This window comes from Aegilops tauschii, chromosome 4 (genome assembly GCF_002575655.3).
Source record: "Aegilops tauschii subsp. strangulata cultivar AL8/78 chromosome 4, Aet v6.0, whole genome shotgun sequence".
In the NCBI taxonomy this organism is placed as follows: Eukaryota; Viridiplantae; Streptophyta; class Magnoliopsida; order Poales; family Poaceae; genus Aegilops; species Aegilops tauschii.
Window position 1 is genome coordinate 231,009,336 of NC_053038.3, and position 72,089 is coordinate 231,081,424.

The window sequence follows — 72,089 nt, forward strand, 5'->3', positions numbered from 1 at the left end:
GAAGGGAGGTCGGGAACTACGGTGGCGACCACTTGGGCGGCGACCGGAGCTCGGGCAACGGCGGAGATGGCGCTACGGGGCATGGCAGAGCGAACCCGTGGGTGCTTCAGGTTCACAGGAGCGCGGCGAGCACGCTGGTGATGCTCGGGCGAGCGGCCGAGCTCAGGAGCACGGAGCTCGTTGGCAATGGTGGCGGCGAGGTTCGGTGCTCGTGGGGAATGGTGCTACGGCAACCAACGGGGACAGGGTTAGGGGAAATGACCGGGGGCTCACCGCGGTCACGAAGAGGTTCTCGGCGAGCTCGGGGAGGCACGGACGGCGTCGGAATTTGGCGGCGGCGATGCACGGCCGTGCGCGGAGACGATGGGTCGATGGCGAGGCGACAGGGCGTCCGGCGATGCTCGCGTTGAGGGGGAGCTTCAAGGCGTCGAGGCGGAGCTCGTGGACTCATCGGCGGGGCGAGGGGTGGCCGGTGGCCATGGCTACGGCGAGCGGCGTCGACGAGCTCCGCTCGGGTGTGCTCGGGAGAGGGAGCAGAGGGCGAGGGAGAGAGCAGAGAGTGAGGGAGAGGAGCGAGGAGCTTCGGGGCGTCGTCGTGGCATCGCCAGGAGGGGCCGGGGAAGCAGGAGGTGGCGCGGGCGCGTGCTCGGCGGCGGTGCGCTGTCCCCCTCCTCTGCCTACTGGCAAAGGTAGGTGGTGACTGGCATGGGCCAGGTGGGCCGGCCCAGTCCAGGTAAGCGCCAGGTAATACTCCTTTCTCTCTCTTTTCTTTAATTGTTTTTGTTTTCTATTTATTTTGATCTGTTTTGAATTAGTAAAAATACTAACTCATTTTGTAAAATCCTGATAAAAATTGTGGGCACTTTTGAAAATATTTCCAACAGCCCTCAACTAGTTTCAGAATTATTAGAGCATTTAAAATATTTATAGGATTTAAATGCCCCAATGCAAATACAATATGAGTTAATTCAAAAATCCAAAAATGACCTAGAAATATGTTTATCATTTTTGGCAGAGGTTTTTACCTTTATCAAAAATCATGAACTTTTCTAAAGGGCATTGGGTTCATTGAAAATGTTTTTAAGTTGAACCTAGTTGAGTTCTTTTGGGTGCTAGGGATTGATCACCCCTATTTCAAGTTTAAGCAAAATTGAAACATGATGCATGAGGAACAAGCAAAGTCAGACAAGGGCTGATCTGGGGCTGTGACAGCTTCATCTATTTACTGTGGCAATGACAGGTCATGCAAAGGAAAGGGGTTCAGCTACCGCAACATGTAACAGTTGAAACGTTGTTATCCTAATGAAGTAAAAGAGAGCAGGAGTGAGAGAGTGGGGTTGTATTGAAATGAACAAGGGGGTTTTGCTTGCCTGGCACTTATGAAGATAATATAGTTCTTCATCGGTGTCATCGAACTCATCGTCGGAACATACGCCTACCGAGGGGGAACAATGACCGGCAAACATAGAAAGAACACAATCAATGCAATGCACAATATGATGCATGATCATGACATGTCAATATGCTGTAATTTGAGCTAATGGAGCTAAGAACAGAAGGGTTTGAGTTGGTTTGAACCAATGGTTCAAATTCAAATTCAAACTAAGAACTTATAAAGTGCATTATCATGTTTTGATCTAAACAGCAAGGTTAAGTTGTTTAAACATGCATGAAACCAGTACAAATGGATAGGTTGGATCTTTCTGATCATTTTTCATATATAATTTATTTGATTTGGAGCTACGGTTGATTTACTATGAATTTTAGAAGTATTAACTATTTTCTGGAATTATCTAAATTATTTAAAAATCTGGAAAATCACTTACTGCGTCAGCATGACATAGGTGTGACGGCAGCAGGTCAACGGACCCATACGTCAGTGTCTCAGGCTGGTTTGGCTGGATGACAGGTGGGACCGGTCAACGTTGACTTGACCAAAGTCAAAGCTGACACGCGGGGCCACCGTGATTAAGTTAAATCTAAGCAGGAACAAACTGGGGTTAATTAGTGTGTGGGGCCGATATGTCAGTGAGACAGGGGGTTAGTGTAACGCCCACGATGCGGCTGAGGCGCGCTGGGCCTGGTGCAGATCTGGCCCAAGCGGGCGAGTGGCGCTCGTCCAGGCTGGCTGGATCGAACGAGGTGGAGGGGCGCGGTCAACGCTCCAGAACGAGCGGGACTTCGCGCTGGTCGTCGTCCCCGCACGCAGAAGCAGGGGAGGCCGGCGATGAGGGCTTTGGCGGAGGCAGCGGCAAGGAGGACTCCTGCGAGGGTGAAGCTCCTCCTGTGGATGCATCAGAGAGAGAGGGAGACGTGTGAGAGATAGAATGTGAAGGGGAAGGAAGAAACAGGGGCACGGGCGCGGCTTGGCTCACCGGAGCTTCGCCATAGGCGTGCGGGCACGGCGGCGCTGCGGGAGGAGATGCAGGCGACGGGGAGGGTTCGTGGCGACGGCAGGACGCGAAGGAAGGTGCGAGGCTGGACCGGCCGGGGCTCGATGTGGTTGCTGAGGGGAACTGGATCCGAAGGCCGGAGCCTTGATCTGAAGAAGAGGACGGCCATGGCATCCCTGCTGGACGGACTAAGAGAGCAGAGAGAGATGTGAGCGAGAGAACAAAAGAGGAAAACAGGAGCGAGAGGGTGGAGAGGAGCGACGGGACCTGGGGGCTTCGGGCGATGAAGACAGGCGCCCACTGAAGGAAATATGCCCTAGAGGCAATAATAAAGTATTGTATATTTCCTTATATCATGATAAATGTTTATTATTCATGCTAGAATTGTATTAACCTGAAAAATAATACATGTGTGAATACATAGACAAACAGAGTGTCACTAGTATGCCTCTACTTGACTAGCTCGTTAATCAAAGATGGTTATGTTTCCTAGCCATAGACATGAGTTGTCATTTGATTAACGGGATCACCTCATTAGGAGAATGACGTGATTGACTTGACCCATTCCGTTAGCTTAGCATCCGATCGTTTAGTATGTTGCTATTGCTTTCTTCATGACTTATACATGTTCCTATGACTATGAGATTATGCAACTCCCGTTTACCGGAGGAACACTTTGTGTGCTACCAAACGTCACAACGTAACTGGGTGATTATAAAGGTGCTCTACAGGTGTCTCCAAAGGTACTTGTTGGGTTGGCGTATTTCGAGATTAGGATTTGTCACTCCGATTGTCGGAGAGGTATCTCTGGGCCCACTCAGTAATGCACATCACTATAAGCCTTGCAAGCATTGTGACTAATGAGTTAGTTGCGGGATGATGTATTACGGAACGAGTAAAGAGACTTGCCGGTAACGAGATTGAACTAGGTATCGAGATACCGACGATCGAATCTCGGGCAAGTAACATACCGATGACAAAGGGAACAATGTATGTTGTTATGCGGTCTGACCGATAAAGATCTTCGTAGAATATGTGGGAGCCAATATGGGCGTCCAGGTCCCGCTATTGGCTATTGACCGGAGAGGTGTCTCGGTCATGTCTACATAGTTCTCGAACCCAAAGGGTCCGCACGCTTAAAGTTACGATGACAGTTTTATTATGAGTTTATGTATGTTGATGTACCAAAGGAGTTCGGAGTCCCGGATGAGATCGGGGACATGACGAGGAGTCTCAAAATGGTCGAGATGTAAAGATCGATATATTGGACGACTATATTCGGACTTCGGAAAGGTTCCGAGTGATTCGGGTATTTTTCGGAGTACCGGAGAGTTACGGGAATACGTATTGGGCCTTATTGGACCATACGGGAAAGAAGGAAAAGGGCCTCAAGGGTGGCCGCACCCCTCCCCTTGGTCTCGTCCAAATTGGACTAGGGAAGGGGGGCGCCCCCTTCCTTCCTTCTCTTTTTCCCTTCCTCTTTTTCCTATTCCATATGGGAGGTGGAATCCTACTAGGACTAGGGAGTCCTAGTAGGACTCCACACTTGGTGCGCCCCCTCCTAGGGCCGGCCTCCTCCTCCCTTGCTCCTTTATATACGGGGGCGGGGGCACCCCATGGACACACTTGATATACGATATTTTAGCCGTGTGTGGTGCCCCCTCCACCAGATTACACCTCGATAATACAGTCGCGGAGCTTAGGCGAAGCCCTGCGTCGGTGGAACATCATCATCGTCATCACGTCGTCGTGCTGACGAAACTCTCCCTCAACACTCGGCTGGATCGGAGTTCGAGGGACGTCATCGAGCTGAACGTGTGTAGAACTTCGGAGGTGCCGTGCGTTCGGTACTTGATCGGTCGGATCGTGAAGACGTACGACTACATCAACCGCGTTGTGATAACGCTTCCGCTGTCGGTCTACGAGGGTACGTGGACAACACTCTCCCCTCTCGTTGCTATGCATCACCATGATCTTGCGTGTGCGTAGGAAATTTTTGAAATTACTACGTTCCCCAACACCCACGTCCTGGACGAAGCACAGGACTTGGCGCGGCTACGATGACGAGGAATCAAACGAGGAGGTCGAGGATGGGGCGACGGGGCCGGATCCTGTACAGAGGAGGACACAGGCAAGGCGGAGGAAGGCGGGGCACAGAGCTCCTGCTCTACTGTTGTGGGCATGGGGACAAGGAGGTGGAGCTCGGGCGTTGCACAGCGCAGAAAGGATGTAGGGAGCAGCGGGAGGAGGAGGCGCGCATGGGAGGGGCGCCATGGGTCTTGGGTGCGTGCTCGAGCTCGAACAGCGAGCTCCTCTTGCTCGCACGCGGGCGTTGCGAGGACGAATGATGGCGAGGTGGCGGCTCGGGCTTCGGCGCTCCTGGACAGAGAGGCGATGGGGTTAGGAGCATCAGGTGCAGAACGAGGGAGAGGGCAGGGAAGGAGGCGCGGGTGGCCCGCTGCTCACCGGAGCTTGTCGGTGGCGGCAGAACGACGACGGGGCCGAGCAGAGGGAGCGTACAGGAGGGGCTCCAGAAGAAACTCCCCTTCGGGAGCGCGAGGAGGATTTCCTCTCCTTGGATCGTGTGTGCTAGGCAGAGCAGGAGGGGGATCGAGCGCTGCTCCTAGTTGGTTCGATTTCGGTGGGGATTGGCCGGCGCTGAAAGTTAGGAGGGAGGGGACTGGCAGTCTGGATCGGGAAGGATCCCGAGGAACACGGAAGAGAGCGGCGGCGGCGGCTAGGAGGATCCCTAGAAATTAGGGATTTGGTCTCGGGTTAGACTAATATATATAGCAGATGAATTTAGGTTAGGGGATATTTGGTCCCTCCGATTTAAATCGGATGGTCAAGAAAAATAAGCTAGGAGAGTCCAACAAAGGAAACGGTGATGTTTTATAGATGTTAGGGGATGATCCGGACCCATCGGTAACAACAACCCGGGTCGGGTTCGGGACAATTTTCAGACGCCCGCGAGGGGTGGTCTCAGAGGGGTCGACAAAGACAAAGTGTCTGACAAAAGGCCTTGGAGAAGACAAGAGAGAAAACGAGGAGCAACGTTGCAAGTGTGGTTGGTCTCGAAACGGTCAACGATAACAAGGGCAGATGCGGCAACTATGAGCAGATGCAAGTTTTAAAAACAATGACGGCAACGATGCAATGCGGATGATGCTATGATGAATGAAACAAACAAAAATAACACGCGGCAACAATGCAAAACATGGAAAGCGTTTGGAGCGTCGGTGTCGGGGCGTTACAACACTCCACCACTACAAGAGGATCTCGTCCCGAGATCTAAGGACGACATCGGAGAAAAGCGGACGAGGGAGAGAAGAGGTAAAGCTAACTTGCTTCTTTGACAAACGAGTGAAACCACGATCCTTGAGAGATTGAACGAACGCAAAGAGAGAATACAAGGGAGATGAACGAGATTGAAAACACTCCGTTATCAAAGAGGAACAAGGAACATTGCGAGAACCTTTGTAGGTGGAAAGACATGAAATAAGAGCTTAACGGATCAAAATTAATATGAAAGCACACCGGTAGAAATGAGAAACAAGGAACAAGAATGACATAATTTGGACAACACTCCGATAGAAAATGGAAGGAATTAACATGAACTTGAGAAGATGGGATGATACTTGATGAAATCAACAACACTCTGCCTCCGGAACTATTGAAAACGAGAAGGAAAACTTGATAAGATGAAAAGAAATTGAGGAGATGACACAACACTCCAGTTAAATGGTTAGCATGAAAAGAACACGATCCTCACAAATCGAGATGATGAGTGAAGAGAGCAACATCACAATGCCTCCGGAAAAAATGAAAGAATGCAATGAAAAGAATGGAGAAGAAAACAACATGTTCTACCTTAAGTGAATTTGAGAGAGCATCCTTAAAAGAAGGATAGAATGGAGTTGTTGAAAAAATCAACAAAGAAAGGATATGATCCTCGTGGGCTTATGGAGACATCTCAAAACATGAGGTGAAATTCTGCCACTAACGAAAACAATTGCTTGCTTGAGATCAACGAAGAGATGAAAACTTCTCTCGCCGAGAGGATAGGAGAAAAACTTGGATCATTGATAGACACCACAATTAGCAACATTCCTTTGATAAGGCTTTAAGTGAAATCTTTACCAAGATAACTCCAATGGAGGGATTGATAGGTTGCAAAAGGATCTCCTGAACGAAGATAAAAATGATGGGTTTAAATACCTCATTCTTAACAACTTGCGAATCATGAAACATGAAAAGAAATTGTCAAGAATGACATATCACCATCTCAAAATGAGGTAGAAAGAATTGCACTTCGGAATGCAAGATGATGAATACTTGAACTGCCCAAAACAAAACGTGTGTTGAACGCCATGTTTATTTTAGAGTATAGCTTGGCGGATCTTAACTCCGAGAGAAATCTTGACGAACAATTGAAGAATGAAAGGGATCCTTGATGAACCACCATGTAGAGCCTCCATGAAGAACTCCGATAATAAAAGAATGATCAAACGAAAGGGAAAGTTGAAAATAACTCTGGGAGAAGCCTTGCAATGATTAGATGAAGCTTTGAAATGATATAATTGAAATAACTTGGAGCTCCGGAAAGAAAAATGAACAAATGAGATCAAGAATTTTGATGAATCTCCGGAATAAGGAATTAATCACTTGGATGAAACAATAATAAGAATTACATTATGCTCATCCTTCACCAATTAAATGGATGACAAGCAATGGATTTGGCATACTACTTATTCTCGTAGAAAGGATTAAGATAGATATGGCGCAAACTTGAGAAAAGTCTTCAATGAACCACCGGTAGGATTGAAACAACGAATAAATTGATATGATAACGAAGGAAGAGAACTCTTGAACGAACCACCGTAAGAATATGAAAATCAACGAAGATAAGATAAAGAAACATCGGGAAGAATTAGAAAATGAACGAAGATACTTGAGAGAATTTAGATACAAGTGAACGAAGAGATCACGAGCTGACTAGAGAATACTTGAACAGTGCAACGGAATAATATGGAGATGAACAAAGAGACATCAATTTAGAATAATTGGAGAACGAGGCTGAAAACTTAGAACGAAGAAAACTTCTGAAATGATGGCCTTTGGATGATCAAGAAATGAAAACAACTCATGAAATGCTCCGGATGGGTATGAGAAGAATTCTGACAATCGAAAACAATTATGAGAGGATGGCATAAGCTAGAACTATGAATCTTCAAGAGAGTGGTTAAGATACAAGAGAAATTCTTCTTCGGTCTTCAAATGTTGAGAATGATGACGAGAAACACCACCATGAATTGTTGGCACTCCGGAATGAAGAATAGAAGGTTGAACCAACGATGAAAGAATTTGAAAGATCTTTGAGAAAGACATATGACTGATGAGAACTCATTCTTACGTCAAACTTTGAAATGAATTTGAGAATAACTCCAGAAAATTAGAAGAGTCAGGTAAGATCCTGGAAAAGACCTGTGGGTTAGGGCCCACTCAAAAGATACACCGTTGAATGATTACTTCAAAAGGAGATTGCAGCGGTTGAATTAAATGGGTTGAATGAGATAACAACCTCAAAAGAACTTGAGTGAATTGAGAATGGAAACTTGAATCTACTGAGATATCTTCATCACTCCGGAACAATTGAATAGCGAGAAGTGGATGATTAAGAGGTGCACCGGTACGAGAAAAACATTTGAAACGAGGAAAACATATCATCGACAAAGCTTGAATTTAATCCAGTGGAGAAAAAAAAAGAATAATGATGAAGTTAAGGCTCCGTTAGTATCTTCATGGGAAATCACCGGATAAGAACATTGAAAGAAAAGAATGAAGAGACTTCGCATCAACAAAAAGGATAATTGATTAAGAAATCTGAGTCCTTGAAGAAAAAGGGTGGGAGGGTGGGAAAACAAAGGCAACTTGTGGCAGATGAAACAAACAACGTTGAGAAAACTTATTATTGATCTTCCGAATGGGGAGAATGATGGGATCATCTTGAAGAGATATGCACCGGTTGGAAATAGAATTAAGATGGCAAACTCGATGATCAAGAAGGATTAGTATCCACATAGGAATATGAGAACACCGCTTAGAATAAGGTATGGAATACACACTTGTCATTGAAGCAACTCGAATACCACAAAACAAAACAAAACAAAACAAAGGATTGGCTTGCAGAATAAGCCGGAACAAACATATGATAGAGATTTCGTCCGAAGTTTTCGTGGTGGGGCCCACACGGGCTCGAACGTACAGCACCATCATGTACAAGGCAGTGCACATGACATACGAAGCATCCCCGAGTCGGCATAGCCAAGGACTCTTTAATACACTACAAGGCCACTGTAAAACCAACCGTGGAAAGGCGGACCACTAGACGTCGAACCCCAATCTCATATCATGCATCTGTCGGAAAGATATCCTAGGAGCTACTTGAATTCCCACTTATAAACTCCCGAAATTTTTTGGTTATGCAATCTGGTGTTGGGGATACAGGGGACACAAAATATATCACCCAAACTAACAATCCCTAGATCCAGCTGTATCCATCCGTCAACACATAACCAAGAAAACTCCGGAAATCATGTACCTCAACCTTCGAAAAGCATCTGTTATACGAGTTATGGCAATACTCCCAAACTCCCGCCCCAGTACTGGGTGGCGTCGAGGTGATCTCACCAACAACTGCATAAAAGAGAATTCCGATGTCGGCGAAACTCAGGTATTCCAGAACTGCAACGATAAAATTGTGACGACAACACCTCGGAGCTCAACTCCCTGGGACACTGCCACAACCCCTAAATGTCAGGAGGCACCAAGAACAATGTTCTCGTCACAAAACCATCGGACCGATTCCAAGATACCCGCGTGATCCTAAATTTTTTTTTGTGAAATTTGAGGAGAGAAAAGTCAAAACTTCTACGTCAGGAGACCTCACCAGAGCGATGAAGGGACTGAGGAGTAAAAAGAATCCTACTCTCCGATATATATAATCCTAAGACTCGAAACATTTTTGTTCTAGACTCAACAACGTCAGTGATTCGATCAAGCAGGGGGCTCCTAAGTCGGGGATGGCTCTGGTTACCAACTTGTAATGCCCATGATGCGGCTGAGGCGCGCTGGGCCTAGTGCAAATCTGGCCCAAGCGGGCGACTGGCGCTCGTCCAGGCTGGCCGGATCGAACGAGGTGGAGGGGCGCGGTCAACGCTTCACAACGAGCGGGAATTGGCGCTGGTCGTCGTCCCCGCACGCAGAAGCAGGGGAGGCCGGCGATGAGGGCTTTGTCGGAGGCAGCGGCGAGGGTGAAGCTCCTCCTGTGGACGCATCAGAGAGAGAGGGAGACGTGTGAGAGATAGAAGGTGAAGGGGAAGGAAGAAACAGGGGCACGGTCGCGGCTTGGCTCACCGGAGCTTCGCCATAGGCGTGCGGGCACGACGGCGCTGTCGGAGGAGATGCAGGCGACGGGGAGGGTTTGTGGCGACGGCAGGACGCGAAGGAAGGCGCGAGGCTGGACCGGCCGGGGCTCGATGTGGTTGCTGAGGGGAACCGGATCCGAAGGCCGGAGCCTTGATCTGAAGAAGAGGACGGCCATGGCCTCCCTGCTGCACGGACTGAGAGAGCAGAGAGAGATGTGAGCGAGAGAACAAAAGAGGAAAACAGGAGCGAGAGGGTGGAGAGGAGCGACGGGACCTGGGGGTTTCGGGCGATGAAGACAGGCGCCCTCGTCCTGGACGAAGCACATGACTTGGCACGGCTACGACGACGAGGAATTGAACGAGGAGGTCGGGATGGGGCGTCGGGGCCAGATCCTGTACAGAGGAGGACACAGGCGAGGCGGAGGAATGCGGGGCACAGAGCTCCTGCTCTACTGTTGCGGGCATGGGGACGAGGAGGTGGAGCTCGGGCGTTGCACAGCGCGGAAAGGATGCAGGGAGCAGTGGGAGGAGGTGGCGCGCACGGGAGGGGCGCCATGTGTCTTGGGTGCGTGCTCGAGCTCGAGCAGCGAGCTCCTCTTGCTCGGACGCGGGCGTTGCGAGGTGGCGGCTCGGGCTTCGGCGCTCCTGGACAGAGAGGCGACGGGGTTAGGAGCATCAGGTGCAGAACGAGGGAGAGGGCAGGGAAGGAGGCGCGGGTGGCCCGCTGCTCACCGGAGCTTGTCGGTGGCGGCGGAACGACGATGGGGCCGAGCAGAGGGAGCATACAGGAGGGCCTCCAGAAGAAACCCCCCTTCGGGAGCACGAGGAGGATTTCCTCTCCTTGGATCGTGTGCGCTAGGCAGAGCAGGAGGGGGATCGAGCGCTGCTCCTGGTTGGTTCGATTTCGGTGGGGATTGGCCGGCGCTGAAAATTAGGAGGGAGGGGACTGGCTATCTGGATCGGGGAAGGATCTCGAGGAACACGGAAGAGAGTGGCGGCGGCGGCTAGGAGGATCCCTAGAAATTATGGTTTTGGTCTCGGGTTAGACTAATATATATAGCAGATGAATTTAGGTTAGGGGATATTTGGTCCCTCCTATTTAAATCGGACGGTCAAGAAAAATAAGCTAGGAGAGTCCAACAAAGGAAACGGTGATGTTTTATAGATGTTAGGGGATGATCCGGACCCATCGGTAACAACAACCTGGGTCGGGTTCGGGACAATTTTTGGACGCGCGCGAGGGGTGGTCTTAGAGGGGTCGACAAAGACAAAGTGTCTGACAAAAGGCCCCGGAGAAGACAAGAGAGAAAACAAGGAGCAACGTTGCAAGTGTGCTTGGTCTCGAAACGGTCAACGATAACAAGGGGGACACGGCAACTATGAGCGGATGCAAGTTTTAAAAACAATGACGGCAATGATGCAATGCGGATGATGCTATGACGAATGCAACAAGCAAAAATAACACGCGGCAACAATGCAAAACATGGAAAGCGTCTGGAGCATCGGTCTTGGGGCGTTACAGTTAGTTCGTCCCGTCATTAGTGCTAATGACGGGTCCACGTCAGCGGCCGCCGGGGTTAGTCGCCGGTGACCTCACAGCGCGACGGTGGCTCGCCGGACGGGCGATTCCGGCCACGAGAGCTCGCGCTCTTAGGCTCTACAGAAACAGCGCGACGAGACACTTCAGATCATGGCCGTGCCTGGCCGTGGGGTGGTCCATGGCGACGACAACCACGACGACGGCGGGGGCCGGAGCTACGGGCGCGTTCTGGGGCGGGGCTGGAGTGCGAAATCGAGCACGAGGAAGGAGAGGAAACAGAGGGGAGCTCACGGCGGGTCGACGGGCGTGCTCCGCGGGCTCGCGGGAAGACGAACGGCGATGGGGCGTTGCCGGCGATCTCGGACGGCCGAGGTGGAAGACGATGTCGATGGCGGCGATTCGATGCGCCCCGGGTTGCGTGGCTCGGCGAGGACGATGCAGGCGTCAAGGCGGAGCACTAGAGCACAACCGTTGGGCGGGGGAAGGCTGGTGGCCGCGGTGGACGGTGTCGGCGGCGACGAGGTCCGCTCGGTCGCAAGAAAGAGAGAGAGAGCAGAGAGGGGAGTGAGGTCCAGGGAGAGGAGGGGAAAGCGAGAGGGAGCGCTGGGCGTCTCCGTGGCACGTCTGGAGGGGTCGGGGTTGTGCGGCTGAAGCAGGAGGTGGCAAGGCGTCGTCGGCGCGCTCGCCATACACCTGTCTGTCCTCCTGGCAGGAGGAAGAAGACCACTCAGCCCCTGGTGGGCTGGGCCTCCTCTGCCAGGTAAGGCCCAGGTGAGGTTTCTGTCTTTTCATAATTTCTGTTCTGTTTTCTATTTTGTTTTTCGTGTTCTGATTTAGTTCAGGCACTAAACTATTTTTTTAGTTTCTAAAAATAATCATGTGGCTATGTATAATATGTTCAGAGCCACTCACCAATTTTCAGAATTATTGGATTAGTAAACTAATTATTATGAATATAATCCAATTCAAATACTATAGGATTTAACTCAAAGGCCCAAGATAAATACTTTTGAACCTCCAAAAATATTGGTTTGAATTTTATTCTTGCCAATATTTTTCAAAGCTGAAAAGGAACATTTCCTTGGAAACATTTGAAGCAATTTTCAATGTTGACCATTTTTAGAAATGATTTCTGAGGCTCTCCAATTCCCCAATTCAAATTTAAAAGAAATTTAGACATGATGCATGGATGCAAGAAAAATCAAGCAAGGGATGATTTGGGGCTGTGACAGAGAACGAGCTCACGAAGATGCTCGAACCACTATCGAGCGCCGGCGTGATAGACGCCACCAGTCGGACAAGTGGGCGGGACCCGCTATGAACCGCCCAGCGCCGGGGGGCTCTGGCGGCCTACCTTACGAGGTGGGATGCCCATCCTTTACCCATGAGCCGCGCAGTTCCAGTGGCCGTCCCACCGCATGTTCAAGCCCGATGTCGGCGAGAAGTATACTGGCAAGACCCATCCATCCGAGTTCCTCAGCATCTACACCATCGCGATGCAGGCTGCCGGAGCTCGCGACGACAAGGTGCTTTCCAATTACTTACCGTTGGCACTGAAGCCCAATGTTATGTCTTGGTTGATGCGCTTGCCGGCGGATTCCATTTCTTCTTGGTCGGATCTGTGCCATGAGTTCGTTGGCGCCTTCACTAGGGGCCACCAAGCTCATGGCCATGCCAGTGATCTGCATATCATTCACCAGAAGGAAGGGGAAACCCTGCGCAAGTACATCCAGAGATTCAGCCGAGTGCAGTACAACATCCCCGACGTTCATCCCGCCCCTGTGATCAGCGCGTTCCATCAGAACATACGCTACCGCAAGATGCGCGAAGAGCTGGCGATGACCAAGGTTAAGGATGTGGCCGAACTCTACGTTCTGGCCGACAGGTGCGCCCGGGCTGAAGAGGGAAGGAAGTACCCCGGCGAGGACGCCGGCGCGGAAACCGACTCTACTGATGAAGACACCGCCGCCCCGACGAAGAAGGGTCGGCGTCGCAACAGGAAACGCAAGGGCAAGACTGTGCTTGCCGTTGAAGGCTCTAACGACACCGGCGCTGCCAAGAAGGTCAAGGCAGACGACCCCGGCAAGGAGATTGCCGGGTGCGTTGCCTACCGGGCCTTAGCACCTACCGACAAGCCAGGGGGCTCCGGCAAGCAGTACTGCAAGATCCACCATACCAAAGGCCATGACCTCCAGAACTGCCGGCAAGTCAAGCTGCTTGCTAAAAAGCAAAAGGCCGAGTACGAGAGGCGGGACAGGGAGAAGGGCCAGGATGGTGCTGAGGGATCCGGAAAGAAGTGTGGCAGCCAAGGAGGCCGCCGCGACAAGGACAACTAGCAAGAGAGGCTCGCCCGGGGCCGTGACAAGAAGAAAGAAGACGATGATCATGACGAGGACGACGAGTCCGGCGAGCAAGAGTTCCAGAAGTCTACAGAGGCCATGTGCGTCGACGGTGGCGCCTCGTTGCATACTTCTCACTACCACTCAAGCAGTGGCTGCGTGAGATTACAGTAGCGGAGCCATCGTTCGACGCTCAGAAGCCGCTGAAGTGGTCCAGCACGCCCCTCATCTTCGACGCCGAGGACCACCCTGACCGCACAACCTTGGTCGGGTGTTTGCCGTTGTTGGTCTCCCCAACGATACGCAACCACAAGGTGAACAAGATGTTGGTCGACGCCGGGGCCGGCCTGAACTTGATCTCGCCCGTCGTGATCAAAAGGCTGCAAATCCCTGATGGAGACCTCGAGGAAACGGGCACGTTTCAAGGGGTCAATCTGGGGAGGAGCCAGCCGAAGGGGAAGGTCACGCTGCCCGTGACGCTTGGAGGGGAGTTGAACCACAGGACGGAGAGGATCGTCTTCGACGTGGCCGAGATCCCCTTGCCCTACAACGGGATCCTCGGCCGCCTGGCACTAGCCAAGTTCACGACGCCTACAACATGCTAAAGATGCGTGGTCCATTGACTATCATCTCCGTCCCCTCCGATAAGAAGGATGCGCTGATTTGCGCCGACCAACTCTACCGGGAAGCAGTTGCAGCAGCTGCCGCCAAGGCACCTTCTCCTGCCGCTGAAGCCCCGGAGGGAAGAAGAAGCCCGGCAAGACCTCTCGCACCCACTCCGGCAAGCGCACCTCCTCGGAGGGTTGTGCTACCGTCGAGGACGTGCCAGAGAGCTCTACCGGCAAGAGCAAGAAATCCAGAGCTGAGCCACCGCAGACCAAGAAGGTGTTCGTCAGGGAGGATGGAACGGGAGGGGCTTTCACCATAGGCTCCACCCTCGACAGTAAGTAGGAAGGCGCGCTCGTCACCTTCCTGCGGGGGAATGTCGACGTGTTTGCGTGGCAAGCATCCGGCATCCCCGGTGTTCCCAGGGAGGTGATTGAGCACCACCTAGCTGTCTGTCCTCATGCGTGGCCCGTCAAGCAGAAGGTCAGAAAGCAGGCTCTGGAGAGGTAGGAGTTCATCACAGAGGAGATCAGGAAGTTGGAAGCAGCGGGTTTGGTGAGAGGAGTGCTCCATACGACGTGGTTGGCCAATCCGGTAGTGGTGCGCAAGGCAAATGGGAACTGGAGGCTGTGTACTGATTACGCAGACATCAATAAGGCTTGTCCTAAGGACCCCTTCCCGTTGGCGCACATCGACCAGATTGTCGACTCCACGGCCGGGTGTGATCTGCTATCATTCCTTGACGCCTACTCGGGCTACCACCAAATCTTCATGATGAGAGAGGATGAAGAGAAGACATCATTCGTCACCCCATGTGGTACGTATTGCTTTTTACGGATGCCTTTCGGGTTGAAGAGTGCTGGCTCGACGTTTGCAAGAGCAGTCCAGATTGGTTTTGAACCCCAGCTCCATAGAAATATGGAGGCATACATGGATGACATAGTGGTCAAAACCAAGGACGCGACAACTCTTGTGCAAGATCTGGAAGAGACATTTGCCAACCTGCGCAAGATCAACCTTAAGTTGAATCCTGAGAAGTGTGTCTTCGGCGTTCCATCCGGCAAGCTTCTCGGATTCTTTGTGTCGCAGCGCGGGATCAAGGCAAACGCAGACAAAATCAAGGCTATTGAACAGGTTGGGGCGCCCAAGCGGATCAAGGATGTGCGTCGGCTCACCGGCTGCGTCGCCGCCATGAGCCGATTCATCTCCAAGTCCGCCGAGCGCGCCCTTCCCTTCTTCAAGATCTTGAAGAAGGCAGGTCCAATGGAGTGGACCCCAGAAGCCGAGGCGGCGTTGCAGGATCTGAAGAAATACCTTTCCTCCACGCCAATACTGGTTCCGCCTAAGCCACAAGAACCGTTGCTACTGTACCTGGCACAACGAATCAAGTGGTCAGCGCCGCACTGGTGGCACAGAGGGAGGTCGACGAGGAGGCAGTGGCAATGGCAGAACTAGCTGACGGCGAGCCAAAGATTCCCCCGGCAGGACCTGGTGCCGGCAAGGAAAGGCCCCCGGCAGAGTCTGACGCCGTCGGGGCAACACCCGCACAGTCAAGCGAAGTGGTGCAGAAGAAGAAGATGATGCAGCACCCGGTTTACTTTGTCAGCTCTCTCTTGCAGGGTGCTCGGTCGAGGTACTCCGGTGTGCAAAAATTACTCTTCGGCCTCCTTATGGCCTCGAGGAAGCTGCCTCATTACTTCCAAGCCCACGAGATCACTGTCGTCACCCGCCTCCCGCTACAACAGATACTGCACAACCCAGATGCAACTGGAAGGATTGTGGAATGGGCTTGGAGTTGTCGAGCTTTGGGTTGAAGTTCGATAGTACCTCAACAATCCAGAGCAGAATCTTTGCAGAGTTCATTGCGGAATGGACCCCAACACCTAACAAAGAAATCCAAGAGACCGTTCTCCCTGGCAAGGAAGCGGACTGCGACTGGATCATGTACTTTGATGGGGCCTTCTCACTGCAAGGCGCCGGTGCCGGTGTGCTGCTTGTCGCACCCATCGGAGAGCACCTCAAGTATGTGATCTAGATGCACTTTCCCAGGGAGATGTCCACAAACAACACTGCTGAGTACGAGGGGCTGCTTGCCGGTCTCAGGACCGCGGCAGACCTCGGAGTGAAGAAGCTCATCGTCAGGGGTGACTCGCAGCTTGTCGTCAGACAAGTCAACAAGGATTACCAGAGCCTGTTGATGGAGGCCTACGTAGATGAAGTGAGGAAGCTGGAGGAGCGCTTTGACAGTATCCAAGCGGAGCATGTTCCCCGAGCGGAGAACGACATCGCCGATTACCTATTGAGATACCTGTGGAACCATGTACCTTTTTGCTCCGGTTAACTCAGCCATCTGCCAAACCATCAACGGGGCGGGACAAGCGAAGGAAATCAGCTCCCGGCGAGTACTTTCCTACCGAGCCCCCTAGGGCTGCCGGCAAGGGTGCTGTCGTGGACGCTGAGCCTGCCAAAGAGCAACTGGCTCCGGCAGGGCGTCAAGCCCTGGCCGTGGAGACAGCCGCTCCCATGGCAGAGGAAATGCCTTTGGTCCTCGCCGTCGAGCCCCAGGCTCCGGCGTGGGCGCAGCATACTGTCCGATTCCTCCAAACAGGGGAACTTCCTGAGGAGCAGGAAGAAGCGGAAAAAGTAACCCGTCGGTCTGCCCTGTACAAGTTCGTCGATGATGTCCTGTACAGGAAAAGGCCGAACGGTGTGAAATTGAAGTGCATCCCCCGGGAGGAAGGACTGGAGGTGTTGGCAGAGATACATGGAGGCATATGTGGCTCCAACATAGGGTCGAGGGCCCTTGCCGGCAAGGCGTTCTGGCAAGGTTTCTTCTGGCCCACCGCCCTCCAGGATGCGATGACACTAGTAACCAAGTGTGAAGCGTGTCAGTTCCATTCAAAGAAGCTTCATCAACTAGCTCAAGCCCTTCAAACGATCCCTCTCTCCTGGCCATTCTTGGTCTGGGGGCTCGACATACTGAGCCCTTTCTCCCGTGCTGTCGGGGGCTTTGAGTACTTGTACATCGCAATCGACAAGTTCACAAATTGGCCAGAGGTGGAACCAGTGAGGAAGGTGACAGCACAGTCAGCCGTCAAGTTCTTCAAGGGACTAGTCTGCCGTTTTGGTGTGCCAAACAGAGTCATCACCGACAATGGCACGCAGTTCACAAGCGACACCTTCATGCAGTACATTCAAGACCTCGGCAGCAAGGTCTGTTTTGCTTCCATGGCACACCCCCGGAGCAACGGCCAAGCAGAGTGGGGGAATGCTGAAGTGTTGTGAGGCCTGAGAACAAAGACCTTTGACAGGCTGCACAAGAGCGGAAGGCGTTGGATTGATGAGTTGCCGGCGGTTCTTTGGCCGATCAGGACGACGCCAAATTGAGCCACCGGTTAGACACCCTTTGCCCTAGGATATGGGGCGGAGGCAGTTCTCCCCACGGAACTCATATACGGGTCACCTCGAGTGCTCGCTTATGATGAGCTTGAGCAAGAGCAATTGCGGCAAGATGACGCGACGCTCCTTGAGGAAGATCGCCTTCGGGCGGCTGTGAGAGCAGCATGCTACCAGCAAGCCTTGCGCCGCTACCATAGCCGCAAGGTTCATGCCCGAAGCTTTGAGGAAGGTGACCTTGTTCTTCGGCGCATTCAGTCGGCCAAGAATTCCAACAAGTTGACGCCGAAGTGGGAAGGCCCTTATCGGGTAATACGAGTCACCAGGCCTGGCGCAGTCCGCCTGGAGACCGAAGATGCCATTCCACTGAGCAACTCCTGGAACATCGAGCATCTTCGCAAGTTTTACCCATAAGTCGCAGCTTGCCGGGCCCCCCGACAAGCAACCTTTTGTACAAGCCTTGCCGGCAATGCATGTAACCCTTTGTACAAAGCCAGGCACAGACCCTGAGCACAAATAAATGAAGCGCTGGCACCCTAAGTTATAGCATGCATGCTAGGTCGAGTCTCTTCCTTGGTTAGGGTTGATAGTGCTTAGCGGCGACTAACCCCTAGCCTAGAGGTCGAGTGCGCGTCTCTCTGTTCTTTTCTGTCCTCCTTTGGTTCGTAGGGCACATGAGCACTTCTGCTGAGCTACTTGGAAGAAAGGGAACGGACCGGCGTCCCGACCCCGGCAAACCAGAGTTGCCGGGGGCTGCAAGTACAAAGATCCAACCACCGCAAGACAAGGTTGCCAGGGGCTGCAGATCCAGATAAGTCTTTCATCCTCTATCATGCATTTCGGAATGGGACCGGGGCATGTGTAACCTCGTTTTATCTGCAGGCTACCGTGCTCCCCTTTTTCCTATACCTAAGGATTATCTGCTGAGTCCGGATTTGGTTGTAGCCGCGGCGGCAAGGAGATAGAACGAGGAGCCTAAGCCCACTTCATCCCTGCCTCCGCCAAGAGCGCGAGAATGGTTGAGCGAAGTGAGGGGGACGGCAAGGCCTGTTGTTGGGCGAAAAATGTTTGTCTTAAATAGTAACAAGGATTTGCTCCTTGTCGCGGGGTCTACCCACGAACGAAAAACCCGGCAAACATCCTTTTTTCATTAAAAACATCCCATACAGGTATAGTTCATACGGAATGAAAAACATGAGCAAGGGGATTACAAGTTCTAAATTTAACGAAGGCCCGAAGGCTTACAAACTAAAAAAGAGATGAGATGCCCGTAATCCCTTTCTTGTCCCTCTCCTCAGGAGGTAGGTCAAGAAGGCGAAAGGGCAAAAGGGGTGCCTAGGCGAGCTACGAGCAGCAGAAAGCACCAAGAGAACACCTCGGTGGCGACCCAAGGGTGGGCCGGTGATGACGGTGCCGGGAAAGGAGCTGGAAGACGAGGCGGTAGGACGTCGGACACGCAACGAAGGTGTCGGTGTCCGTGTACTCCGAGTTGACGGCCTTGCCGCCCGCCCTCTTCCTCTTCCGCAGCCTCCCGACGCCAGCCACCCAAGGAGACGGCCCCGAGAAGTTCAAGGAGCTGGCCCCTCCCCCGGCAAAACTCCGCCGGAGGAGTGGCTAGGTGCAGATGCTACTGCTGCCGCACCCGCCCAGGCGCGGGGCGTCTGACGCCTAGTTGGACCCGTCCCCGTCATCTGCCCCGCTGTCCTCCTCGTCACTCTCGCTCGAGGAAGAGCTTCCATCGTCGGAGTCTCCGTCGGAGGAGCTCTCCACGCAGCACTTCAAGCGAGTTCCAAACTCTCCGAAGACCTTGACGGAGAGCAACCCGTCCACCATTTATTTGAAGTAGAGGACGAGCCCCGCCGTCAGGCTGTGGATGCGAGCGAATGTCTTCCATCCACGGCAGAGGTACATGACCCGAGGAGCCAGGAAGTCGACGTCGACCCGCGTGCCCCCATTCCCACAGCCCCTCATGTGCAACCTGAGGGTCTGGGGCGGGTCACGCTCCATCACCCGAGCAAACGGGGCGGGGAGACGAAGACGACGACACGGAGGCTGGCGCGGCCTGATGAAGAACTTGCAGGGCTGGTCTCCAACATGGCCCTCCGTCAGGAAAGGCATCATTTGCGGGGGCGATGCCAGCGCGCCGCCTCGTCCTCCTCTTCCCCGAGCACCACGACCTCTGCTACGGCCTCGCCCCCTCCCCCTTCCCGTCGTGGCCGGCTCCGCCACCACAGGCTCAGGAGGAGGGGGGACGCGCTGTCGAGCGGCGACCCTCACCGCCACCGTCGAAGGGCCGGGAATCCCTTTCTCCATGGCGGATGAGAGAAAGAAGCAGAAGCAGGAGGAGATAGAAGATAGAAGAATGCGGGATGCCATCCCCCCTTCCCCCTCCCTATAAAGGGGCGGGGTCGGGGCTTGGCCGCCCCGCTCGACCAATCCAGACACTAGAGGCGCAGGGAATCGAGACCGACCCGCTGCCCCAACCAGCGACGGCCCAGTTTCCCGCCTCCACCACTCGCCACCCCAAGTGCATGGGGGACGTGTGGCAAACGTGCAGAACCGAGGGGATGGGTGAAGCGACCTCTCCCCACCCCGTGATCGTGGGGTGTGGACGCCTTGAAGACCGCGACCCGGCCCCACGTAGTAAATGAGCCGCGCCTCCACGCCTCCCTCTTTTTATGGGGAAGGCGTGAGCTGCCTCTTTACCATGATATGACGCATGCATGCGGAAACCGCCCCACACATGCCGCCCACGTCACGCGCACCCCTCCACGTCACGCATTCAACGCGGGTCGTGGGAAGCGCAGCACGCGAAAAGTTTTACCGCGGTAAAAACTGCCCCGCCTGCCCGCGCACCGTTTTGGGCCTGGCCCAACAACGTATCGCGCTTATGTGTGGCCCAAGCCTGGGGGCTCCTGTTGGTGTACAAAAGAAGGGGCGCATCTTTGTACCCCTTTACCTGTGCACGGACAGTCGGAGCCGCGCCTGCGGCCACACCAAGCAGAACATGGGAGGTGAACCGAGGTAAAACCGAAGCCCAAGACAGCCAAGGCAACGCCAAGGCCAAGAACACAAAGAAGCTGGTTCCCCCGGCAAGATCCTTACCGGGGGCAGCCTCAGCGGCCCCGGCAAGACCCTTGCCGGGGCGGCTCGCCCACACCAGCGGAGTGAGCCACCCTCGAGCCCACGGGTTCCGACTCAACCAACCACGTTGGAACTATGGCTCGCGAGGCACCTCCATGGTGGCATGCAGATCTTTGTCAAGACCAAGGACTGCTCAAGATAAGATGTGGATTAAAAGACAACGGTCCTCGGCAAGATCCTTGCCGAGGAGAGCCACAAGACCCCCGGCAAGATCCTTGCCGGGGACGACAGCGCGCCACGGCAAGACCCTTGCCGGGCCACCCGGCAAGGCCCTCACCAAGGGCGCCAGCAGGGCCACTGCCAGGCCCGCACCAACCAAATCTCCACCGCCGTTCGCATGCAGCTGCCAGCCCAACCAGCTGGGTAGGCACCTACGTGGCAACATGAATCTTCCAGGCCAACTCAGCAAGCGCCTGTGTGGCGGCATGCAGATCTTCGTGAAGACCCTACCACCGCGCCACCTCAGCTGCCTGCCTGCCTACATGGCGCCGCATGCATCACTGGCCAGGGCGCGTGTCAAAGCGAGGAGGAGCGGCGACGGACGGGATGGGCCTCACCCCCGTCCCCGATAAAGCTAGGGCACACCTCAGCGGCGCATTAAATGCGTCTTGTCCTATAATACGAGTGATAAGCTCGTAGTACTATACACCTTTCCACTTCCTGTGTGCCACTGTGGCAGCCCCTTTCAACTATAAAAGGAGGCCCATGGCATACTGGGAAAGGATTCGCCTCTTTGGAATGGCATAGCTACCGCAGCTAGTTCAGGAGCTCAAGAACACTCAATACAACCACCAAAGTAGGACTAGGGTTTTACGCATCCTCGTGGCCCGAACCTGGGTAAACGATCCTTGTGTTGATTACTAGTCCTGCTCTTCTTGCAAACCTGCGCCCCAGCAACAGTAGGAGGGATTCTTGTGATCCCATAGGTGTCGTTCCACACCGACAAATACCCTACTCGAGTGTGGTGGTGGTGGATTGCCTCTTGTGTTAATGATGAACAGTACAAGGGGAAGAACTGCCTCCTGAGGTTGAGGTGTTCTTGTGCTCAGTGAACTTGTGGGTGTGAGGATGGAAGATGGAATCGATCCCCCCTACTGTGGTGGCTAGTTCTACTTATATAGGCCCTGGTTCTCTTCCCAAATTTTGAGCGGGAAGGGAGCCAACAATGGCCAGTTTGAAAGGGGACAACTAGTACAGCTTATTCCGACAAAAAAGCGGTCTTCGCCTGCAAAAGGCTCTGGTGGTGACGCCGCCTTGGGCTCCATGGTGACCTCCGTCTTGCCGTCCTACTGGTCTTGGTCTCGTTGCACTGATATGGAAACCTTTGCTTGATGCCTCGGTACTCTGTGTCTGCGCTTTCCCCCTTAGCACCATAGGGAAAACAAGGACGCTGCGTGCGCTGGCGCCCGCCTAATCTTGATCGTCATGGCTCATGTCACGTGAACCTCGCGAGGTTTGCCCCGCCTTGATCTCTCTGCTCCTCGCAAGGCAACCTGGTGAGGCCGCTCCCGAGGAGGTCTTGCGTCGTCCGCCTCCTGAGGCTTGGCCCCTCGCGAGGGTCTTGAATGCCTTGTTGATGAAGATGGGCCGTACAGGCCTGCTAGCATAGCCACGCCGCGGGCCGCAGGCAGGCAAGTCTCGGGACCCCCGTTCCCAGAACACCAACAGTAGCCCCCGGGCCCAAGGCGCGCTCGGGTTTGGCTTCGAGGCGAAGCCAAAGGTCAAGTATGGATCTCCGCGGGCCCCAAAAGCCTGCGGCCTTGGTCGACGGACGTGGGCGTCTCCGCTTCCCCACGCTGCCTCGGCAACTGCCCGACTTGACAAAAGGCTGGCGCGGACAGCGCTTGCCTTCACTTCTCCCCCTCGCCTTGCTCCAGATCCCCTTTCTCGCTCCTCGCTATCGAAACCTCCAGATCCGCTCCAACCTTGCTCCGCATCTGCGACCAGTGGCGCCGCACAAGGTCAAGTCTTCCTCATCGCCGGCTTGATACGAACCAGCGCTCGACGCGCCTAGCATCTCGGGGAAGAACCTCGCCGCCATGCGCTTGCTGACGGCGGGGGAGAGGAACGAGAGGGGGAAGATGGAGCTCCGGCTTGCCTCCGACGTGCCGGAGCCTGAGGGGAGCATGTTCTTCCCCTTCTTCACGAGCAGCATCGCCGCCGGGTTGGTTCCCCCCTTCTCTGACTTCTTCTATGAGGTCCTCGACCACTACGGGCTGCAGGTGCTGCATCTTCATCCCAACTCCATCCTTCTCGTGTCCGTCTTCGCCTACTACTGTGAGGTGTATCTGGGTGTGATGCTGCCCGTGGCTCTGCTGCGCCACTTCTTCTTCCTCCGTACCACTGAGGGTCATATCTCTGGATGTGCCAATTTCATCGCGGCCGACAAGGCCAACTCGATCTCGAACACCGGGAAGAGAGCCGACAACCTCCGGGCCAAATGGGTCATGATGGAAGCCAAGTGCGTCCACCCGCGCTTGGCATTGCCGTCGAAGGCGCCCCAGTCTAACAAGGGGTGGACTCATGCAGAGCTCACTGACGAGCGGGCGTCGTCGGTGTTAGAGCAGATGAAGACCGACTTGAAACCGGGCAATGCGAAGGCGGCCAAAGTGACTGGGGCTATGCTCCTGAAGGAATTCTTGACGCTGCACGTTGATCCACTTCAGGCGCGCGCGCCCTTTGTGGACGCTTGGAGATGAAGAAGACAAGATTCGCCTGAGGCTGGAGGCCCTTCCCGACGATGAACTAACTGCTATCCTGCGCCTCTTGGTTGGGGACAACCAGGAGTACCCGCCGAGCGCCTTCGTTCCCTTGTTCGACCGCAAGGACTGGGAGCCGATCGTGACCTCCAGGCCGACCTTTGACGCGTGCGGGCTGGTGCCGCCAGCGCCCACCGGGGCCTCTGCCACGCCGAAGCCGGTGGAGCTATCTTCTGACGAGTCCCGCGGGAAGGAGGAAGAGGAGGTGGACTCGGAGGAGACCCCCGAGGACATGGGGGAAACTTCCCCCCCGAGCAAAGCTGAGATCCTCCGAGCCCTGCCTGACGACGCCGAGGCCGACGCCCGCCAGGAGGAGGGGGAGCTGCCCCTCATCCCAACAAGGGCAGATCGTCGCTGGTCTCTCGAGGTGCTGCCCCCGCCTTGACGCTGCCCGGAGCTGCCTCCGGCCCTTCTGCTGTGCTGTCTTCAGCTCCTGGAGCCCGTGCACCCACGCCTCAAGCTCCAAAGCTTTCGGGTTTTAGGCTCCCCAAGCGGAAGGTGGACTATGTCGCGGTAGATCAGTAAGTGCTTCGAGCTTCATCTTGTTCCTGCTTGTACTTGCTATTTTCTGACGCTCGCCCTTGGTTGATCAGGCTGACACCTTCGGCGAAGAAAAGGAAGGAGGATACAGCGGCCGCGCCCCCCTCTACGGAGAAAAGAGGCGACAACACTCGCACCTCCCCGGCCCGGTCGCCCTCGTGAGGCCAAGAGGAACATCATCAGCAGGAGTCAGCCCCTATGGCCCTGTTGGCTCCGGAAATGCCTGTGCTTGGCTCGGCTGATGAGGCCCCGAATGCTCAGGAGCCCTTGATTTCCCAGGCTCTGGTGACGACGTCGATTCCTCCTTCTGCTGTGCCACTACTCCTAGGTTCTGCTGCTTCCTCCGCCTCCTTGGAGCGCGTTCTTTTAGAGATGGCCCTGCTGCGGGAAGATCTCCTGGGCGCGGACCCGCGCCTAGTAGTTGGGCGCCTGGAGCTGGCCTCCGGCTGGCTTCATTCTGACGCGGCGGTCCGAGCGACACTGAACCAGGCCGCGACGGCCTCCGGGGAGGAGAAGCGGGCCACCGCACAGGCTGCGGCCGATCGTGAGGCGGCGCTGAAGGACGCCAAGGCCGCTCGCGACCGCTGCCCGGTGCTGGAGGGCGAGCTGAAGAGCCTGCGTGACCAGCACGCCGAAGAAACCCATGGCCGCCAGGCGAAGGAGGAGGAGGCGAGGGCCTAGGAGGACGCTGTCAGGGACCGCGACGCCGAGCTGGGGGAGCTGCCGAAGGCGCAGGCCGCGGAGCGTGACCGGCTAGAAGAGCTAGAGCGGAAGGTGAAGGCGAAGGAGGTCGACCTTGACGCCAAGGCGAAGGTCCTGGCCGAAGACCGCGAGGCCTTCGCGCTTCTCGAGAAGAGGTCTCGCGTGGCGCTAAAGGCGCTCTACGAGAAGGGCTTGGAGAGGCCACTGTCCACCGACGAGGACGGCCCCGCCAAGCTTCTTCCCGACTTGGTTGACGCGCTCGAGAAGGTCGTGGCCGGAATCGGCCCCATGGTAGAGGACGAGGCACGCGTCCTTTCCTCGGCCGCGCTTACGCGGGTCTTCAGCCACCTTTAGCTTCGCGATCCCTCCGCTCGCCTTGACGAGCTGTGGGAGCGTGTAGATGAGGAGCGTTGTGCGGCTGCTGCCGCCGCCCTGAAGGGCCAGGTGGAGGCCCTGCTGAAGAAGTTCCACGGCTTCGCTCTCGCGCCTTTGGCCGACGGTGCAGGTGAAGGCGATGCTACCAAGGAAGGAGCACCTCTTGTGGATGATGGCGGTGTCCAGGGGTGACTTGCTTGCGGCTGCTTTCCTGTTTTTATCCCTGCAACATGTAGCATGCCTCGTGGAGGCTTTTAAACTCGTGCTTGGTATTTGGGAGGACGATATGGCTTGTATTATTTGCTTTGAGATCTTGCGATTTTTCTTCCTATTTGCTTCGTGTTCTGCGTCGGCAGAGCCCGGCCCTGCGCATACCTCAACCGCTGTTGGGCCGACCGGAAACCAGGACGGACCAAGGAGTGAGGGGCTACGTGACCAGTTAGGCTCCTGAGTCACGATGCTCAGGAGTCCCCCTTGACGCGCAAACAGCTTATAGGAAGAATACGCGGGGATAGGTTAATGTTCTATGTCGGCAGAGCCTGGCCCCGCGCATACCTCAACCGCCGTTGGGCCGACCGGAGACCAGGACGGACCAAGGAGTGAGGGGCTACATGACCAGTTAGGCTCCTGAGTCGCGATGCTCAGGAGTCCCCCTTGACGTGCAAACAATCTCCATACCTTTGCCCTCATCGAGGCCCGGCTCGGGAGGGGCGCGCGACGACCAGGTCCAGTAGACCTGGTTGGGTGGCGTACGCTTGGGCGTGACCCGAGTGCAGCCCCCGTGCCCAGCCCCCATGCGCGGCTATCCCGAGGGGAGGCATTGCGGTTAGGTCGGACACTGAGCTCTAGGGCTCCCTGAGGTTGGTACGGCCGTGAGGCTGTAACACCCCGGATGTAACTTTCTATATTTGTAACTCCAACTCTTGCCATTTTCGGCTATGTGTTATGATATTCCCTCCGTGCTCGGGTTTTGTCTTTCGTTTTGCATTTTGTTCATGTCATGCATATCATATCATGTCTTCATGTGCATTACATTTGCATACGTGTTCGTCTTAGGCATCCGAGCATTTTCCCCGTTGTCCGTTTTGCAATCCGGCACTCCCACCTCCTACGGCGCACCCCTCTTGTTTTATTTAGCGAGCGGGTGTCAAACGTTCTCGGAATGGACCGAGGCTTGTCAAGTGGTCTTGGTATACTACCGGGAGACCACCGGTCAAGTTTTGTTCCATTTGGAGGTCGTTTGGTACTCCAACGGTTAACCGGGTAACCGCAATGTCCGTTTGTGTGTTGCAGCAAAACCCCCTCTCTAAACAGCCCAAAACCCACCAAACTCTCTTCCATGCTCTAGGCCATTCGATCACGATCGTGTGGGCGAAAACCGCACCTCATTTGGAGCCTCCTAGCTCCCTCTACCTATTTATATGTGAGTCCTCCCGAAATCGTTCGCAGTCCAAACCCAAACCCTATCCCTCCGTGCCGCCGGACACGTCCGCCGCCGGCCGGACGCTCCCGCCGCCGCCCGCGACCAACCAGGCACCGCCACGTGGCAGCCCGCCGCGGCCCGCCGACGCCCGGGGCCGGCCCCCGCAGCCCGAGGGCGCCCGCGCCCCCGCGCGCGCCTCCCACCGCCCGCGCGCCGCCGCGCCGCCGTGCCGCCGCGCCTCCGTCTCCTGTCGCCCGGCTCCGCCCCTCTCCCCCGCGCCGCCGTCCTCCCGCGCCGGCCCCGCCGTCTCCTCCGGCCGCCGCGCCCTCCTCCACTCCGGCGAACCTCCGGCCGCCCCGACCTCGACGAGATCCCGATCCAGTCAACCCTAAGGTTGACCCCGAGATTCCCCGAAATATTTCCAAGTCCTATGCATTTTGCAGTATATTGCTATCCTCAACGCATCATAACTCTGTGCATATAGCTCCGTTTCGTGCGTGTAATACGTCAAATTGTTCGTCTCGTGATGCTCTACATTTTGTTAAATTTCACCATGTTCATTTTAGTCCATCTTGATGCCCAAATCTCTGGTGCAAGAGTGCTAGTTGCTGTTATTTGCTGTTACTTAGCAGAACTTGGAGATTTGTTATTTTTGTATCATTTAATCTGTGCATCTTATGGGCATGAGCTTTACATGTGTTTTGTTGTATGCCATGCCATCTTTCCAGTGGTGTATACCATGTATTTTTGTGATCTCTGTGGTGACAAGCACAAGCATGCAAACTAGGCTCCGTAATGTTTCTCTAAGTCTTTGTCTGCTGTTATTTTGTTGCCATTTAAACTTGATACTACAGAGAGATCAATGCATAATTTGGAGATTTTCAGTAAGGATGATTTGTAGATATTATTGTAATTGATACATTCCTTCCCTTTCTTGCAATTATGGAGTGACATAGCATGACTCAATCTTGCTCTACTTTTGCTATAAAATATTTCTGGCAGATTCTTAACATGACATGCAATTTTGCCAAGCTTGTTCTAGTTGTTTCATACATGCTATGTATTTGATCTTGTCATGGATAGCTTCATAAACATGCCATCTTGCTGTAGGTATGCTTGTTTTGTCATGCATTTCTCTGTAGTGAGTGCATCAAGCTCCCCAAGATGCCTTCATATTATTGTTTCTGCCATGCTCTGTTCTCTTTCAAGTCTGAAACCTGTTAACGAAACTTGCTATGTTTACATGGTTGCCATCATATCTTCTGGTCATTTTTGGCTTATGGTCAGTAAGGGACTTTTGTCATATGCATTTAGTAGAAGACTTCCATGCCTTGTTTTTCCATGTTCAGTTCCTTTAGCATGTTCATTTCATGCTCTGAACATTGCTACCTGATGCTGTTTCAGGCATGTCCAGTAATTTCACCAAGTCGGTGAACCTGTTATCTCTTGCACTTTTGCCATGCTGGTTTGAGCTTGTTATGTTGTGATCTAGCCGTAGCTCAGTGTTCATCTTTTCTCAAGCATCTCCTGTAGATTACTGTCATATGCTTTGTTGCTATGTTGGGGTGTTGTAGCATTGTTACTTATTGCATTCTAAGTGTTATCATGCTGTTTATCGCAGATTCGTGTCATTCTTGTTTTGCTTGCCATTTGCAAACCGTGCATCCGTTTCCGGTGATCTTTATATCGATTTCGACCGAAATCATCTCATCTTTCCAGTGGCATGCTTGGTTTGCCAAGTTACTGCCTTGTTCATCATTATCCTTCCGGAGCACGTATATGCATCGCATATCATATCTCGCATATCATACATGTTTTGCATCATGTTGCTTGTGCATTTATCGTGATTGATTGTGGTTCCGTTGCTTGTGTTCTTGTCTTGGGTAGAGCCGGGAGACGAGTTCGTGAACGAGGAACCTGTTGAGTACGCTTACGAGGATCAAGCTTTCGACAACTCTGAGAACCTTGCAGGCAAGATGACCATACCCTCGAAATCACTTCTATCTTTGCTTTGCTAGTTGTTCGTTCTATTGCCGTGCTGCGCTACCTACCACATGCTATATCATGCCTCCCATATTTCCATGTCAAGCCTCTAACCATCCTTTCCTAGCAAGCCGTTGTTTGGCTAAGTTACCGCTTTTGCTCAGCCCTTCTTATAGCGTTGCTAGTTGCAGGTGAAGTTGAAGTTGGTTCCTTGTTGGAACATGGATATGTTGGGATATCACAATATCTCTTATTATATCAATGCATCTATATATTTGGTAAAGGGTGGAAGGCTCGGCCTTATGCCTGGTGTTTTGTTCCACTCTTGCCGCCCTAGTTTCCGTCATACCGGTATTATGTTCCTTGAGTTGGCGTTCCTTACGCGGTTGGGTGATTTATGGGACCCCCTTGATAGTTCGCCTTGAATAAAACTCCTCCAGCAAGGCCCAACCTTGGTTTTACCATTTGACCACCTACCACCTACACTTCCCTTGGGTTTCGCGAGCCCGAGGGTCATCTTATTTTAGACCCCCACGGGCCAGTCCTCCTTCGAGTGTTGGTTCGAACCGAGCTGCCTGCGGGGCCACCTTGGGGAAACATGAGGACTGGTTTTACTCGTAGCTAGTCTCATCCGGTGTTGCCCTGAGAACGAGATATGTGCAGCTCCTATCGGGATTTGTCGGCACATCGGGCGGCTTTGCTGGTCTTGTTTCACCATTGTTGAAATTTCTTGTAAACCGGGATTCCGAGACTGATCGGGTCTTTCCGGGAGAAGGTTTATCCTTCGTTGACCATGAGAGCTTATGAGGGGCTAAGTTGGGACACCCCTGCAGGGTATTATCTTTCAAAAGCCGTGCCCACGGTTATGAGGCAGATGGGAATTTGTTAATGTCCGGTTGTAGAGAACTTGTCACTTGACCCAGTTAAAATACATCAACTGTGTGTGTAGCCGTGATGGTCTCTTCTCGGCGGAGTCCGGGGAGTGAACACGGTTTGAGTTATGAATGACATAAGTAGAAGTTCAGGATCACTTCTTGATCACTTCTTGGTCATTACTAGAAGGTCAGAATCCGGATCGCAATGAAGGGAGTCAAACAAACCCTCCGCCACCACCTCCGCCTCCGGAGGCATGGCAAGCTATCATGGCAGCCATCAACGCCAATGCTCAGATGATTCTGCAACTCTTGCAAGAACGCACCCAAGGGCAAGGCAATCAAGGGAATCGAGGTCAAGGCAACAATCAGCCTCACTTCGCTACCCTCAATCAGTTTCTCGCAAATCAGCCCAAGTCTTTCAGCTACTGTGCCGAGGCCACGGATGCCGATGATTGGCTCGTGGACATCAACAAGCATTTTGAATGTAGCAATGTCAGGCCTGAGGACTATGTCAAGTTCGCTTCTTTTCAGCTCAAGGACCAAGCTGCTGATTGGTATCAACAATACAAAGATTCTAGAGGAGGTCGTGTGATCACTTGGACTGACTTCTGTTGGGATTTCAAAGCGCACCACATTCCACAAAGTGTTGTTGAGAGCAAGCGTGAGGAGTTCCGCAATCTGAAGCAAGGCAACATGTCTGTGTATCAATTCAACATCCAGTTTCAGAAACTCGCTCGCTTCGCTAAACAAGACGTTCCTGATGAAAAGAGCATGATCTATCACTTCAGAGGTGGCCTTAGAGAGGATCTGCAGTTAGCTCTCGTTCTTGTTGAGCCTACTCAGTTTGATCAATTCTACAATATGGCACTGAAGCAAGAGGCTGCTCAGCTCAAGTGTGAGACTTCTAAGAAGAGAGTCAGGTACGCAGTTTAGTCTTCTTCTTCCTCACTTGTGGCTGCTAAGCAACAGAAGTTCTGGTTGCCTCCTCCTCCATTTCGTCAGCCTTACCAGCAGAAGAACAAAGGTGGCCATGGATCTTCCCACTCTTCCAACTCGGGCTATCAGAACAAGTCTCAGAATCAAGCTCCAAAGTCCAATGCTCCTTATCACCGTCCACTCTCAGAGGTGACTTGCAACAAGTGTCAGCAGAAAGGTCACTATGCTAACAAGTGCTTCAACCAAAGGCGTCTTTCGCCTCCTCCTCCTATCAGGTCTTCCAGCAATGCAGTGGTCAAGCATAATCCAAAGTCTGCTAAGGTGAACATGATGAATGCAGCTCAAGCGGAGGAAGCTACTGATGTGATAATGGGTAATCTTCCAGTTAATGATATTCCTGCAAAACTTTTATTTGATACTGGTGCATCGCATTCTTTCATGTCATACCCTTTTGCATCGAAGCACAATTTTGACACAGAGGAATTATCTAGAGCAATGCAAGTTGTTTCTCCGGCTAAGCGTTTGAGCTCCAGCATGATGGTTCCGGATGTTTCCATCAAGATGGGGAACTATAAATTTCTGTCTTCTCCTATTGTTCTTGGTGACTCGGATATTGATCTTATTCTCGGGATGGACTGGCTTTCTAAGCACAAGGCTCAACTTGATTGTGCTGCCAGGGAAATTCATTTGACACATTCTTCTGAGGATGTCATCATTTATGCCGCTCATGATGAAACCGTTCGGTTATTTTCTCTAAATGAGAAGGGCGAATTGAATGCCATCTCTCAGATTCCAGTCGTTTGTGAGTATCAAGATGTCTTTCCAGAAGAGCTTCCGGGTATGCCTCCTCACCGGCCAGTTGAGTTCGTTATCGATCTTGAGCCAGGCACTGAACTTGTTTGCAAGCGTCCATACAAGCTTGGACCCAAGGAGCTGAAGGAATTGAAGAAACAGCTCGATGAACAAGAGCGTCTGGGTTTGATCAGACCGTGTTCATCTCCATGGGGTTGTGGTGTTCTTTTTGTCCAGAAGAAGGATGGCACGGACCGACTTTGTGTCGACTACCGTCCATTGAACAAGAAGACAATCAAGAACAAGTATCCACTTCCCAACATCAATGAGCTATTCGAGCAACTCAAAGGTGCTAAAGTATTCTCCAAGCTTGACCTTCGTATGGGTTATCATCAGATTCGCATTCGTGAAGAAGATATTCCCAAGACAGCATTCAGAACAAGCTTTGGTTCTTATGAATATACTCTCATGTCTTTCGGTCTTGTCAATGCTCCTCCAACATTCTCTCGGATGATGAATTTCATCTTCAACCCCTATACCAAGGAATTCGTCCTGGTGTATCTCGATGATATATTGGTCTTCTCCAAGAATAAGAAGGACCATGCCAAACATTTGCGATTGGTGCTCGACAAGCTCAGAGAGTATAAATTCTATGCGAAGTTCTCCAAATGTGAGTTTTGGCTTGATGAAGTTCTTTACCTTGGTCACATCACCTCTGCCAAGGGCATCGCTGTTAACCCCGAGAAGGTGTCCGCAATTGTGAATTGGGAACCTCCTCAGAATGTCAAGGAGCTCCGCAGTTTTCTTGGTCTTGCAAGCTATTGCCGAAGATTCGTTGAGAATTTCTCTAAGATTGCAAAGCCTCTTTCCAACCTCCTCCAGAAGCATGTGAAGTATGTCTGGTCTCCTGAGTGTGACGTTGCTTTCAACACTCTCAAAGAGAAACTTGTCACAGCTCCTGTCTCGACTCCTCCTGATGAATCCAAGCCATTTGAAGTCTTCTGTGATGCTTCTCTTCAAGGTCTTGGTGCTGTGTTAAAGCAAGAGAAGAAAGTTGTGGCCTATACCTCTCATCAGTTGAAGCCCAATGAGAAGAACTACCCCACTCACGATCTTGAGTTGGCGGCAGTTGTCCATGCATTAATAACGTGGAGACATCTCTTGTTGGGAAGAAAAGTGGACATATTCACCGATCACAAGAGTCTCAAGTACATCTTCACTCAGCCCAACCTCAACTTCAGGCAGACTCGATGGGTCGAAATGATTCAAGAGTACTATCCGAGTATTGAATATACTCCAGGCAAGGCAAATGTCATTGCAGATGCTTTAAGCAGGAAGGCTTATTGCAACAGCTTAATTCTCAAGCCATTCCAACCGGATCTTTGTGAAGCTTTCCGCAAGCTGAATCTTCAAGTTGTTCCTCAAGGCTTTCTTGCCAACCTCATAGTCTCTCCTACTTTGGAAGATCAAATTCGTGAGGCACAACTCCTGGATACCATGGTGAAGAACGTGAAACGTGGTATCGACAAGGGTCTTTCCAAATACAAGTGCTATCGCATTGATGACAGAGACACACTTTATTCTTCGAGGACCAGATTGTGGTTCCTAAAGGTGATCTAAGGAAAGTCGTTATGAACGAGGCGCACAATTCTCTTCTTTCCATTCACCCTGGAAGTACGAAGATGTACCATGACCTCAAGCAGTCGTATTGGTGGACTCGAATGAAGCGAGAAATCGCACATTTCGTGAATGAATGTGATGTCTGTCGAAGGGTGAAAGCAGAACACCAACGATCAGCTGGTCTCTTCCAACCTCTTGCTATCCCAGAATGGAAGTTTGATCATATCGAAATGGACTTCGTGACTGGTTTTGCAAAGTCCAAGCGCGGAAATGATGCTATCTTCGTTGTCATCGACAAGCTTTCTAAAGTGGTCCATTTCCTTCCAATCAAAGAATCTATCACAGCAGCTCAGTTGGCAGAGCTATACACCTCCAAGATTGTCTCTTTGCACGGCATTCCACAATTGATTTCTTCTGATCGTGGAACCATCTTCACCTCTAAGTTCTGGGACTCCTTCCAGAAGGCCATGGGCACAAATATTCGCTTCAGCACAGCTTTCCATCCTCAACCTAGTGGCCAAGTCGAGCGAGTCAATCAAATCCTTGAAGATATGCTCAGGGCTTGTGTCATTTCCTTTGGCATGAAATGGGAAGATTGCCTTCCATATGCCGAATTCTCCTACAACAACAGCTTCCAAGCGAGTTCGGGCAAGGCCCCATTCGAGATTCTCTATGGCAGAAAGTGCCGTACTCCTCTCAATTGGTCAGAGACTGGTGAATGCCAACTTCTTGGCAATGACTTAATCACTGAAGCTGAAGAGACGTGTAAAGTCATCCGTGATAATCTCAAAGCCGCGCAATCGCGCCAGAAGAGTTACTATGATAGTAAGCACCGTGATGTGGCTTTCGAGATCGGAGACCATGTCTACCTCCGCGTCTCTCCAATGAAAGGCACTCATCGCTTCGGTATCAAAGGGAAGCTTGCCCCTAGATATGTGGGTCCTTTCAAGATCATTGGCAAAAGAGGCGACCTCGCCTATCAACTTGAGCTTCCTTCAAACTTCGCGAACGTGCACGACGTGTTCCACGTGTAACAGCTCCGCAAGTGCTTCAAGACGCTTGAGCGCACTATCAACTTCGAAGAGATTGACCTCCAAGAAGATCTGTCTTATCATGAGCACCCCGTTGCTATTCTTGAAGAAACTGAGCGCAAGACTCGCAACAAGTCTATCAAATTCCTGAAAGTGAAGTGGTCGCACCATTCCGACCGGGAAGCCACCTGGGAACGCGAGGACCATCTCCGTTCCGAATATCCGGAGTTCTTTCAGTCCTAGATCTCGGGACGAGATCCTCTCATAGTGGTGGAGTGTTGTAACACCCCGGATGTAACTTTCCATATTTGTAACTCCAACTCTTGCCATTTTCGGCTATGTGTTATGATATTCCCTCCGTGGTCGGGTTTTGTCTTTCGTTTTGCATTTTGTTCATGTCATGCATATCATATCATGTCTTCATGTGCATTACATTTGCATACGTGTTCGTCTCAGGCATCCGAGCATTTTCCCCGTTGTCCATTTTGCAATCCGGCACTCCCACCTCCTCCGGCGCACCCCTCTTGTTTTCTTTCGCGAGCGGGTGTCAAACGTTCTCGGAATGGACCGAGGCTTGTCAAGTGGCCTTGGTATACTACCGGTAGACCACCGGTCAAGTTTCGTTCCATTTGGAGGTCATTTGGTACTCCAACGGTTAACCGGGTAACCGCAATGTCCGTCTGTGTGTTGTAGCAAAACCCCCTCTCTAAACAGCCAAAACCCACCAAACTCTCTTCCATGCTCTAGGTCGTTCGATCACGATCGTGTGGACGAAAACCGCACCTCATTTGGAGCCTCCTAGCTCCCTCTACCTATTTATATGTGAGTCCTCCCGAAATCGTTCGCAGTCCAAACCCAAACCCTATCCCTCCGCGCCGCCGGACACGTCCGCCGCCGGCCGGACGCTCCCGCCGCCGCTCGCGACCAACCAGGCGCCGCCACGTGGCAGCCCGCCGCCGCCCGTATCCCGCGCCGCCGCGGCCCGCTGAGGCCCGGGGCCGGCCCCCGCAGCCCGAGGCCGCACGCGGCCCCGCGCGCGCCTCCCTCCGCCCGAGCGCCGCCCCGCGCCGCCGTCGCCTCGCCGTGCCCCGCCGACGCCGCCTCGCCGTCCTTCTTCGCTGGCGCCGCCGCGCCTCCGCCTCGCGTCGCCCGGCCGCCGCGCCCTCCTCCACTCCGGCGAACCTCCGGCCGCCCCGACCTCGACAAGATCCCGATCCAGTCAACCCTATGATCAAGTCCTATGCATTTTGCAGTATATTGCTATGCTCAACGCATCATAACTCTCTGCATATAGCTCCGTTTCGTGCGTGTAATATTTCAAATTGTTCGCCTCGTGATGCTCTACATTTTGTTCAATTGCACCACGTTCATTTTAGTCCATCTTGATGCCCAAATCTCTGGTGCAAGAGTGCTAGTTGCTGTTATTTGCTGTTACTTAGCAGAACTTGGAGATTTGTTACTTTTGTATCATTTAATCTGTGCATCTTATGGGCATGAGCTTTACATGTGTTTTGTTATATGCCATGCCATCTTTCCAGTGGTGTATACCATGTATTTTTGTGATCTCTGTGGTGACGAGCACAAGCATGCAAACTAGGCTCCGTAATGTTTCTCTAAGTCTTTGTCTGCTGTTATTTTGTTGCCATGTAAACTTGATACTACAGAGAGATCCATGCATAATTTGGAGATGTTCAGTAAGGATGATTTGTAGCTATTGTTGTAATTGATCCATTCCTGCCCTTTCTTGAAATTATGGAGTGCCATAGCATGACTCAATCTTGCTCTACTTTTGCTATAAAATATTTCTGGTAGATTCTTAACATGACATGCAATTTTTCCAAGCTTGTTCTAGTTGTTTCATACATGCTATGTATTTGATCTTGTCATGGATAGCTTCATAAACATGCCATCTTGCTGTAGGTATGCTTGTTTTGTCATGAATTTCTCTGTAGTGAGTGCATCAAGCTCCCCAAGATGCCTTCATATTATTGTTTCTGCCATACTCTGTTTTCTTCCAAGTCTGAAACCTGTTAACGAAACTTGCTATGTTTACATGGTTGCCATCATATCTTCTGGTCCTTTTTGGCTTATGGTCAGTAAGGGATATTTGTCATATGAATTTAGTATAATACTTCCATACCTTGTTTTCCCATGTTAAGTTCCTGTAGCATGTTCATTTCGTGCACTGAACATTGCAACCTGATGCTGTTTCAGGCATGTTCAGTAATTTCACCAAGTCTGTGAACCTGTTATCTTTTGCACTTTTGCCATGCTTGTTTGAGCTTGTTATGTTGTGATCTAGCCGTAGCTCAGTGTTCATCTTTTGTCAAGCCTCTCCTGTAGATTACTTTCATATGCTTTGTTGCTATGTTGGGGTGATGTAGCATTGCTACTTGTTGCATTCTAAGTGCTATCATGCTGTTAATAGCAGATTTGTGTCATTCTTGTTTTGCTTGCCATTTGCAAACCGTGCATCCGTTTCCGGTGATCTTTATATCGATTTCGACCGAAATCATCTCATCTTTCCAGTGGAATGTTTGGTTTGCCAAGTTACTGCCTTGTTCATCATTTTCCTTCCGGAGCACGCATATGCATCGCATATCATACATGTTTTGCATCATGTTGCTTGTGCATTTCTCGTGATTGATTGTGGTTCCGTTGCTTGTGTTCTTGTCTTGGGTAGAGCCGGGAGACGAGTTCGTGAACGAGGAACCTGTTGAGTACGCTTACGAGGATCAAGCTTTCGACAACTCTGAGAACGTTGCAGGCAAGATGACCATACCCTCGAAATCACCTCTATCTTTGCTTTGCTAGTTGTTCGTTCTATTGCCATGCTGCGGTACCTACCACTTGCTATATCATGCCTCCCATATTGCCATGTCAAGCCTCTAACCATCCTTTCCTAGCAAGCCGTTGTTTGGCTAAGTTACCGCTTTTCCTCAGCCCTTCTTATAGCGTTGCTAGTTGCATGTGAAGTTGAAGTTGGATCCTTGTTGGAACATGGATATGTTGGGATATCACAATATCTCTTATTATATCAATGCATCTATATATTTGGTAAAGGGTGGAAGGCTCGGCCTTATGCCTGGTGTTTTGTTCCACTCTTGCCGCCCTAGTTTCTGTCATACCGGTATTATGTTCCTTGAGTTGGCGTTCCTTACGCGGTTGGGTGATTTATGGGACCCCCTTGACAGTTCGCCTTGAAGAAAACTCCTGCAGCAAGGCCCAACCTTGGTTTTACCATTTGACCACCTACCACCTACACTTCCCTTGGGCTTCGCGAGCCCGAGGGTCATCTTATTTTAGACCCCCACGGGCCAGTGCTCCTTCGAGTGTTGGTTCGAACCGAGCTGCCTGCGGGGCCACCTTGGGGAAACATGAGGACTGGTTTTACTCGTAGCTAGTCTCATCCAGTGTTGCCCTGAGAACGAGATATGTGAAGCTCCTATCGGGATTTGTCGGCACATCGGGCGGCTTTGCTGGTCTTGTTTTACCATTGTTGAAATGTCTTGTAAACCGGGATTCCGAGACTGATCGGGTCTTTCCGGGAGAAGGTTTATCCTTCGTTGACCGTGAGAGCTTATGATGGGCTAAGTTGGGACACCCCTGCAGGGTATTATCTTTCGAAAGCCGTGCCCGCGGTTATGAGGCAGATGGGAATTCGTTAATGTCCGGTTGTAGAGAACTTGTCACTTGACCCAGTTAAAATACATCAACTGTGTGTGTAGCCATGATGGTCTCTTCTCGACGGAGTCCGGGGAGTGAACACGGTTTGAGTTATGAATGACGTAAGTAGAAGTTTAGGATCACTTCTTGGTCATTACTAGATGACGAGCGTTCCGTTGCTTCTCTTCTCGCTCTCTTTTGTGTATGTTAGCCACCATATATGCTTAGTGCATGCTGCAGTTCCACCTCATTACACCATCCTTTCCTATAAGCTTAAATAGTCTTGATCTCGCGGGTGTGAGATTGCTGAGTCCTCATGACTCACAGATTCTACCAAAATAGTTGCAGGTGCCGACGATGCTAGTGCAGTTGATGAGATCGACCTTAAGTGGGAGTTCGACGAGGAACGTGGTCGTTACTATGTGTCTTTTCCTGATGATCAGTAGTGGAGGCCAGTTGGGACGATCGGGGATCTAGCATTTGGGGTTATCTTATTTTCATATGGTTTGACCGTAGTCGGTCTATGTGTGTATTTTGGATGATGTATGAATTATATTTATGTATGGTGTGAAGTGGCGATTGTAAGCCAACTCTTTATCCCATTCTTGTTCATTACATGGGATTGTGTGAAGATGATCCTCCTTGCGACAAAACCACAAAGCGGTTATGCCTCTAAGTCGTGCCTCGACACGTGGGAGATATAGCCGCATCATGGGTGTTACAGAGGCCGTGCTCAGTTGTTTATCACCAGCGCGGAGCATAGTGCTTCCGCTTGTGCACGGGCATATCTGCTCCTCGGCAGTGTCGATGACCAGCGCGGAGCATGGTGCTTCCACTTGTGCGTGGGAGGGGGGCTCCCTCTACGGAGAGCCCCCGGGGCGTGTAAAGCCCCGCCCTGACACGTGGCTTGCACGGCAGGGCTAGACGAGGTGTATCTGGGCACTCGTGAGCCAACGCGGGACTCACGAGGCCCTACCTCAAGGCAGGTTGCGACTGGTCCTCGTTCTTGTTCGCTGTGCTGGTCCTGCGAGGTGGTCAGACAACCTGCGCTGAACGAATTTCCTGAGGTTACCGCGTGAGAGGGTCAAGCACCAACGACCCCAAGAGGTGACGTGAACGGGGCCGGCCCGCCAGACAGAGCTCCGCCGTTGGATTTATCGACGCTACAGGGACGGGCCCGAGGACAGACGTCGTGCCTAGCCTACTCACGCGAAGGATCGTGAAGAAAGGCGGCCGGCGCGCGGCTCCCATGATGGGTTACGATCGAGCAGGTAATAATCATAGATAGGTTAAGCATGGAAAGCAAATTGGCTTAGGTAAATGCAGGGACGATACATGCCACCGGGCCAGGCCCGAGCGGCTTGGGGATGATGCATCGTGAGGGGCGCCCCCAACAAGGTAAGCTAAAGACATAAAAAAGGATACATGCCACGGGGACGGACCCACGCGGCCTAGGAATGATGTGGCCCGTGGGGCGCTCCCAGCTAAATGAACTTGGAAAATGTCACCTGGCTCTGTTGACGAAGGAGAGTTGGGGCAACTGAAGGTACGCGGTGAAGGAATTGCTCCTCATGAGCCACCGGGGCCTTGAGCCTCGGGAGGCTCTAGGGGTCCAGGTGGTTCCCTGAGGACCATCTCCATCTCCGTCAGGATGGCATGATGCCTGGCCTCCTGAGCTGCCAGGACACGCCGCAAGTTGCGCTGATAGGCGGACGACACGCTCAGCAAGCTAAAAGGCATGCGAATGTAACTGTGCGGTGGACCCTCGCAGCGGCCCATGCGCCAAGGCCAGAAGGGCTCCTAAGATGCGGCCCTGTTGAGCCCAGGGACATCGATGCAGACGCGCAGCCTGGCATCCTCGCCTGGATGGGGAGCTGTGCCTGGTGAGCGGCGGCTGCCGCGCATGGCCCTTGCGTCTTGCAGTTCCTGAGTGGTCCTAATGATGAACTCCTGAGCGGTGGGCGCTCCTCGCCCTGTGTTCTCCTGAAGGAAACATGCCGCGAAGCACGCCGCCAAGTGGTGCCCGAGCACCTCCCTTGTGATGTTGGCAAGGTTTGAGGCCCTCCAGAAGAGAGCCACCGAGCCTTGCCCAAGAAGGGCGCCGGGCGCGCCTTCCTATGCGATGGAGGGAGGTGCCCCTGGAGCGGGCGCTGATCCTGACGAGGTTCCAGCTGCGTTGCCACCCTCCTGAGGTCCGGCATGGCGCAACTACTTCTTCTTCTTGGGGATGGCCTCAGGAGGGCCCTCGCCCTTGCTGTCAGGGTCGTCAATTGCTGCAGCTTGGAAGGCACGCTCGAGGGAGCACACCGCATCTCTTTCTTCGCATGGGACGGTGATGATTCTGCCGCTTCCCGGCATCTTGAGGACATTGTAGCCGTGATGGGTCACCGCCATGAACTTGGCCAGGGTTGGATACCTAAGGATGGCATTGTACGGCAGGCGGATGTGCGCGACGCCGAAGTCGATGAGCTCGGTGCGGTAGTTCTTGCATTCTCCGAAGGTGACAGGGAGGCGGATCTGCCCTATCGGTGTGGTGGAGACGTCGGTTACTCCTGAGAAAGGCTTGGTAGGCTGAAGCTGGTCATATGGCACATGGAGGTTGTCGATCGTGTCGATGGACAGGATGTTGAGCCCTGCACCACCGTCGATGAGAGTTTTGGTGACTTGCACGTTGCTGATGACCGGGGAACAAAGCATCGGGAGGGTGCCAGTGGTGGCTGCACACTTGAGCTGATCCGTCGAACTGAAGGTGATGGCGCACTGGGACCACCTGAGCGGGCGTGTGGCCTCAAGCTTGGAGAGGACTGCATTCACTTCACAAGCAAACTGTTTGAAGATACACTGCGAGGCTGGGGCCTGAGCTCCGCCTAAGATGCAGGCGATAGCACGTGGCTCCTGGAAGCCCCCAGCCCCCTCGTCTTGATGGTGGTCATCATTTCTTCTTGGTGGTGGCGGTAGTGGGGGAAGACCGGCATTGCCCTGAGGACGATCTTCACAAGGCTGATCCCTCCAGGTGCCCTCGCGAGGCTGATCCTGCTAGCAGTCCTCACGAGGTCGGTCACGCCACTCCTGGCGCGGGCCACGATCGTCCCAGCGTCTTCCACCACGTCCTCCTCCCCGGCCGTAGCCCCGGTTGTTGCGCTCGGGGCGTCGACCGAAGCGTCCTTCTCGAATGGCTCTGAGCTCTTGACAGTCACTGGTGTTGTGGGTGTGCAAGTTATGGAAGGCGTAGAACGGTCGGCTGCTCTTAGATGACTCGGGCTGATCTCTGCCACGCTTGGTGTCGGGCTCTGCCGCGAGCACGGCCGCTCCCTTGCGCTTCACGTCCTTGGCCTTGGCTTTCTTCTCCTCTGTGTCCGCAGCCGGGAGCTTGAGGAGGGAGAGGCGCCCTTCCTCAGCTCTTGCGCACTTGGTCACCAGGTTGAACAGCTCCTGAGATGTGCATCGCTCCTCGTGCATAGCGAGCTCCTCCTTCATCTTGACGTCGCGGACGCCATCAGAGAACGCAGAGATGATGGCCTCATCCGCCACCTTGGGGTTCTTGAGACGAACGTTATTGAAGCGCTGGATGTACTTCTGGACGGTCTCTCCTGGTTGTTGCTTGACGCGACGCAGGTCTCCCGCGGCCGGTGGGCGGTCGCGAGTGCCCTAGAAGTTGGCGACGAAGCGGTCGCGCATCTCGTCCCAGGAGGAGATCGAGCCTGGAGGCAGGTTCAGGAGCCACGAACGGCGCCGTCTTTGAGCGCCATGGGGAACCAGTTCTCCATGACTTTCTCATCACCATCGGCCGCCTCGATGTTCAGCTTGTAGAGCTGCATGAACTCCGCGGGGTCGGGGGTGCCGTCGTAGCGAGGAGGCAGATCCGGCTTGAACTTCCCCGGCCTGGCGACGCTACGCAGCTCGGGTGTGAAGGCGCGGCAGACGGCCATGGTCGCTGGGGCCCGTCTTGGAGGCGGAGCATGGTCTTGGCGCCCACGTGCCGCTTCGGCAAGCTGTGCGGGGGCCGGCCGCGGCAGATGATCCTGGCACGACGGTGCGAGGAGTGGCGGAGCGTTCTCTTGCGGTCGAGGGACTTCTTGGCAGCTTCTTTCTTCATGCGCGGGCGCCGGACATGGTGGGTCGTGCCATGCAGGCGCGCGCCTTAGCGCCAGGGCGTCATCTTGGGGCAGAGGTACGTCGCCTGTAGCTGGCGGAGGGCGAGGCGGAGAAAGGGATGGCACAGGGGAGCCCCCTGCGGCCCGGACAAGCTCGGCGATGCGGTCGAGCCAGTCCTCGTACAAGTCGTCAACCGGGCGGTAGCGCAGGAGCTCATGCGCCATGAGGAGCGCAGCCCGTGCGTCCATGGGAGCGCGACGAGCGTGGGACGACAAACCAGTGGGAGTCGGCGATGGAGTGGCGGTGCGGCCGTCCCGCCGCACCGAGGGGTGCAGCGAGGATGCTTGCTGCTCGTTCCCCACCGGGCCAGTGGCGGCGTTGGTGGCAGGCGACGGAGAACGATCAGGTGGCCCACCGACGGGAGCCGTCTGAGCGACGCGGGTGGCGAGGGCGGCCCGGCGCTCAGCGCGAGCACGGCGAGCGTCCGCCATGGAGATGACGGAGCGAGGCGACGTGGAGCGACGAAAGGGAAGCTTCGGCGCACCCCTACCTGGCGCGCCAAATGTCGGATCACGGGTTCCAGCAAAACCCTTAAGGTTCGAACTCTGGGGTGCGCGAAGTTCTTTCCCTCCTACCGATCCGCGCCCTAATTGGCTAATATCTCGCGGACGAACTCGGCGAACTCACAACACAAAAGACACAAGATTTATACTAGTTCGGGCCACCGTTGTGGTGTAATACCCTACTCCAGTGTGGTGGTGGTGGATTGCCTCTTGGGCTGATGATGAAAAGTACAAGGGGAAGAGCTGCCTCCTGAGGTTCAGGTGTACTTGTGCTCAGTGAACTTGTGGGTGCGAGGATGGAAGATGGAATCGATCCCCCGTATTGTGGTGGCTGGTTCTACTTATATAGGCCCTGGTCCTCTTCCCAAATATTGAGCGGGAAGGGAGCCAACAACGGCCAATTTGAAAGGGGACAGCTAGTATAGCTTATCCTGACAAAAGCGGTCTTCGCCTGCAAAAGGCTCTGGTGGTGATGCCGCCTTGGGCTCCATGGTGACCTACGTCTTGTCGTCCTGCTGGTCTTGGTCTCGTTGCACTGATATGGAAACGTTTGCTTGATGCCTTGGTACTCTGCGTGTGCACTTGCCCCCTTAGCACCAAAGGGGAAACAAGGACGCTGCGCGCGGTGGCGCCCGCCTGATCTTGATCGTCATGGCTCACGTCACGTGGACCTCGTGAGGTTTGCCCCACCTTGATCTCTCCGCTCCTCGCGAGGCAACCTGGTGAGGCCGCTCCCGAGGAGGTCTTGCGCCGTCCCCCTAGCGAGGCTTGGCCCCTCGCGAGGGTCTTGAATGCCTTGTTGATGAAGATGGGCCGTACAGGCCTGCTAGCACAGCCACGCCGCGGGCCGTTTGGAGGCAAGTCTGGGGACCCCCGTTCCCAGAACGCCGACACATGGTGATGTAGACCTGCCAGAAAACAACAAGAAAGAAGAACATAAGATTTCTCCGTGATACGGTGGTCAAATAGGTTTGGGGGGTATATGAAGATTTTTTTATCTTGGGAAACAAGCAAACAGGAGCAAAACAGAGTTCGGAAGGTACCCAAGGTGGGCACAACCCACCTGAGTGCGCCTGGCAAGCCAGGCGTGCCCTGGTTTCTTGTGCCCAGCAGGGTTGCCTTCCTAGTTGTTTCTTGTTTTCCAATTTTTTTGTTATTTTACAAAACTGACAAAAAATATTTGTGAGAATTTTTCGGAGTACGTTTACTTATCGTATCACGTACCTCTTGTTTTTCACGATTCTGGAGTGTTCCGGAAGGTTTCTTTTATGTGTTCCTCCGGTGTCATGGTTTGAATAATATTGCTTTCAACAATAATAGGCGTACCTGAGATATATTATTTAATTCTTAGCCCATTGACAACCTTCGGGTTAGTACCTTTGGAATTATTTATTTTGATAGCTCCAGAATGATAAACTTCTTCGATAACATAAGGTCCTTCCCATTTGAAGAGAAGTTTTCCTGCAAAGAATCTTAAACGAGAGTTGTACAAAAGGACATATTCACCTACTTTTAACTTATGCTTTTGGATTCTTTTATCATGCCATCTGTTAACCTTTTCTTTAGATAATTTGGCATTTTCATAAGCTTGGGTTCTCCATTCATCTAGTGAGGTAATATCAAATAACCTCTTTTCACCGGCAAGTTTGACAATATAGTTGAGTTCTTTAATTGCCCAATATGTTTTGTGTTCTAACTCAGAGGCAAATGACAAGCTTTTCCAGAGACCATTTTATAAGGAGACATATCCATAGGATTTTTATAGGCTGTTTGGTAAGCCCAAAGTGCATCATCTAATTTCTTAGACAAATTCTTTCTAGACCTATTGACAGTTTTTTGCAGAATTAATTTTATTTCTCTATTGCTAAGTTTAACTTGGCCACTAGACTGAGGATGATAGGGTGATGCAATTCTATGGTTAACATCATACTTAGCAAGCATTTTACGGAAGGTGCCATGAATAAAGTTTGAACCACCATCAGTCATTAAATATCTAGGGACTCCAAACTTTGGGAAAATAACTTCCTTAAGCATTTTAATTGAGGAGTTGTGATCAACACTACTAGTTGGAATAGCTTCTACCCACTTAGTAACATAATCAACATCAACCAAAATATGTGCATACCCATTAGAGGAAGGAAAAGGTCCCATGTAATCAAAAGCCAAAACATCAAATGGTTCAACAACAAGAAAATAATTCATAGGCATTTCCTGTACCAATTCTTTGACATTCATCACAAGATAAAACAAACTTACGGGAATCCATGAAGAGAGTAGGCCAATAAAAACTAGATTACAATACCTTGTGAGCAGTTCTATCTCTCCACATGATGTTCTCCATAAGCTTCGGAGTGACATTTCCATAGGATTTGTTCTTTTTCATGCTCAAGTAAACAAAATCTAATAATACCATCTACTCATTCTTTGTGAAGATGTGGGTCATCCCAAAAGTAATATCTTAAATCATAGAAGAATTTTTTTCTTTTGTTGGTATGTGAAACTAGGTGGCATATATTTTGAAACAATATAATTAGCATAGTCAACATACCATGGAGTGTTATGAGAAACATTTATTGCAGCTAGTTGCTCATCAGGAAAACTATCATCAATAGGTAGTGGGTCATCAAGAATATTTTCTAGCCTAGAAAAGTTATCAGCTACGGGGTTCTTGGCTCCTTTTCTACCAGTGATATGTAAGTCAAATTCTTTTAGCGAGAGAACCCACCTAATAAGTCTAGGTTTAGCATCATTCTTTTCCAGAAGATATTTTATAGCAGCATGATCTGTGTGCACAGTTACTTTAGAATCAACAATATAAGATCTGAATTTATCACAAGTAAACACAACTGCTTAAAATTCTTTTTCAGTAGTGGCATAATTTCGCTGAGCATTGTCTAGAGTTTTACTAGCATAATGGATAACATTTAAGTTTTTATCAACTCTTTGTCCTAGAACAGCACCAACAACCTAATCACTAGCATCACACATAATTTCAAAAGTCAAATTCCAATCAGGTGGTTGTACTATAGGTGGAGAAGTTAAGGCTTTATTATGTGTTTCAAAGGCTTCTACACAATCATCATCAGAAACAAACGGAACATCCTTCTGTAAAAGATTTGTAAGAGGCCTACAAATTTTAAAGAAGTCTTTAATAAACCTCCTATAGAAACCAGCATGACCAAGGAAACTACGAATAACTTTGATATCTTTAGGACATGGCATTTTCTCAATTGCATCAACTTAGCTTTATCCACTTCAATACCTCGTTCATAAAGTTTATGCCCCATGACAATACCTTCATTAACAATAAAGTGACACTTCTCCCAATTCAAGACAAGATTAGTTTGCTCACATCTCTGCAAAACTCGATCAAGGTTGCTTAACCAATTATCAAAAGAAATTCCGTATATAGAAAAGTCATCCATGAAAACCTCAACAATCTTTTCACAAAAATCGGAGAATATAGCAGTCGTACATCTTTGAAAGGTAGAAGGTGCATTGCATAAACCAAAAGGCATATGTCTATAAGCATAAGTTGCAAAAGGGAAAGTAAAGGTGGTTTTTGCTTGATCATGTTGTGAAACAGGTATTTGAGAAAAACCAGAATATCCATCAAGCAAACAAAAGTGTGTGTGCTTAGATAGTCTTTATAGCATTTGATCAATGAAAGACAAAGGGTAATGACCTTTTCTAGTTGCTTTATTTAATTTTCTATAGCCAGTGACAATTCTTTGTGGAATAAGTTCAATTTATCATTAGGAACAACAGTAATACCTCCCTTCTTAGGGACACAATGAACGGAACTTACCCATCTACTATCAGTTATGGGATAGATTATACCTGCTTCCAGAACCTTTAGTATTTCAGTTCTTACCACTTCTTTCATTTTAGGATTGAAACGTCATTGGTGATCAACAAGGGGTTTAGCATCAGGTTCCATATTAATCTTGTGCTGACATAGAGTGGTACTAATGCCGTTAGGATCATCAAGAGTATATCCAATAGTAGCTCGGTGCTTCGTCAGAATTTTCAATAATCTTTCTTCTTAATGTTCGGAAAGGTTAGCACTAATAATAACATGATATATCTTTTTCTCAGCAAGATAAGCATATTTCAAAGTGCTGGCAATTGTCTTAATTCAAACACGGGATCACCTTGATTTCTCGTGTCCGCGCCAGTATTTCCCCCGAAGAGGAAGGGATGATGCAGCACAGCTACGATAGGTATTTCCTTCAGTGATGAGACCAAGGTTATCGAACCAGTAGGAGAACCACGCAACACTATGTAAATGGTACCTGCACACAAACAAAAAATACTTGCAACCCGACGCATAAGAGGTGTTGTCAATCCCTCCCGGGTAAAATATAGATAAAATTGTAGTACATTGGATAAATAGATCTCGCGGGAACGCGAGATAAAATAAATAACAAAATATTGCAGTAAGGTATTTTTGGATTTTTGGATTAATAGATCTGAAAATAAAAGAGGCAAATAATAGATGGGAAAGCAAATATGATAAAGAAGAGAACTGGGGGCCGTAGATTTCACTAGTGGCTTCTCTTGAGAAAATAGCATACGGCGAGTAAACAAATTACTATTGGGCAATTGATAGAACTTCAAATAATTATGACGATATCCAGGCAATGATCATTATATAGGCATCACGTCCTAGATTGGTAGACCGACTCCTGTGTGCATCTACTACTATTACTCCACACATCAACCGCTATCCACCATGGAAAAATGGAGTAATGCAATAAGAACGATGACATGATGTAGACAAGATCTATTCATGTAGGAATAGACCCCATCTTGTTATCCTTAATAGCAATGATCAATATGTGTCTTGCTGCCCTTCTGTCCCTATAAAGAACACCGCACGACCGAACCCATCACAAGGCACCTCTTCCGATGGCAAGAAAAATCGATCTAGTTGGCCTAACTAAACCAAAGATTCGAAGAAGAAATAGGAGGTTATAAGCAATCATGCATATAAGAGATCAAAACTAAAATAACTTTCATGGATAAAATAGATCTGATCGTAAACTCAAAGTTCATCGGATCCCAATAAACACACCGCAAAAAGAGTTACATCAAATAGATCTCCAAGAGACCATTGTATTGAGAATCAAAAGAGAGAGAGGAAGCCATCTAGCTACTGCCTATGGACCCATAGATCTACAATGAACAACTCACGCATCATCAAAGAGGCACCAATGAGGATGATGAACCCCTCCGTGATGGTTTCTAGATTGGATATGGTGGTTCTGGAACTTGCGGCGGCTGGAATTGTGTTTTGTCGACTCCCCTAGGGTTTTTGGATTTTCGGTGTATTTATAGAGCAAAGAGGTGGTGCGGGAGGCCATCGAGGTGGGCACAACCCACCAGGGCGCGCCTGGGCCACAGGCATGCCCAGGTGGGTTGTGCCCCCCTGAGAGCACCCCTCTGGTACTTCTTCGGCCCAAGTTGCTCCTTCTGGTCCATAAAAAATCTCCAAAAAGTTTCGCTGCGTTTGGACTCCGTTTGGTATTGATTTTCTATGAAGTAAAAAACAACCAAAAGACAGCAACTGGCACTGGGCACTATGTCAATAGGTTAGTCCCAAAAAATGATATGAAGTTGCTATAAAATGATTGTAACACATCCATGAAGGATAATGTAACAGCATGGAACACGCAAAAATTATAGATACGCTGGAGACAGATCAGCATCCCCAAGCTTAATTCCTACTCGTCCTCGAGTAGGTAAATAATAAAAAGAGAATTTTGATGTGGAATGCTGCCTAACATGTTCACCACATAATCTTTTCTTTCGTAGCATGGACATTCAGACTTCTATATAATTCAAAGCAATAGTCTAGTTTTGACATGAAGATTTCAATACTCAAGCATATCAACAAGCAACCATGTCTTTCAAAATATCAATACTAAAGAAAGTTATCACTAGCCTGTCATGCTCAATCATTGATCCATTCATGAAACACACTTGCATATTGGCTACACCCAATGCTCAAATACGATCATAGTGTGTCGTGGGAAAACACGGCCACCTATGGGGCCATCAGCCCTTTGTGGTTCGGCAGGGGGGAAGAGCACATTGCACGAAGAGCGGAGGGCCCAGAGCAGCACGATAGAGATCACACGGGCAGTTTTTACCCAGGTTCGGGCTGCCGCGAGGCATAAAACCCTACTCCTTCTCTGGTGGATTGATGAGGGGACCGTAGTGGAGACGCAGCGCTGTAGCCCGGCAAGGTTGCCTCAGGGCGAGAGCAGCTATGCGCGTATGAGTGTACAAGGGTCCGAATCCTTTCTATGGTTGCCACTACCCTCCTTTCATAGATCACAGGGTCACCACAATGGCAAATCAGTCATTGTGTACTGATTAGATAGCAAACAGTGTTATCATACCTAACTCAGCAGGCAGGACAGGGCGCATTAAATGCGCCGCTTAGTGTCACATCGTAGCGTAGGTTGGCAAGCCTTGCCGGGCCGTTCGGCCACCTCCTCGCCTGCCTACATGACACGTCTCTGGACGGGTGTCATTTGGAGGTGATTTTCTTAGGAAGTGGCTGCCACGTGCCAAATAACAACCACTCAGCCACTTGGGGGCTCGACACTACACCGATCGGTCACTTGCATTGTTGTGAGGTGGAGTGGTGGAACCTTGGCGGGGTAGTTCGCCCTCATCGTGCTCGACACGTCTGCCGGGACAGTCTTGAGACTTGCCTTTGGGGAAACCGCAACCTCGCCAGGCTCGCTTGCCCCGCAAGGGAGGTTTTTCCTTGGTGGTATCTTGCTCCTTTAGCTCAACTTGGTCTTCTTGATTTGCTGATCTCTTCTGCTTGGTCTGGTCTTGGACATTGCAACCTTGCTCTTAAGCCTGTGTATAATCTGGGCAACACACCTGGGGTTTGTTGCACAGACAAGAGCCCCCGGGCCTGGCCTGAACGTGTTGCCGGGCGTAGTCTGGGCAGGCCCTGTCCAGTACACAGGCGAGCGGGTGGCAGTAGCTTGTCCTTTGAGATCTTCTTTGCTTCTTCATTAATCTGAGCTTGGATCAGTTTCCGGTTTTCTCGTGCGTCACGTAACACCAATTATAGTGGGGCCATCTCTGTAATGGCCCGTGAATGACTTTAACGCACGTGGGAGTAACTGCCAATTCGCTCTTCCCACCACGCCCTTATCCTTTGCCATGTACCAACATGCATTGAGTGGGGTAGGTAACGGAGGCGCATGGTGCAGAGAGAGCGTTATGGAAGGGACCCAATCTTCTTGGGTTGGTGGAGAGGGACGGCGATTACCCACCGAGGGATTAGCCTCCAGCCCAGTCTGCCTATAAAAGAAGGGGTGGGGAGGAGTGGAAGTGTTCATCCACACACTTTTCCTCCTTCATTCCCTGCCTTCTTCTTGCTATGTTGAAAGGGAGAGACTAGGGCCAGGCTCCGGGCTCTAGCTTGGGGTTGATGACGTCGAATGCTCGTGTTGATGCCTGGCGAGTGAGTCTGGTCTAGGGCCCAAAGGGAGGCGATGGTCGAAGATGTGGGCGTCGAGCCGTTCATAGTGTGGGAGGTGTCGTGCTCCCCTAGAATGGAGAAATGCTCGTCTCCCCCACTCGGGTCGGCCGGCAGGTGGGGAGAGCTAGCCCTTGCCGCGAGCTGATGCGGCTCGTTGCCCTGACGACGGGGCTCTTGGGGCTTCCTGCGCCTGTCTGGGATGCAGTGCTCGGGATTATTGGCAATCCCAGCACTGCTCCTTAAAGCGGAACCGGGGTTGATGCTGAAGACGGTGGGGCCTTCCTGCCCGCCAAGGTGGGGAGTGGTGCTCCATGCGCACCTTGGATGACGCGGTCGTCCGCTGCATCTCCGGGGAAGGTGATGGGCCGAGGACCCAGCGTCTCCGTGGAGTGGTGGTGATGGAGAAAAAATGAGGGAAGACGGAGAAGGCGGGTGGTAGGGCGTTAGGTCGGAGTACGATGGCACCGGCGCCTTCGTCTTGTATTGCCGGCCCGCTACCTCGTCTTTCCGCTCTTCCCCTCCCTCCCCGGCACCATCATCATCGGCCTTTCCGAGGCGGTCGCCGGGGAGGGGGTCGCTCTCTTGGTGCCTTCGCCTCCTCCATCAGTCTTCCAACTGAGTTCCGACAGTTCTAACTGCCAGTGCTAGTGCTGGGGCTTCTTGCTGGCCTTGGGGGTGCTGGCCAGGGCACCGCCGAGTTGTTCCCTCCGTCCTCGTCCTTCGCAGCCTTGCCACTCCCAATCTTGTTAGGCTGAGCTAGGCAGGTCCTGACGGGATCGGGTCGAGTATCTGCTCAGGCACTCCTTTTGCCCTCTTCACCTCCCACCGCAGTGCCTAGGAGGAGAGGGACAAGCAAGGGGATTACAGGGCACTTATCTTTTTTCAGTCTAAAATATGTAGGCATTTGCCAAACTTTAGTCTAAATTATGTAATCTTCTTTATCCATTTTTGTGTTCTGTAAGATCTGTACTTGATCGTCAGCATATTAATGAAAAAGACAAGCTTTGTTGGGTACTTGTGCATGTATCGTATCCATGCAGAGGTGAAATGCCTCTATACATTCAAGTAAACGAGTTTTCACTGGCAGGCTATCCTGCCGGTACCCTTAGTTTGTTGCCACAGGCTAATCCTGCTGGGCACAAATCCGCAAAGAGGGTCCAGCCCCCCGCCAAACCCTCTCCATCAAAGGCCACTGCGACCATCCTGACCGAAGCAAAGTTCGAGTCGAAGGATGGGAGCACCTATGTTTTGATGTTGGCGAGGTTTTCATATGCACAAGTTTCACTTTATAGAACACGTATGGATAAGAAATAACTTGTCTTTTTGGCTTGCCGGGGATCGCAATGTAGGCTTGTCTTCTCTTCTCTTCTTCGGGACCAAGTCCACGGTGAGAACCCTGCAACTTAGTGTAGATGAAAACAATGCCACATGCGATCTTATCTACATGATCATGCTATGCTCATGACATGCTTATGCATGCATGCAATCTTCTTTGGGCCCCCAGCGCTTCATTTATTTCTCTATTGCTCAAGGTCTGTGCCTGGCTTTGTACAAAGGATTACATGCAACTTCGGCAAAGCTTGTACAAAAGGGTGGCTGCCGGGCAGGGCCCGACAGCCGTGCCTTACGGGTAGAACTTACAGAGATGCTCTATGTTCCATGAGTTTTGCAATTGAATGCCATCTCCGGTATCCAGACAGACTGCGCTGGGTCTGGTGACTCGTACTTGTCAGGACCCCGATTCCAAGTCACATCGATCTGGCCGGTAACACGTCATATCACTTTGCGGCCTCACGCACGGTATTCCCACGGGTGTCGCCTTACCATGGCCCGGGACCGTTTGCGCCTTTTGGCTCACGTATATGATAGTGTCACTAGCATCCATATGATAGAGAACCCGGGCCAACATGACTAGTCATGAACCCAAAGTGGCACTAACTTACGGGGACAGGCATACATGAATCAACATCGAGCATGTCGGTCAGCAGCGTGGGAATCCGGGCTGTAGCATTGGGCTAACAGGACTCCGGTGAACCGGGCTGTAGCAGGCTAGGCAGGACTCCGGATGTCACCGCGTGACATTTCCCCAAAGGGACAGACACATGAACAAAGTGAATCACATGTCGGCCAGTCAAGTGTTCCAGAGCAGTAGTGCTGGGCTAGCAGGACTCCGGCGAACTGGGCTGTAGCGGACTACTATGGCTCATGGAAGCACAAGACTATATTTCCCCATAAGAGAGGCTACCAAGGATAAACAACTAGGTTGTCGAATCCCACACATACCAAGCATTTCAATCATACACACAATATGCTCGATATGTGTAAATACAACATGGCATCACAACATAACTCTACGACTCATGTATTTATGCATTAGGCTCCGAGGAGCCAAGTATTACAATCATGGTCTCATGACCCAACATACAGAGCATACAAGAATCGAGCAGAAGCATAAACATGTCTGAGTACAGACAACTATAAATGAAAAAGGCTGAGAAGCCTGACTATCTACAAGACCCTCCCAAGGGTAGAAGATCGTAGCTGAGGTAACAAGCTAAACGTCAAAGTCCACGCGGAACTACTAGCGAGACTGACGTCTCTCTGCAAAACATAAAATAGGCAAACGTGAGTACAAATGTACCCAGCAAGACTTACATCAGAACTAGCTACATATGCATCAGTATCAACAAAGGGGGTGGTGGAGTTTGGCTGCAGCAAGCCAGCTTTGACTCAGTGGCTATCCTAAACTATGAGTGCAAGTAACTCTTTTGAGGTGGTGCACACGAGTCCACATATTCACCATATCAATACACCACTATGGATCCGCTCCCGTCTCCCTATGAGAAGGCCATCCATAGCACTCACGCTTATCTTGCGAGTTTTAGAGTATCCACTTTCACTTGTCTATGAACTGTACAGGCAACCCAGAAGTCCTTTACCGCGGACGCCGCTATTCGAATAGATGATGCTGCAGGGGTGTACTTCTTCACACACGCTCTCGCCACTTACCGCCATGTACATGTCATGTATCTCGGCAACCTTCAAGCGGAAGCCTGGCGAGGGTGTCGGCCACGGCCTACCTAAACACTCAAGTCTCTAGTCCAGGTTTATCGCCTATTCAGGTTCCATCCGCAGGGAGTCCGGCCGAAGTTTCCACACACGGCCCCGAATGATGTGAGCAGGGTTCCCGAGACACCAAACGGGCGCCCGGTACACCGTGCCACGTGCCTACCGCATCACAGCCCACCCCGCGGGTCAGCGCTGTGCACGACCTCCAGCATGCTACAAACACCAGAAACTACTTGCAACTCCTGGACAGAGGACAAGGGTGGTTAAGAAGCCGAGAGAGTCAATTAAGGATCCCAATGTGTGGTAGTAGCTGATCATGGATCACAAACACAGAACTCAGTTCCTAGGGAGGGCTTCAATGAAACAACCCACCATGTACTCCTACATGGCCTCTCATCGATACCTTTACCAAATCGTGTTCACACACTTAGCTCTCAACAGTAATACATGTTCACACACCTCCAATTCATCCCTGATAAATCAGACCTGACTCAACTCTAAGCAGTAGCAGGCATGACAAACAAGCATGAATGAGTAGGCACATCAGGGCTCAAACAACTCCTACTCATGCTAGTGGGTTTCATCTATTTACTATGGTAATGACAGGTCATGCAGAGGAAAAGGGGTTTAGCTACCGCATCATGTAACAGTTGAATCGATGTTGTCCTAATGCAGTAAAAGAGAGCAGGAGCGAGAGAGTGGGATTGTATCGGAATGAACAATAGGGTTTTGCTTGCCAGCCAGAGTGGTCGAGGGGTACTGCCCTTCAACTGGATACTCGTGAATATCCTCGGGAGCAGAACCTACCACGGAGATCACACCGGTAACACAATCAATACATGGCAATATGCAACATTATGATGCATGCAAATGACATGGCAAAATGAGTGTGTTGGGCTAATGCAACTAAAACCAGGGTGGTTTGGGCTTATTTCAATCAAAGATTCAAATACAAGCCTAAACTATGAACTCATATAAGTGCATTATCATGTTTCATCTAAACAGCAAGGTTAGGTTTCTCTAACATGCACTAAACCAGTACTGATGGATAGATTGGATTTTTCTGATCATTTTTCATATATAACTTATTTAATTTGGAGTTACAGATAATTTTCTATGCATTTTAGAAGTTTAGGGCATTTTCTGGAATTTCCTGAATAAGAACAAATCCAGAAAAAGGTTAACTGCGTCAGCATGACGTCGAGGTGACGCCAGCAAGTCAAAGGCGCCAGGCCAGGTCAAACCTGACGGCTGGGACCCACATGTCAGTGTAACAACTAACTAACAGAGTTAGTTAGTGTTACGTTAGCACTAATCTAGGTTAATTAGGGCCTGGGCCCACATGTCAGTGAGTCAACCAATTAACTAAGTTAATTAGCGCTAACTTATCTAACACCTAAACTAAACAGGGGCATGGCCCACATGTCATTGACCCAGGGGGGTCAAACCCCAGGTCAAACGAGTCAACCTCGCCGGACTTGGTCCACGGCTCGTCGCCGGCGACGCCAGAGACGGCGGAGGTGCTCGGAATCGCTCCTCCGGTGACCAAATGACCAGCGGAGGGCATCTAAGCGCTGCTGGTGAACTCGCGCATCGAGTGGAGCAAGCGGTGTGTGCGGGGGTGACCGGGGATGGCGCCGACATCGAGCCAGGCGGCGGTCGGAGTTCGGGCGTGCATGAAAACGAGGCTACGGAGCACGGCGTGAGATTCTGGTGGGTGTGCTCGGCTCCTGGGAGTGCACTGAGTGCAGTGACGCGCTCGGTTTGGATGGAGGTGAACCAAAACGACGACGGCGACAAGTCCGGTGCCGGTGAGGTCTCGGTCTCGACGGAAACGAGAGCTACGATGAGCCATTGAGCATGGGGGCATGGGGATCGGTAGAGGAGCTCACGGTGAGTCGAACGTGGGTCTCAGCGAGCTCGGGGAAGCACCGTGGACGACGAACAGGCACCGGCGATCTCCGGCGGCAGAGGAGGAAGAAGATGAGGTAGCCGGCGATGCGGGGCGTCCGGCGTCGCGTGGCTTCTCGTAGATGATGAAGATGACCCTGCGGTTCTTCTGGGCGGGTCGGCGAGGCGAGACAGTGTCTCTGGGCGCGGTGGCGGCGAACGGCGGCAACGGCGCGCTCGGTTGCGTGGGGGGAGAGAGCCAGGGGAGGAGATGTGGACGAGGTGCATGGGGTCGAGGGGGAGTGTGTGGCGACGTCCAAAGCGTCCTGGCATCGAGGGGGAGAGGTAGGCAGGCAGGGTGGTGGCGTGGCGAGCTCGGCGGCGTTGCGGTGTCCCTCCTCTGCCTACTGGCAGAGGTAGGCGATGACTGGCACCAGGCCAGTGGGCTGGGCTGGCCAGGTAAGTGGCCCATGTAACTCTCTTCCTCTCTTTTCTAATTTCTTTCTGGTTTTGATTTGATTAAAATACCAAATCATTTCATAAAAGCCTGGAATTAGTCATGGGTCCTATCTAAATTATTCCAGTGACCCTGAACAATTTCCAACATTTTTGAAGCATCTAAAATATATATAGCATTTAAATAGCTCCAATTCAAATATGTATTGTGTTAATTCAAATACCAAAATGTCCTGGAAAAATATGCATCATCTCTGGATATGGTTTTCACCTTTTTCCATAAATCATGAACATTTTTGTAGACCAATTTGGGTTCATTGAAAACATTTTAGAGTTGAACCTATTTGCATTATTTTGGTGCTAGGGGTTTGATCATCCCCATTTCAAGTTTCTGAGAAATTTAAACATGATGCACACATGAAGGGCTAGCCTAATGCAAACCAGATCTAGGGATGTGACAACTCACCCCTAGTAAACAAGAATCTCGTCCCGAGATTCAAGTCGTGAGGTAAGAAGACAGAGGGACACAAGCTAATACAATCTTCACGATCCAGATGTCTTTCTCGAGGATGTATATTCATTGCATCACCTTGATCTCGACGTCTTGCTTTGAGAACTACATCCAACATGACCACGAGAAGAAAAGGAGAATTTTAGAAGAATCGATCTTCTTGAGGTTCGAGCAACTTAGGATCATCTTAATGATCATAAGATCAACTCACGGAATGAGACGTAGAAACATCTCTAGAGCTGAGAGGCAAAACATGCATCAGGAGGGACAGAAGAAACAATTTCACGAGGGTTTCAAAGTAGCGAGGAAACAATTACCATGATCCCATAACGGGGCACCTTGGGAGTGGTGATTCGTAAAGTTATTCCCTTAAGTGGCAAAAAGAATTACTTTTGATACAGAGATCATTGGAACTCTCTATACCAGCCTAAGGAAAGTCACAAACGACCGTTAGAAGGAGTTCGGAAGAACGGCACACTCGGGCTAGAATGGATGATGTGGACTACCTTGTTGAAGACAACACAATGGATGATTTTTGCTTATCATCGGAGATGGATGGGACTCATGGTAAGTGCACGTTTGAAGATGAACCTAGACAGCAACTGCTGAGAAGGGCAGCCCATGGGGAATTGGCACAATGGCGGTGCAAGCTGGGAACAAAATGCAACTGTTGGGAATGTTCCAACCATCATATCTACCTGAGATTCAGATCCAATTGGTGATAGGATACTTCAGACTCAGCATGTCTGAAAGAAAGTTTGCAACACAAATCAACGAGATGACGTTGCGAGATTCTCGGGAAATAAACTACGATAGTAAGCTACAAAACATGAGCTGGTTCTGCTACACACATGTGAACACACTGTCCCAGACAAGCATGATCACATGGTAGTCTTGCAATAAAGCACTACCGAGTTCTTGTTGGGAACCATCATTGAGATAACGAAGTCTTGGGCATATCCGTCCGGGCCCTTCAGGATTAGCGCTTGAACTTCTTTTCTTTGAACAAATCAATCAGTGGCTTGGTGTGCTAGGGAATACATATGGAGTGGAGGTAATTAATCTACCAAACCATAGAATACATTCGCACATGCATAATTGACTTGGGATGGTACCAGAGGAAACAAAAAACAATCTTTCTCGAACTCACGGCGGCAACTTGCACCAAATGCACATGAATTCGAGGAAGTCACTTCTTCCATCCAAGCATAAGCTTCATGAACGGAACACGAAGGTATGGCTTACAAAGTTTCCAGCACTAGGTTGAAGTTCAACATGAATCATGGGGAGACAAAATGCTGCTGATGGGCTCAACAGCAACTCATCGGAATTTCCATATCACTGGACTTCCACCATCATGTGAACACGGTGATAGCATTGGTCAGACCAAAAGATGTAATGGTGTATGCTCGAGGGATCAACCACGAGTAAGACAACATTACGAACATCATTGGTTCTGATTTGACTTGACGATAGCCCATACTCAAGTCAAAGTTTTGACAAGGCAATAGATCCAACAACTGATCACTAGGACCAATCGATGGAGATATCATCTTTCTTCAACACACACACACACACACAAAAGGATATCCCTTAACATGAACTAACTCAGATAAGCTTTTATCTTCCAACTCTCCAAGTTGTTGTTTGGCTTAACCAACTAGCTCAGGGGTATCCAACACCGATTCTTGGAGAATTGGTGGTTTGGAGGAAAACCAACATGATCACGAACTCAACATAGCGGTCAGGTGACAACGTGGTAATACTTCCGAGAAGATATTCGGAACATCACGAACCACCGATATGTTACTAAGCTCGAGAACAATCTTGCTTTTCAGGGCAAGACGATATGACCAAAAGAGCGAGGGATTGAGACAATCATAACTTATTGATCGAAGAGTGCACCTGAAATAAGAACTAGGTAGCACGATCAATCTTAGGATGATGATTTAATAACCAGCACGCTAGGAATGAGAGTATTGTCCATTTACTACCAAGCAATGAGTTGCTCAGAGTATTGATTTCACACATCACAATTCACTTGTCGGCATTCAGGTCATAACAACACACAGACCGTGGAATGAATAATGATGGCGAGAAGTACAACTGTACCAAGAATTCATAAGATGGTGTGCAATTCTCATGACATTCTTGATATAAAGATGGTAATACTCCAAGGTAGAACAGAACAAAAACTGGATTGGCATTTTGATCTATGGAACACAACTACTTTGACCCAATCCTAGAAATTGATGAGGTACTGGAGTTTGTTTCTCCTAGTCATTCTGGAATAGAATGGCTTGACGGACCACCAGAATAAAAGTCATCGATGAACACGAATGCTCACATACTCTTGACTATCAATTGATAGACTAAGGCCAGAAGACAACAAAAGAGGGACAACTCAAAGGAACATATGTTATTCTGAGTTGTGGATGCATGGATTAGTATGCCGAACAAATTCAACATATTTCTTCCGGATAACCCATGAACAGAGGTGTCGGTGTACAACAGAAGGGGCGCATCTTTGTACCCCTTTACCTATGCACGGACAGTTGGAGCCACGCCCGCGGCCACACCAAGCAGAACAGGGGAGGTGAACAGAGGTAAAACCGAAGCCCAAGACAGCCAAGGCAACGCCAAGGCCAAGAACACAAAGAAGCAGAGAGGCAAAGCAGGTTCCCCCGGCAAGATCCTTGCCGGGGGTTGCCTCAGCGGCCCCGGCAAGACCCTTGCCAGGGCGGCTCGCCCACACCAGCGGAGTGAGCCACCCTCGAGCCCACAGGTTCCAACTCAACCAACCACGTTCGAACTAGGGCTCGGGAGGCACCTCCATGGTGGCATGCAGATCTTTGTGAAGACAAGGAATATTCAAGATCAGATGAGGATTAAAAGACAACGGCCCTCGGCAAGATCCTTGCCGAGGAAAGCCACAAGACCCCTGGCAAGATCCTTTCCGAGGACGACGGCGCACCACGGCAAGACCCTTGCCGGGCCACCCGGCAAGGCTCTCACCGAGGGCGTCAGCGGGGCCACTCCCAGGCCCGCACCAACCAAGTCTCCACCGCCGTTCGCATGCAGCTGCCAGCCCAACCAGCTGGGCAGGCACCTGCGCGGCAACATGTAGCTTCCAGGCAACTCATCAAGCGCCTGCGTGGCGGCATGCAGATCTTCGTGAAGACCCTACGACAACGCCACCTCAGCTGCCTGCCTGCCTACATGGCGCCGCATGCGTCGCTGGCCAGGGCGCGTGTCAAAGCGAGGAGGAGCGGCGGCGGATGGGACGGGCCTCGCCCGCGTCCCCGATAAAGCTAGGGGACACGTCAGCGGCGCATTAAATGCGTCTTGTCCTGTAATACGAGCGATAAGCTCGTAGCACTGTACGCCTTTCCACCTCCTGCGTGCCATTGTGGCAGCCCCTTTCGACTATAAAAGGAGGCCCATGGCATATTGGAAAAGGATTCGGCTCTCTGAAACGCCGCAGCCACCGTAGCTAGTTCGAGAGCTCAAGAACACTCAATACATCCACCAAAGCAGGACTAGGGTTTTACGCATCCTCGCGGCCCGATCCTGGGTAACCGATCATTGTGCTGATTACTAATCATGCTCTTCTCGCAACCCTGCGCCCCGGCAACCGTAGTAGGAATTCTTGTGATCCCATAGGTGTCGTTCCACGCCGACATCTTTGGCGCGCCAGGTAGGGGTGACGGAATTGTGAGAATTTGGTCTAGTAGTTGGCCTAGCGTTTCTCCGTCGCCATGGCTCCCAAGAAGAAGACGGCCAAAAGGAGAGCGCTACCTCCAAGCGCGAAGAGCGCCAGAGCGGCGACAAGAAAGCTAAGTCATTCAGAGCCTTGAGTTATTTCCTCTTTTTATATAAGGTTATCATCCTCGGGGATCCTGCCTATCTATGGGAAACCTGCAAAGGGGCCCTCCCGCGATTGGGAACGCCTTTGTTCTGTTTCGAGTCTGCTCAACAGCTCAAACGGTCGCGTCGAGAGTGGCGGGGTCGCCTTCTGCACCTGGCAACGCTCTCAATTCTGACTCGAGTCAAGCTCGACAGTTCGGGCGGCCGCGTTAAGGGTGGTAAGGTGGTTCGCCCGGCAGCAAGCACACCCGGCAGGCCAATGGGGATCCGTCCTCAAGACGCCGCCCTGGGTTTACGCGCCGGCAAGCCTACCCGATAAACGTAGGGTGGACATACAGAGAAAGATCGAACAGGAAAATAACATGCATAATATTAAAAGTGTTGCAGAGTCATATTACATCAAATTGTTGCTGCGGTTCTAACTAAAGATAGTAATTGTCTTGGTTGTGAACCCGCAGCGGCGATAAGAAACGTGGTGCCTAATCCCGGCGCTGGCCCTCCACCCTCAGAATTCCGCCGACACGGCTGATGATGGGCTTGATGCGCTCCCTGAGCGGCGCGAGGTCAGTATCCTCCGGCAAGCTCTCCAGCGCGGCGTCGAAGTCGAGGTCGGGGTACCAGTATGCCACCTTGGTGAGGACCTTGGTCATGGCGCCCTGGTAAAGCCTCCGGGCCTTGTCGGCTAGCGAGGCCGCTCGGTTGGCGTGAAGCTGCTCCAGGGCCCCGAGAACACACTCGAAGAACAAGGTCAGCTTGGCGTTGGTGGTCCCGCTGCGCTCTGGGGCGTACCTCACGTTTGGCATCCCCATGGTAGCCAGCTACGCGGTGATCCTGCCGGCAACGTCCTCGAGGCGGCCGATCCAGCGGTTCACGCCCTCCTTGAAATCCTTATGCTCGGCGGCCTTGTTCCATTGCAGCTGCTTCTCGGTCTCTAGCTCCTTGGCCAGGGTCCCCTCCCGGGCTTTGACCTCCGTGAGCATCCGCTCGAGGCCCTCCAGCTTCAGCGTGAGGTCCTTGATGGACTTGTTGGCCTCGGAGAGCTCCCCGGCCTTGTTGATGGCCGCGCCCTGCACCTCCGTCAGGGCGTCGTTGAGCATGTCCTTCTCCTGGGACAGCTTCAGGGCCTGCTCCTTCAGCTTGTCCCGCTCCACCTCCAACTCCTTCACCTTGCCAGCGTGAACCTGGGCCTGGGCATCGAGCGCCTCTTTGTGCCTCTGCTCCAGCTCACGGGTCCGCTGCAAGACAAGCTTCTCCACCTCCCTGTCCTTGGTGCGGAGTTTGGCGTCGAGGTCTGCCTCGCGCTTGGCGAGGTCCTCCTCCTGGGAGTTCAGCGCGGCCTGGTGCTGGGTCCGGGCGGCCTCGGCTGCCGCGGCTAAGCCCTCCGCCGTCTCCTGGGCCTTCTCGATGTCGGCCAGCTTCATGGTGAGCTCCACGTCGCGCTTGGCCAGCTCGCCCTGGGCGGTCTTCAGCTCCTCGTGAGCCTGGCGGAACCAATCCTGCATCTCGGCAACGTGCTTCTGGAGGTCCGCCTCCGTCTTCTCCGCCACCGCCATCCTGGACTTAGCCTTGTCCAGGCGGGCACGGTGGAGCGCCTGGAGCTTCCGGAAGCTAGCGCCCATGGCGTGGAGGAGCCGCTTTTCCTGGGAGACGTCGCCACCGGCGCTCGGCTCGTCAACGATCTCAAGCCAGGTGGCAGCAAGCACCTCATCGTCAAACACCTCCCCCTCGACGGGAGCCTTGGTGCTCGACGCGCCTGGGAGGTGGACGAAGAGATCATCGCTGACCTTCAGGTACCTATAAGAGCCAGAGGCCGCGGAGGAGGAAGGCTGGTCATCGACCACCTCCTCCTCGGCAGCGGCCTTGCCAGCCTCTCCGACAGGCCCCTTGTCGGCCTCCTCGGCGGTAGCCTTGCCGGCCTCCCCGGCAGGCCCTTTGGCGGCGTCCTCTGCGGCGCCCCTGGCGGCCTCCTCGGCGGCGGTCTTCTCGGCCTCCGCCGCGGTGCCCTTGGCCACATCCTCGATAACGGTGTCCAGGTCCTCCCGGTCCGCTAAGAGAGGATCTGGATATCAAGAAGAGGGTGGGGTAGAGCCAAGATCAAAGATTCAAACAAAAGAGAAAAAGCAGGGACAAAAGGCCAGGGACTTACCGGTCCCGGGCTGGGAAGCAGAAGTCCCCTCCCCGCCAATATCTGGCGCCGAGGCAAGGCCACCGGCGCCCAAGTTCTCCTCCTCCTCCTCCATGTGCGTGGGCTCGGTGCTTGGCGCCCTAGCCTGGGACGCCCCTCGGGGCGGTGTGGTCGATGGGGGCGGCGTGGTGGGAGTAGCACTCTGTGGCTCCTCCCGCTGCTGCTCTCTCTTGCATACGCGACAAGGTCAGCGCCAAAGTATCATACCCATGACACATGTCGACGAGGAGTGAGTGGTGAATTTACGCTGGGGGCTGCGCCGAGGGCTGCTGTCCAGGCTGCTCAACACCACCAGTGGCGCCCTTGAAGTACCAGCCGGGGGCTGGCTGCCCGCCGAGGTCTTGGCCCTCTTCACCCTCTGGGCCAGCGTCTCCACGTCCCTGCAAAGATGAAAACAAGTCAAGACAAGCGACGCAGATTGAGGACACAGAGATGACAGGAAGAAGCCAGATACTTACTCGTCGTCCACCTCCTCCTCTGCTGTTTTCCTCGTCCTCCTCGGGCTGAGGGATCCGAAGTCGAAGGTGACCCCCGCGTCGGTGTCCGCCGGAAGAGGGGAGGAGGGTGGAGTCTGGGCGCGCTTGGGCGAAGAGGAGGCAGGTGCTCTCTTCTTCCCCGCCGCGGCCTTCACCACTCTCTTCGCCGCCGCGGCCCTCGTATGACGCGTGGACTCCTTCGAAGGCTTTGGCCGCCGTGCGGCCCTGACGGGCCGTACCGGCTTGCCAGAAGTGGCCCGCCGCAGGACCCGCCCTCTCCCCGTGGCTGGAGGGTCAACAGCCCCGGCCTCCTCCGACGATGACTCATCGGCCGCATCCTCAACCAGAGGAGCCTCGGTGCCGGCGCTGCTGGCTTCCCCGGCGGCCGCCGCCCACCGAGCGAGCTCCTCCTCCTCCGCGACCGTCGCGGCCTTGTCCTCCACACCATCAGTGCTGCCGGCCTCTTTAGCAAGCTGCACCTCCCTCGCCCTGGTGGCGATGTAGTCCAGTTCCGCCTGGGTGGTGTCCTGGATGAGTAGCCGCTCGGCGTCGGCGTTGATGTACCCCTCGTGCAGAGTGTCAAAGAACGGCTGCACCTTGATGTCCTCCGAATCCTTCCAGCTCGTGTCAGGGCCATGCGTGTTGCAGTCCAGCATCATGGCGATGATCTCGGTCCGGCGCGAATTATTGCACAGCGGGACCACTCCCGCCGGCAACTTGAACAAGGGCCCCTTGAAGACCTTGCCGGCCTTCGCGACGGCCCTCGCGACCTTCCCGGTTCGCTCGACCTCGCCGTCGCGGCCCACATCAAGCTAGAAGAGTCGCTGCCAGAAATGGGCATGCCCCATCACTGTGAAATTGTGGTCGAGGCCAGGACGAAGCCGCATGATGTCAACGGGGTTCATGAAGAGCCAGGCCGGCCTCCCCTTGTTGTGAAGTGGAGCGATCCGGCGGCGGATGAAGTCCGCCCCGATCATCTCGAGGGTGAGCCCGGCCTCGGTGAGCCGAAGGATCCTGGTGGTCGCGATCGTGAGCTTCTCGTCGTTGGCATCGACGTCGCTGCACTCGCCTCTGTTGTAACGCCCACGATGCGGCTATATCTCCCACGTGTCGAGGCGCGACTTAGAGGCATAACCGCATAGTGGTTTTGTTGCAAGAAGGGTCATCTTCACACAATCCCATGTAATGAACAAGAATGGGATAAAGAGTTGGCTTACAATCGCCACTTCACGCAATACATGAATATAATTCATACATCATCCAAAATACAAACATATAGACCGACTACGTCAAAATCAAGATGAAAATAAGACAACCCCAAATGCTAGATCCCCGATCGTCCCAACTGGGCTCCGCTACTGATCATCAGGAAAAGACACATAGTAACGACCACGTTCCTCATCGAACTCCCACTTGAGATCGATCCCATCATCTGTACTGGCATCGTCGGCACCTGCAACTGTTTTGGTAGAATCTGTGAGTCACGAGGACTCAACAATCTCACACCCGCGAGATCAAGACTATTTAAGCTTATAGGAAAGGATGGTGTAATGAGGTGGAGCTGCAGCGGCAATAAGCATATATGGTGGCTAACAAACGCAAGAGAGAGCGAGAAGAGAAGCAACGGAACGGTCGTCATCTAGCAATGACCAAGAAGTGATCCTAAACTCCTACTTACGTCATACATAACTCAGACCGTGTGCACTTCCCGGACTCCGCCGAGAAGAGACCATCACGGCTACACACACAGTTGATGTATTTTAACTGGGTCAAGTGACAAGTTCTCTACAACCGGACATTAACAAATTCCCATCTGCCTCATAACCGCGGGCACGGCTTTCGAAAGATAATACCCTGCAGGGGTGTCCCAACTTAGCCCATCATAAGCTCTCACTGTCAACGAAGGATAAACCTTCTCCCGGAAAGGCCCGATCAGTCTCGGAATCCCAGTTTACAAGACATCTCGACAATGCTAAAACAAGACCAGCAAAGCCGCCCGAATGTGCCGACAAATCCCGATAGGAGCTGCACGTATCTCGTTCTCAGGGCACACCGAATAAGTCAAGCTACGAGTAAAACCAGACCTCGAGTTTCCCCGAGGTGGCCCCGTAGGCTGCTTGGTTCGGACCAACACTCGAAGGAGCACTGGCCCGGGGGGTTAAAATAAAGATGACCCTCGGGCTCGCGAAAACCCGGGGGAAAAGGCTTAGGCGGCAAATGGTAAAACCAAAGTTGGGCCTTGCTGGAGGAGTTTTATTCAAGGCGAACTGTCAAGGGCGTCCCATAAATCACCCGACCGCGTAAGGAACGCAAACTCAAGGAACATAATATCGGTATAACAGAAACTAGGGCGGCAAGAGTGGAACAAAACACCAAGCATAAGGCCGAGCCTTCCACCCTTTACCAAATATATATAGATGCATTAATTAAATAAGAGATATTGTGATATCCCAACATATCCATGTTTCGACATGGAACAAACTTCAACTTCACCTTCAACTAGCAACGCTATAAGAGGGGCTGAGCAAAAGCGGTAACTTAGCCAAACAACGGTTTGCTAGGAAAGGGTGGTTTGAGGCTGACATGGCAATATGGGAGACATGATATAGCAAGTGATAGGTAGTGCAGCATGGCAATAGAGCGAACAACTAGCAAAGCAAAGATAGAAGTGATTTCGAGGGGTGGTCATCTTGCCTGCAAGGTTCTCAGAGTTGTCGAAAGCTTGATCCTCGTAAGCGTACTCAACAGGTTCCTCGTTCACGAACTCGTCTCCCGGCTCTACCCAAGACAAGAACACAAACAAACGGAACCACAATCAACCACGAGAAATGCACAAGCAACATGATGCAAAACATGTATTATATGCAAGATATGATATGTGATGCATATGCGTGCTCCGGAAGGAAAAAGATGAACAAGGAAGTAACTTGGCAAACCAAGCATACCACTGGAAAGATGAGATGATTTCGGTCGAAATCGATATAAAGATCACCGGAAACGGATGCACGGTTTGCAAATGGCAAGCAAAACAAAAATGACACGAATCTGCGATTAACAGCATGATAGCACTTAAAATGCAACAAGCAACAATGCTACAGCACTCCAACATAGCAACAAAGCATATGACAGTAATCTACAGGAGATGCTTGACAAAAGATGAACACTGGGCTATGGCTAGTTCACAACATATCAAGCTCAAACAAGCATGGCAAAAGTGCAAAAGATAACAGGTTCACAGACTCGGGAACTTAACATAGCAAAACAAGGCAGAAAACAGCATCAGGTAGCAATGTTCAGAGCACGAAATCAACATGCTACTGGAACTTAACATAGCAAAACAAGGCATGGAAGTGTTACACTAAATGCATATAACAAAAGTCCCTAACTGACCGTAAGCCAAAAAGGACCAGAAGATATGATGGCAAGCATGTAAACATAGCAAGTTCCGTTATCAGGTTTCAGACTTTGCAGAAAACAGAGCATGGCAGAAACAATAATATGAAGGCATCTTGGTGAGCTTGATGCACTCACCACAAAGCAATGCATGACAAAACAAGCATACCTATAGTAATATGGCATGTTTATGAAGATAACCATGGCAATAGCAAAAGCATATCATGTATGGATCAACTACAATAAGCTTGGCAAAATTGCATATCATGTTAAGAATCTGCCCGAAATATTTTATAGCAAAAGTAGAGCAAGATTGAGTTATGCTATGGCACCCATAATTGCAAACAAGGGCAGGAATGGATGAATTACAACTATAGATACAAAACAACCTTACTGAACATCTCCAAAATATGCATGGATCTCTCTGTAGCATCAAGTTTACATGGCAACAAAATAACAGCAGAGATCACAAAAATACATGGCATATACCCTTGGAAAGATGGCATGGAATACAACAAAACACATGTAGAACTCATGCCCATAAGATGCACAGATTAAAAGAGACAAAAATGACAAATCTCCAAGTTCTGCTAAGAACCAGAGGATAACAGCAACTAGCCCTCTTGCAACAGAGATTTGGGTATCAAGATGACCTCTAATGAACATGGTGCAATTGAACAAAATGTAGAGCACTCACGAGACGAAGAATTTGATATATTACATGGACGAAACGGAGCTACATGAAAGGAGTTATGCACTGTTGAACAGGGGCATATAATATATCAGAAAATGATGGAGAAATCGGGGACGGGGAAAAGTCAACATACGGCGACCACCAGATCCGATCGGGGGCTCGGTAGGGTTCGGGCGCGTGGTGGCCGGAGCCCTCGCCGGAGGCTTGCCGGAGGAGAGGAGGGGAACGGCGGGCGGGTCGGGGAAGGAGAGGAAGGAGCCGGAGGAGAAGGGCGGCGGCGTTGCCGCGGCGACGGGCGGCGCCGGCGACGGTGCGGAGGCCGGGTGGCGAGGCGGCGGGGCCGGCCGGCGGCAGGGCGGCGCGGCGCCGGCTGCGGAGGCGGCGGGGCGAGGCGGAGGTCGGGCGGCGGCTCGGGGCCCGGTCGCGCGCGGGCGGGCCGGCCTCGGGCCTGGCGGGCTGCGGCGGCGCGGGGACGGCGGCGGTGACGTGTCGGCTTCTGATTCGTCGGGGCGTGGCGGCAGACGCGTCCGGTCCGGTCCGGACGTGTCCGGCGGTGGAGAGGGAACTGCGCGAAATTCTCGGGGGTCTCACATATTTATAGGTAGAGGGAGCTAGGAGGCTCGAAATGAGGTCCGGTTTTCGCCCACACGATCATGATCGAACGACCTAGAGCATGGAAGAGAGTTTGGTGGGTTTTGGGCTGGTTTTTAGGGGGGTTTTGCTGCACACACAAATGGACTTTGTGGATGCCCGGTTAACCGTTGGAGTACCAAACGACCTCCAAATGGAACGAAACTTGACCGGTGGTCTCCGGGTGGTATATTAAGGCCACTTGACAAGCCTCGTTCCGTTCCGAGAATGTTTGACACCCGCTCATGAAAGAAAACAAGATGGGTGCACCGGAGGAGATAGGAGCGCCGGATTGCAAAACGGACAACGGGGAAAATGCTTGGATGCATGAGACGAACACGTATGCAAATGCAATGCACATGATGACATGATATGAAATGCATGACATGAACAAAATGAAAAATGAAAGACAAAACCCGACCACGGAGGGAATATCATAACACATAGCCGAAAATGGCAAGAGTCGGAGTTACAAATATGGCAAGTTACATGCGGGGTGTTACAACACTCCACCACTATGATAGGATCTCGTCGCGAGATCTAGGACTGAAAGAACTCCGGATATTCGGAACGGAGATGGTCCTCGCGTTCCCAGGTGGCTTCCCGGTCGGAATGGTGCGACCACTTCACTTTCAGGAATTTCATTGACTTGTTGCGAGTCTTGCGCTCAGTTTCTTCAAGAATAGCAACGGGGTGCTCATGATAAGACAAATCTTCTTGGAGGTCAATCTCTTCGAAGTTGATGGTGCGCTCAGGCGTCTTGAAGCACTTGCGAAGCTGTGACACGTGGAACACGTCGTGCACGTTCGCGAAGTTTGAAGGAAGCTCAAGTTGATAGGCGAGGTCGCCTCTTTTGCCAATGATCTTGAAAGGACCCACGTATCTAGGGGCAAGCTTCCCTTTGATACCGAATCGACGAGTGCCTTTCATTGGAGAGACGCGGAGGTAGACATGGTCTCCGATCTCGAAAGCCAAATCACGGTGCTTACTATCATAGTAACTCTTCTGGCGCGATTGCGCGGCTTTGAGATTATCACGGATGACTTTACACATTTCTTCAGCTTCAGTGATTAAGTCATTGCCAAGAAGTTGGCGTTCACCAGTCTTTGACCAATTGAGAGGAGTACGACACTTTCTGCCATAGAGAATCTCGAATGGGGCCTTGCCCGAACTCGCTTGGAAACTGTTGTTGTAGGAGAATTCAGCATATGGAAGACAATCTTCCCATTTCATGCCAAAGGAAAATGACACAAGCCCTGAGCATTTCTTCAAGAATTTGGTTGACTCGCTCGACTTGGCCACTAGTTTGAGGATGGAAAGCTGTGCTGAAGCGAATGTTTGTGCCCATGGCCTTCTGGAAGGAGTCCCAGAACTTAGAGGTGAAGATGCTTCCACGATATGAAGAAATCAATTGTGGAATGCCGTGCAAGGAGACAATTCTGGACGTGTATAGCTCTGCCAGCTGAGCTGCTGTGATGGATTCTTTGATTGGAAGGAAATGAGCCACTTTAGAAAGCTTGTCAATGACAACGAAGATAGCATCATTTCCGCGCTTGGACTTTGGAAAACCAGTCACGAAGTCCATTTCGATATGATCAAACTTCCATTCTGGGATAGCAAGAGGTTGGAGGAGACCAGCAGGTCGTTGGTGTTCCGCTTTTACTCTTCGACAGACATCACATTCATTTACAAATTGAGCAATTTCTCGCTTCATTCAAGTCCACCAATACGACTGCTTGAGGTCATGATACATCTTCGTACTTCCAGGATGGATGGAAAGGATAGAATTGTGCGCCTCGTTCATTATGACTTTCCTTAGATCACCTTTAGGAACCACAATCCGGTCCTCGAAGAATAAAGTGTCTCTGTCATCAATGCGATAGCACTTGTATTTGGAAAGACCCTTGTCGATACCACGTTTCACCTTCTTCACCCTGGCATCAAGAAGTTGTGCCTCACGAATTTGATCTTCCAAAGTAGGAAAGACTATGAGGTTGGCAAGAAAGCCTTGAGGAACAACTTGGAGATTCAGCTTGCGAAAGGCTTCACAAAGATCCGGTTGGAAAGGCTTGAGAATTAAGCTGTTGCAATAAGCCTTCCTTCTTAAAGCATCTGCAATGACATTTGCCTTGCCTGGAGTATATTCGATACTCGGATTGTACTGTTGAATCATTTCGACCCATCGAGTTTGCCTGAGGTTGAGGTTGGGCTGAGTGAAGATATACTTGAGACACTTGTGATCGGTGAATATGTCCACTTGTCTTCCCAACAAGAGATATCTCCACGTTATTAATGCATGGACAACTGCCGCCAACTCGAGATCGTGGGGGGGGGGGGTTAGTTCTTCTCGTTGGGCTTCAACTGACGAGAGGTATAGGCCACAACTTTCTTCTCTTGCATTAACACAGCACCGAGACCTTGGAGAGAAGCATCACAGAAAACTTCAAATGGCTTGGATTCATCAGGAGGAGTTAAGACAGGACCTGTGACTAGTTTCTCTTTGAGAGTGTTGAAAGCAACGTCACACTCAGGAGACCAGACATACTTCACATGCTTCTGGAGGAGGTTGGAAAGAGGCTTTGCAATCTTGGAGAAATTCTCAATGAATCTTCGGCAATAGCTTGCAAGACCAAGAAAACTGCGAAGCTGCTTGACATTCTGAGGAGGTTTCCAATTCACAATTGCGGACACCTTCTCGGGGTTAACAGCGATGCCCTTGGCAGAGATGATGTGACCAAGGAAAAGAACTTCATTGAGCCAAAACTCACATTTGGAGAACTTCACATAGAATTGATACTCTCTGAGCTTGTCGACCACCAATCGCAAGTGTTTGGCATGGTCCTTCTTATTCTTGGAGAAGACCAAGATATCATCGAGATACACCAGGACGAATTCATTGGTGTAGGGGTTGAAGATGAAATTCATCATCCGAGAGAAAACTGGAGGAGCATTGACAAGGCCGAAAGATAGGACAGTATATTCATAAGAACCAAAGCTTGTTCTGAAAGCTGTCTTGGGAATATCTTCTTCACGAATGCGAATCTGATGATAACCCATATGAAGGTCAAGCTTCGAGAATACTTTAGCACCCTTGAGTTTCTCAAATAGCTCATTGATGTTGGGAAGTGGGTACTTGTTCTTGATTGTCTTCTTGTTCAATGGACGGTAGTCGACACAAAGTCGGTCCGTGCCATCCTTCTTCTTGACAAAAAGAACACCACAACCCCATGGGGAAGAGCTCGGTCTGATCAAACCCAGACGCTCTTGTTCATTGAGCTGTTTCTTCAATTCCTTCAGCTCGTTGGGTCCAAGCTTGTATGGACGCTTGCAAACGGGTTCGGTGCCAGGCTCTAGTTCGATAACGAACTCAACTGGCCGATGAGGAGGCATACCCGGAAGCTCTTCTGGAAAGACATCTTGATACTCACAAACGACTAGAATTTGAGAGATGGCATTCAATTCGCCCTTCTCATTGAGAGAAAAAAACCGAATGGTTTCATCATGAGTGGCATAAATAATCACATCCTCAGAAGAGTGTGTCAATTGAATTTCCCTGGCAGCACAATCAAGTTGAGCTTTGTGCTTAGAAAGCCAGTCCATCCCGAGAATAAGATCAATATCCGAGTCACCAAGAACAACTGGAGAAGACTGAAAATCATAGTCACCCATCTTGATGGAAACATCCGGAACCATCATACTAGAAGTCAAACGTTTACCCGGAGAAACGACATCCATGGGTTTACTCAGATGAGAACAAGTGAATTCATGCTTGGCAAAAAACGGTCTTGACATGAAACAAAGCGATGCACCAGTATCAAAAAGAACTTTTGCAGGAATATCATTAACAGGAAGATTACCCATTATCACATCAGTAGATTCCTCTGCTTGAGCTGCATTCATCATGTTCACCTTTGCAGAGTTTGGATTATGCTTGACCACTGCATTGTTGGAAGATCTAACAGGAGGAGGAGGCAGACGCCTTTGGTTGAAGCACTTGTTAGCATAGTGACCTTTCTGCTGACACTTGTTGCAAGTCACCTCTGAGAGTGGACGGTGATAAGGAGCATTGGATTTTGGAGCTTGATTCTGAGACTTGTTCTGATAGCCAGAGTTGGAAGAGTTGGAAGAACCATGGCCACCTTTGTTCTTCTGCTGGTAAGGCTGGCGAAACGGAGGAGGAGGAGGCAACCATAACTTCTCTTGCTTAGCTGTCACAAGTGAGGAAGAAGAAGACTGAACTGCGTCCCTGACTCTTTTCTTAGAAGCCTCACACTTGAGCTGAGCAGCCTCTTGCTTCAGTGCCATATTGTAGAATTGATCAAACTGAGTAGGCTCAACAAGAACGAGAGCTAACTGCAGATCCTCTCTGAGGCCACCTCTGAAGTGATAAATCATGCTCTTTTCATCAGGAACGTCTTGTTTCACGAAGCGAGCATGTTTCTGAAACTGGATGTTGTATTGATACACAGACATGTTGCCTTGCTTGAGATTGCGGAACTCCTCATGCTTACTCTCAACAACACTTTGTGGAATGTGGTGCGATTTGAAGTCCCGACAGAAGTCAGTCCAAGTGATCACACGACCTCCTCTGGAATCTTTGTATTGTTGATACCAATCAGCAGCTTGGTCCTTGAGCTGGAAAGAAGCGAACTTGACATAGTCCTCAGGTCTGACATTGCTACATTCAAAATGCTTGTTGATGTCCACGAGCCAATCATCGGCATCCGTGGCCTCGGCACAGTAGCTGAAAGACTTGGGCTGATTTGCGAGAAACTGGTTGAGTGTAGCGAAGTGAAACTGATTGTTGCCATGACCTTGATTGCCTTGATTGCCTTGCCCTTGGGTGCGTTCTTGCAAGAGTTGCAGAATCATCTGAGCATTGGCGTTGGTGGCTGCCATGATAGCTTGCCATGCCCCCGGAGGCAGAGGTGGTGGCGGAGGGTTCGCTTGACTCCCTTCATTGCGATCCGGATTCTGACGCGTTGGCGGAGCCATCCTGAAGAGGGTGACATCCGTTAGCATCTTGATAGACAAATAGATAAGTAGAATCAACGGATAGAAATTGCAACATATAGTCTTCACAATAAACATTCGAACGAAGATGAACGAATGAATTCCATAGTAAATCATCACAGTTCCATAAGTTGAGAAGCCACTTAGAAAAGATAAGGAATCAACATATGACTTCGAAGCAACTCGA